This window comes from Podarcis pityusensis (genome assembly GCF_964106645.2).
Source record: "Podarcis pityusensis genome assembly, chromosome: 7".
NCBI classification, from domain to species: domain Eukaryota; kingdom Metazoa; phylum Chordata; class Lepidosauria; order Squamata; family Lacertidae; genus Podarcis; species Podarcis pityusensis.
The window spans coordinates 20,131,060-20,192,007 of NC_138031.1; the positions used below are offsets into that span (position 1 = coordinate 20,131,060).

Below are 60,948 nucleotides of genomic sequence, written 5' to 3' on the forward strand. Positions count from 1 at the left end.
AAGTTACAAGAAAGGAGATTCCAACTAATCATCAAGAAGAACTTTCTGACTGTAAGAACTGTTAGACAGTGGAATAGACTCCCTTGGGAGGTTGTGGACTTTCCTTCCTTGGAGGTTTTTAAGCAGAGATTGGGTGGCCACCTGTTATGAGATTTCTGCATTCCAATTGATTTGACTAGATGGTCCTCAGCGTCCCTTCCAACTCTGCAATTTTATGACTTGAGGTCAGGAACCCCTGACCAACCTGGAGGAAGATAATGCCAAACACCCAAGTCTCTGCAAAGCATCACGATACCTACTGCTACTTCCAGGATCAGAGGCCCTATGCTACTCTAAATACTAGTTGAACATGCCTATGAGCTCAGCAGCAACAAGATGAATGAAAAATGTATGGGAAATAGATACTTTCCTTTCTTTCCATCCTTTGAAGTCATTATTTTTTGTTTCTGCTCGTCAGGTTCCAACTCCCCTCTTGGAATGAATTATTTATTCTGTTTTTCTGTTGGAAGAATAACTAGACACAGAGAATCCAGTGTTGCCTCCCATTGCCTGTCACAGAAAATAGCTTTCCTATTTACTCTATGGTTGACATTAAGACACATGGCTAGAATTAGATGGCATTTCACCCCAGGTATGGTGGCTGGTTGTGACTAGCCTGATAACATGCATTATCAGGTAGCCAACATGGTGTCTTCCAGATGTGGTGTCCTCCAGATGGGATGATCCTCCAGATCTCCTTCTCCATCTACCACCACAGAGTTATGACTGAGCCAGAGTTGTCCTAATGCACAGCTCAGTGTCTTGGACACCATATTACATCAGGGGGTGTGTGTGCTTCTTTTTAAAAATGTGTGACAGCTACCAGATGTGCATATGATCAGAAGCAGCTTCTCCGGGAAGTGCAGAAGCAGCAACGCTTATCACCATGGAAACACGGGGAAGGAAAAGGATGATTTAGTACGGAATCTGGGTCCTCGGTTTTTTGTTCATTTCATACTTCCACTTTGCTGCCTTAGCTATTGCCGTTGCTCTCATGCTCTGCTTGTGGGCTTCCCATAGGATTCATCATGGATGGTGGACATCATCTGCCCTGTGGGAATGGAGCAGAGAGTCGGATGCAGGAGAGAGGCAAAGCCCACATGAAGGCCTGATCCAGCCCCCTTCCCCCTCAGGACAACTTTTTTATTTTATGCCATTTGTTTGTCTGGGTAATTTAAAATTATAAACTGCCTGGAGCGCCTTGGCAGAAGGTCAGCGTATGAATGCAATCAGAAAACAAATGAATAAATGGCATCTGTCTACCTGCTGTGGGAAGAGTATTATGAACTAGGTAGGGCTTTGGCTTGATCCCTTTTAGACACTTGCTGGATAATTCTCTATGCTGCCCGGCTTTTGCAGACAGTTAAAAAAACACCCACTTTCCCACAGTTAGCCAGAGTTTTGTGACTCTGGTGATTTTTATGTAGGGTGTGTGTGTGTGTGTGTGTGTGTGTGTGTGTGTGTTGCTTTACACTGCTTTGATTTTCTCTTAATGAAATTGATACATATAAGAATTTTTATAAATAAATAAATAAATAAATAAATAAATAAATAAATCAACAGCTAAATAGAATCAAATAATTGTAGAATTTGAAGATACCTTGAGGGTCATCTAGTCCAAACCCCTGCAATGGAGGAATCTTTTGCCCAACGTGGGGCTTGAACCCACAACCCTGAAATCATGCTCTACCAACTGAGCTATCCTAGTTTGAATGGATATAGATATAGATGTATGAATAAATATAATTCATGAAGTTAAACTTTCCTTTGAAGTAGTATGAGTTGTCAAACAGAAAGAGAGAGAGGGAGAGACTTTCAATTCAACAGGGGACTTAGAGTTATTATTCATGACACCATGAGTGAATTATGCTGTATGATAAACTTTCTGCTCTGTCCTTGGTACTGAAATATGAATAGGTGAGTTTGAGCAGATGAAGGGCTGCAGTACATTTATTGCATGTAAAAGCTGGGGGGGGGGTTCTATTTGTGTAATATGTTTTATATTTGTGCCAGCAAATGGATTATTGGGGAGGCGGGAGAGATAGGCAAAACCAGAAAACAGGCTGCAATGGAATGGAATGCCTGGCATCCTGAACAGCTATGCTCTACGCCACAACGTTTTGTTGCAATACCCATGTACAGTAGCTCATTAAAGAGAAATAGGAAGTGTTGGCTTCTAGCTTGACAACAGACTTACACATTTTTTATTTGTACTTATGCTGCCTTTAGCAAGTCATTGCACAGTCTAGAGAAGAAAGAGAGGGCAACCTTTATTTTATTTTCATCTCAGCATTTGGCTTCAAACCATTTGTCAGTTCAAATCACTGGTCACTGAAGCAGCAGCAGTAAGGAGAAGACTGGAGTGCTAACATACAGCATGCTGCCTAGAAGGAAAGAACAGTTCATGAGCCAAAAATGGGGTGGATTTCCTTCCACGTGCTTCCCAGAAGGCCATCACAATGACAGGATTCTGCACATCAAATGGAGGTGGCAGGGAAGGAACATAGTACTGCAAGTCCCAAGAAGCTACTGAAGGTAATGGGGCCCTTTATATGTCCAGCTGTCCTTTGTCATCAACAGATTGTCACTCTTTTTTGTGTTGAATATATGCTATATAGTAATTTATGGACCTAATAGGTATCTAAAGCCTTTTGCACATGTTGTCATGCAATCAGTCCATGTAGAATGTAAGCACCCTATATATAGAAATGAGCAAACTAGTGATATTTTAGGGATCAGGCGAGCAGGCGGGGCCCATTACTTACACTGTAAGAGCCTACACAACACAAATCACTGTTGCTGTATGTAGGTTTTTTATCTTATATTTTGGAAATGTACATCCAGGTTTTTTCCTTTAAAAAATTTTTGGGGGCCCCAAGAGAGTGGGGCCCTAAGCTATAGCTTGTTTAGCTTATATGTAAATCCGACACTGGCCCCAACACATGCTGTTTTCCTTTTTTAAAGATGGCGTATTTTATTAAATAAACAAATATGTTATGGTCACCCCACTTCTCTGAGCAATGAGAAGCTTCAGGGGTGCAGCATTTACCCCGTATTTGGTTCTCCTTGGAAGGTCACTAAAAAGCTTATTGGGGTTCTATCATATTTGCATTTATTCACAGATGCTCAGGTTGAACATAGATGGAGGCACAGTTTAAAACACTGAGAAAGCCTACTTGCCCCCACGACAGATCTCTAGCAAGACAGCCAGCACCCTAAGGCCTGGTTTGCATGCAGCATTAAACTATGGTTTCAAACAGGGGTGGCTAACCTCCAGGTGTTGTTGGACTCCAATTCCCATCCAACCCCCAGCCAGCATGATCAGTTGCCAGGGATGATGGGAGTTGTAGTCCGGCAACATCTGGAGGGCCACAGGTTCCCTACCCTAGTTTAAAATGAACTATGGTTTAGCCTGCACAGTCACTTTGCTCCTCGCCCATTTCTGACTGTAGGGGGGAATCAAGCCAGAGTCTGGTTTGTTATGATGACTGAACCCAAACTTGTGGCTTCCTTCTTCCAAGCAAACTATGAGCGTTAACCAAGAACACACCCTGGATTCTGCTTGTGGTTTGGAAGGAAACAAACCAAACACTTAGGCTTACATATGTATATCAACAAGCTTGTTTCCTCCCTCACATGGTACAGTCAAGAGCAGCAGAGATTCAAGGTACTCATGCATGTTAAACCATAGTTTGTTGTAAATAGTGGTTTTATGTTATGTGCAAGCCAGGCATAAGAAAATGCTTACAAGCCAAACTCTGTGGTCACATCCACACCATTTAAATCCTAGAATGCTCCCTGGCAGGACATTGGCTGTAGTTTTAAAGGCTTGCTTCCCATTTAATTTAGTATTAAATGATGATAATTATGATTTTGCTTATTCAGAACATTTAACATTCCCTAATGAGCAAAATAAAAGCCTGTATCTCTGCTTAGTGAAATTAGAGACTTCCTGACAATGCGGGTTCTTTGCTTCCAGGGTTGAGACTTCCACAATGATAAGGCTTCTGGCTTTGACTGGTGTCATTGCAATATTCACTACCTTCTGAAACTTGGCTCTGGAAGGTGCTGGTGTTCACTGCAGGTTCTCTGTTATCCTGTCCTCAAGCGGATACTTAGTGATATGTTTGGAGAGATAGAGAATTAAGAGAGCGAGGGATGATCATCTTGTATGAAAAATGAAAAGCATAAACTGTATCTGACAAAGTCATCCCATTAGTGCAAGGCATTCTACCTACACAACATGACTTGCTCGCTCGCTCTACTCTCACTGTGCAGGCCCTGTTTCCCCTCCCCCACAACCCTCTGGAGAAGATCTGTGGGACATATGGGGAGAGGAGAGGGAGAATATGTTCTGCTGTGCAGGTACAAATCCTTGTGCTAATGGGGCATCTTTTTTGGATGCAACTCTCTACTTATAGCTTTGTGGCTCACTGTTTTGTACAGACAGGGGATGTACAGAGAACACTGAGGTCTTTAGTCCTACCCCAAGGAATCTCTGTGAGGGAACTCTTGATTTCAAGTCAAAGGGCAGATTTTGATTTTGACTTCCAACATCACTCGCACAGTTCGTGCGTGGTTCCACTTCCCAACCCAGCAATAAGTGATAGCTTTCTGTTCCAAGGCCCCCCGGCCTTTGAGGCAAGATGAGGCAACTTTCTCAGGCAGCAGGATCTACAGGGGCAGCAGATCCAGCCTCCAAGGAACACATTGTGTGTAGATATTTATTCCTGTCCAGTGCAGAGCTTCACTCCCTCCTTCTTCCCTGGTGAGGGACGCCATTTTGCTGTTTGCCTCAGTTGCCAAAATGTCTCAGTGACCATGGTCCATTCTATAGGAGAACATTAAGGGATGGGATCAGGGATTAATTTTTCTCTTTCGGCCTGATCATTCGAGTTATTAAGCAGAGGCTGGGTGGTCATCTGTCAGGGATAATTTAGTCATAATTCCCATTACAGGAGATTGGACTCAGGGATGGAGGAAAGGGGTGTGTGGTGGGGGTGGTCCACCTCAGGTGTCACCACTGAGAGGGGTGACAAAATGCCGAGTGGCATTCACCACGGGACCTGCAGCACGTCTGATCCACGCGTCTCTCCTGGGAATGACGCAGTGGCTTGGACACCCGCAGACTGTGCGCTGCCCCAAACAGTCTGCCCACCGCCTCCCCCTCAGCTGTAGAGCGGCTGAGTGGGAGGAGGCAGGCAGACTCCTCAGAGGCCCCACAGAGCATCCTGCCCCAGCTCGCCTGGCCCCACAGGCAGCTGGCCCTGCCCTCGCTGGTGGCTAGCCCCACCCCTGGGTACAGGGCATGCCCCAGGTGCCCACTCAGCTTGCTCCACCACTGGTTGGACTAGATGACTACAACTCCACAATTCTATGATTCAATCAACAAATCAATCACGTCTGCTCTTATCTGGATTGAGCCATGCCCTGGGCTTTCTTTTTTGGTCATGCTGGAATGATGGCTCAGTGTGCTAACTATGTGCAACCAAATGTCGTTCATCCATAGACAGGTAGATGTTATTTGCAGGCATTCCCTTAGGCAGTGACAGCCATCTGTAGCAACAGAGAAAAGGCTTGCTAGGCCTTCAGCTCCACTGCATTTCCAGGTGAAATGCCCCCCACTAATGATGCTCTGGAGAAAAGGTCTACAGAGATGAGCCTACTATACCCAAGTAGAGTACAATTGGGGATCTAAATGCATGATTTCAAATCCTGAAGACCAGCTGCCTCTTCAGACCCCCACCTCCAGTGTGTAAGGGTTGGGGGAACAGGTCTGTCAGAAGGCTGGTGAAGGCTGAATTTCTGGATGCACAGTCCCACTGTGTCCTCAGAGGTCCTCAGCGGGATTGCTGCCTAGCAGGAGAAGGACACAAAGGGCATCCTAGATTGAGGGCAAGAAATCCTTCCTGGTTAATCCAGGCAACATGTCGCTATCACGTTCCTGTGACTAGATGTGAGTGCGATTTTGATTGTGCAAATCTGTGTTCACCTGCCTTGAGAACCTCTTTGGGAAGAAGAAGACAAAGGAGGAGGAGAGAGGGATAAAAGTCTCATATGTATAATAATAATAACGAACACATTGCACTGCAAAATTGCAAATTGACATCCCTTCTGAAGTCGGCAGTCTACTTGTGTCAGCTTTGACCTACATTGCAAGGGCCTAAACATTTCTTTCCTTCCTGTGCAAGCCTAAATTATTCATGTCAAGGAGTGGAATTTGCTCATGCGCTACATAGTTTTCCCATTGCCTGATGGTTCCAAGACAGAGAAAGGCCCACAGAATTGTTTTTCCTGCCTGGTGAAATGGTCCCTTTCCATTTCTGACTTTCTTCTCTTCGGGGACCATACATAATATAGACACAATGCAACTTTTGTGACCGATCTTCTAGAAAGAGAGTCTTGTGGCGTCTCAGGCCATCTACACATTACTGTCTTAAAACACAGCGAGGTCATTCCCCACCCCTGTTGCATTTCAAGTCATATTTGTGTCTTGCTGTACACAACAGAGAGGGGCAGGGATGTGTTCATGCGATGCATGTACCTCTTAGGTGCCTGTACCTCTTAGGTGTTTCTGTGTCTGCAAGGACTCTCCTCCCTGCAAGAGAGGGGAGTGGTTATGGGCGGGAGCCCGGACTCTGCCCTGGCAGGGGCCTTAGCCCCTGCCCCTCCTTACCTGGCCGGCCGGCGCCCACGCCCACCGGGGGCAGCCAACCAGGTGCCTCCGAGGGGCGTGTTCAGCAGCTTAATGCTGCGGCGCCGGCTTCTCCTCCCCCTCAGTCCTCGTCGACCCGCAGCGAGTCACCCACCCTCCACTCCCTTTTAGCTCAGGGTCTAGGTTTTGGCCTTGCTATGGACCCTAGGTTGGTCGCCCCGGTTGTCTGGGGGGCCTGGTAGGAATTTTTCCATTTGGCATTCGGCTTTTTGGTTTTTTCGCCTACCTCGTAGCAATCGTCACAACTTTTGTGGTATTGGTGGGTAGGTTAGGCATTGGATTCATGTGTTGTGATGTGTTAAGGGCTAGGTGTGGCCATCGCCTATGCTATCTACCGTGGGTTATTCCGTTAAAGGAATCCAGCGGTCGTGTATTCCGTCCGATGCCTGCTTGGCGGGAGGCCATGGCACAACCCTCGGTGACATCAGGGGGTGAGCCTATAGTTGGATGAGCATCAACAGGCTCCACCTACTGTTGAATAAACCCACCACCTATAGTCATCCAATGCCTAAGCCAATACCTTTTCACTGCTGTAATCAATAAAGTTGTGGCCTTTTTCTTGCCCATTAACCTTATACCACGTGTCCATGTGTATTTATTTCACTTAGCGGGGCCGGGGCCCTCGATCCACAACACAACGATCCTGATATTCTTATACATGAAGCTGTCATTTGTGCATGCACAGTGGCTATCCCAGATGTACACACCTCAGCTTAACTGAGAATTTAATGTAGCTTACAATTTCAAATTGGATGGAAGCTAGTTTGATGGAAAGCCTATCTAACAGCAGTTTCTCTCAAGAAACTACAGGACTGCAGCTAATGTGTACACAGCTTCAAACACCAGTAGTGGGAGTGCACAGGAGCAAAAGTAAATGGTAATGTGCAGACAGTCTTAGAGACAACACATGTATTGTGGTGCAAGCCTTCTGTTCAACCCAATTGCCAAAAGAGACAACATTCTCCCTGCAGGCAGCAAGGTCACATTTCTGGATAGCCAGAAGAGGGTATCAGAGAACAAGCCATCCCTGGAGAAGAGATAAACAACTGTGTCTGTATTGTCTGCCCATCTTCCATTTATGGAGATCAAGCCAGGTATAATCACCAAATTCACATATTTATCACAATGGAAATGTTCCATAAAGAATCTTTGGACTCAGTTAGAAAGACCTGTTTGCAAATGTAGATACAATTGAGGTATTTGGTTAAAGAACAAAATGCAGCTAGTAAGGTATAATAAAAGGGAAATTTCCTGGATGCCTAGATCCAGGTTTGGGGCAAGTACTCTTTGGTGAGAGAGCCACAGCAGAGATTTAAAATCACAAAATATGCAGCAAAGAAAAGCATGGAAATATAGGTGGCTAGACTTTTAAAAGATACCTTTCATAGTTGCTTCCAAAGTTCCCCACCTCCCCTGGCATAGAAAGAGACAAGTAAATTAAAAATGAGTTACTTACAAACTCTTCTAAAGTCAGATTCATGTGTTTTTCCATACAGCAGCAAGAAAAGACTGGCAGTATAACTTAGGTTACAAAATGGTAAAATGTTTTAAAATTATAGAAACCCAAAGATGGCTTGCTTAAGCCACATGGTCTAAGTTTGAAGCATCCAGCTTGGACCTCCTTACTGGTAAGGTTCACATGGTGGATAAGAGAAAACAAAGAGTTTGGGAACTCTTCCTCCCAAGATGAGGGAGGGTGACAGAACAACTTAATCTATAGTTGTAACTTGTTCGTGCAGTAATTAGAGTTAAGCATGTTGGTTATACAAGGCTGGAGAGATATGACACTTGGCTTTAGCATAAAATATCAGATATTGGGAAGCAATTTAGAAAAAATAACCAATGACAATAATGCATGATCCAAAACCATGAGTCAGAAAGTAACTGGCTAGTGTTACTTTATATGGATTTTGAAAAAATGAAAACCTTCTTTGTCATTGGTTATTTGTAAATTGTTCTCCAACACCTGATGTTTATGCCAAACTGTAGGTGTAAATCCACACTGCATGCGAGCAGTGGATGTGGCCATCTCTCTCTCTCTCTCTCTCTCTCATGCACACACACAAGCATACAACCTTGTGTCCTCAGCAGGTTCATGTAGATCAGCTAAATTGGGTTGTCTCTCCCTCTTCATGCATTAAACACTAGATCTCATTACCTGAGCAGGAGCAATGTGCATTCCCAGCAGAGCACTGGCTCCACTCATTCCACATTAGCACTATGTCCACATTAGTGTTTTATTTTTATCATGACTGCTGCCAAAATCAGTGGGGTTTGGAAAAATTCACTTGGGAGGTTGAATCAGGCCCCCCCCCCAAAGTGGGGAAACTCCTAGCTGCTTCTGCCCTATCCAAATACATGGCTCTCCATATAATGCCCCTCAACTTTTAGCTAAAGTTTTGTGTGTGTGCATGCATGCATGTGTACACAGGCAAATACGCACATCTGGGTATGTAATAACTTGAACATCACCAGATATGTATTATTTATTCTATTATTTATTTATTTGATATTGTTGTACTCCAACTTCTAGCAGCCTGAGTCAGACTGCCCAGCATCATAAGGAGGGCCACAGGCTCCCCAACCCTGGTATAAGGAGTCAACATGTACAGTAATATAATTCCATGCTGTTCAAGATTAGTTGTCTCTTGTAGTCAGTAATACTCTTGATGCAATGATCACCGGTGTCAAAGCAATGATTCTTCAACATCAACTTCGTTGGACTGGTCATGTTGTGAGGATGTCTGATTATTGTCTTCCAAAGCAACTTCTCTACTTCAAACTTGAAAATGGAATGTGTAATGCTGGTGGTCAACAAAAGACTCTCTCAAGGCAAATCTTGAAAAAATGTAGTATAAACACCGACAATTGGGAAACACTGGCCTGTGAGCGCTCCAATTGGAGAACAGCCTTTACCAAAGGTGTCATGGGCTTTGAAGACACTTGAACTCAGGATGAAAGGGAGAAACATGCTAAGAGGAAGGCAAGCTTGGCAAACCCTCACTTCCACCCGGAAACCTATGCCTCCACTGTGGAAGGACGTGTGGATCCAGAATTGGCCTCCCCAGTCACTTACGAACTCACTGTTAAAACCGTGTTTATGGAAGGCAATCTTACTCAGCTATGAGCAATCCCCAAAGAAGAAGAAGAAATACTCTTGATATTTAGTGTGCTCTTTTTCCAAACTCCTCTAACAATGTTAAGATTAAGGACTTTAAAAACCGAAATAGAAACAGGTTTAACTTGTTTACATAGCACACACCTGAAACAACAGTGAACAAAGAGTACTAGTCCCACTTCTCTGTTAGCCAACAAACACCTGAAATCCAATACCTAGCTTGTGCTTGTGAGCACTGGATCCCATGTCTGCCATTGTGGCATAAAAGGGATTGCATGAAGGATTATGCTATCAGTGGCTGCTAGCCACAATGGCTATCTATGTTCTACCTCCACTATTGGAGACAGAGTGCCTTTGAATGCCAGTTGCAATCAGGGAAGACGTGCTGTTGTACTCAGGTGCTGCTTTCTAGCTTCCCATAAGCATCTGGCTGGCCACTGTGAGAAGAAGAAGCTAGACTAGATGGGCAATTGTCTTGATCCAGCAAGCTCTTCTAATCTTCTTAAGTATTTGCCTCGACTTTCAGAATCCCACTTGCTGAGAATCACAATTAGGAAGAGTGCTGCTGCTCTCAGGAGGGCTTCCCACGAACTTTGCTTGACAAAGAACAGGGTACTGGACTCAATGGATCTTTGGTCTGATTCATCAGAGCTCTTGTAATGTTCTTACCAGACTTCTGGCCAAATCCAACTTTGTTGTTGTTGTTTAGTCATTTAGTCGTGTCTGACTCTTCGTGACCCCATGGACCAGAGCACACCAGGCACTCCTATCTTCCAGTGCCTCCCACAGTTTGGTCAAACTCACGCTGGTAGCTTTGAGAACACTGTCCAACCATCTCATCCTCTGTGATCCCCTTCTCCTTGCTTGTCTTTGTCCATGGAGTTTTCTTAGCAGGGATACTGGAGTGGCTCGCTGGTTCCTGCTCCAGGTGGATCACGTTTGGTCCAAACTCTCCACTTTGACCTGTCCATCTTGGGTGGCCCTGCACAGCATAGCTCATAGCTTCTCTGAGTTATTCAAGCCCCTTCGCCATGGCAAGGCAGTGATCCATGAAGGGGCAAATCCAACTGGAGAGAGTTTATCATTATCTGGATCAGCAAATACTTGTTTCTTTAAAAGCTAATATTTGCAGATCACTACTTTTCATCACCATCTAGTTTGCTTTAAAGCTGGCAGTTTTTCAAGAGACAGTGGTCTGGAAATATATCTGCCGGTCAGGTTTCCTTGTAAGATTAAATTTATATAAACAGAAATAGTTTGCATTATTTGAATAAACATCCACAAATTTATGAATAGAATATATGACAGATAAGGTAATGATGGAGACAGGAGTGCCTGGCGTGCTCTGGTCCACGGGGTCACAAAGAGTTGGACACGACTAAACGACAACAAAGGTAATTATATGTATAATTTTTAACATGCAGAGAATAACAAGTGCAAACAAATCAGAGTAGGGAGCTGAGGGAAGTCTCGGGAGAGAGGGAGAGGGAGGGATGGGGAGTAGGGGGATAAAAAGGGGAAGAAAATGATGCAATTGATTACTTGGATGGATAATTTGTTTTGTTGAAATTGTTTAATAAAAATATTTTAAAAAAGAAAAAAAAGAAATAGTTTGCATTGAATGTTAAGCTTACAGCGTTCTGGGATTCTGCAGCAGCCAATTACAATTATTTGGCACAGTTCAGAAGTCACAATTTAGCGTAGTACATCAGTGCCGTGTTCAGATGTGCAATGCTACCCAAATGCCCACCTGCAGGAGTGAGCAGAGCTACTTGCAGGGATTATGTGGAATTGCACCTCTTTGTGGAGCCTTTACTCACACAGCTGACCTCTTCAGAATATATCCTGTCCCAGTTCACACAGTCTGCACTTCTACATGGTTTCCTGCTGGACTGAAAGGCTGACCGGAGCTGTTCCATTTCTCCCATCCCTGCCACATGGCTCAAAATTTTACCTTACCCAGGAAGCCCAAGGAGCTATCCAGCAGACCAAGAAGTGCTTTTTGTTAGGAGTGGGTGGCAGGCTTCAGGCTTGCAGGGTCTATTGTTCTTGTGGTTTTGGACTAGAACCCTGAGATCTACCAGCTAGAGCCAAGCACAAAATGTATATAGACATGCGCACACACACATGGAGAGTTTGGAATGGTCAACTTTTAATAATTGCTTTTGTTACTATGTTATGTCATGAGTTACAAAATAGCTAGAAAAAACTATGATGTTCTGAAAAGGCTTCAGTTTATTTGTGTGTTTTTTTATTTTTTTAAAAAATCATTACAAAAATGCTTCAGGCACTTTGTAGGACTCCTCTGGATAAAAGCCCTTCTCAGGAGTCCTCAAAACTGCATGATCCACTTTTTGATCAAGACCCTCTTAATTAGGCTCCTTATGCTTAGAGTATGCAAACCTCCAAAAGAGAACGGGAAAACCAGCATGTCAGGAAGGATGCCACACAAAGTTTACAGTAGCTGATCAGCAATCTGAGAAGAAAAGCAACCAGAGAAAAGAATTACATGAGGTCAGGGAATCTGTTTTTTTCCAAGTACCAAAACAGAATGGAGATTGCACACACACAAATCCTTTCCTGAAGACTGCAAACATTGTTCATTTCAGCTACGTAATTTAGGGCCATGTTGTTGTTGTTGCTGCTGTGGTTAATTGGGGGTTGGAAATCCTTGCTGAACCACTGCAAATCACCCAGAACCCAGCAGCTGATCCCCATCTGCTTCTCTGTCCATCCTTTTCTAGATAGTAAGGAAGCTGTCCAGCAAAAAGTCTTAGGGAGCACAGTAGCTGCTCAGCTCCCTATCTCTTACAGGGCTGTTGCTGTTGCTCTTTCTGGGCAATCCTGCAAAGTAAAAGAATGTTGAACCGCTTTTCAAGGAGGCTGCCAGCTGCTCCACCCTCTTGGGAATGGGGAAGGCTGCAGCTCAGGGACAGAGCATCTCTTTGCATGTGTAATTGCCCAGGTTCAATCCCCTCCAGCATTACCAGGTAAGACTGGGAGTGTCTCCTACCTGTGGCATTGGAGATGTGTAAGGCAGCTTCCTGTGGTCCTAAGAATGAGGGAAAAGCTAGTGGTGGCAGCAGGAGGACTGCTGGGGGTGGTGGTAGGATTGGCACTGAGGGGGCACCAAAGGTGGCCAGCCCAGCCCCCACGCTATCTATATTGTGTAGTGGTTAGAGAACTGGACTAGGACCTGGCAGAATTGTTGTTGTTGTTGTTTAGTCATTTAGTCGTATCCGACTCCTGTCTTCCACTGCCTCCCGCAGTTTGGTCAAACTCATGCTGGTAGTTTCGAGAACATTGTCCAACCATCTCTTCCTCTGTCGTCCCCTTCTCCTTGTGCCCTCCATCTTTCCCAACATCAGGGTCTTTTCCAGGGAGTTTTCTTTTCTCATGAGGTGGCCAAAGTATTGGAGCCTCAGCTTCAGGATCTGTCCTTCCAGTGAGCACTCAGAGCTGATTTCCTTAATAATGGATAGGTTTGATCTTCTGGGACTCCAGGTGATCCACCTGGAGCAGGAACCGGCAAGCCACTCCAGTATCCCTGCCAAGAAAACTCCATGGACAAAGACCTGGTAGAGACCAAGGGTCAAATCTCCACTAAGCCATGAAGCTCACTGGGTGACCTTGGGCTAGTCCCTACCCTCTCAGCCCAGCCTACCTTACAAGGTTGTTCTGGGGGTTAAATGAGGAAGGGGAGAACCATGTGCCTCAAGCTCCTTGGAGAGGCAAAATGTGGGATAGAAATGCAATAAATAAATACAAACAAATAAAAATTGTGTGTCATGTTCCTGCAAATTACCATAGTGAAGGGCATAAAATCCACCCTCAAAATGTATGATGCAACTACAGTGGTACCTCGGGTTACAAATGCTTCACGTTTCAGACTCCGCTAGCCCAGAAATAGTACCTCAGGTTAAGAACTTTGCTTCAGAATGAGAACAGAAATCCGGCGGCGGCGGCAGGAGGCCTCATTAGCTAAAGGTTAAGAACAGTTTCAGGTTAAGAACGGACCTCCAGAATGAATTAAGTTCTCAACTCGAGGTACCACTGTATTTGTTTGAAAGATGGCAGACTTCAATCCTTTAGAAATGGAGGCGACTGGGTTGGCAAATTCCATGTACTTCTTCCATTAAAAAATAAAATAAAGTACGGTAGTTACAGGCGTGTGTTGACAGTACTGCTTGTTCTCAACTGATTTCTCAAACACCTGCTATCTCCGCTTCGCTCCAAGATGAAAAACTTCCTTCCTTGGAGGTTGGACGGGCCATCCGTCATGGATGTTTTGGTTGAGATTCTTGCAATTGGGGTAGCCTAGATGACCCTGGGTGGTCCCTTCCAACTCTACAGTTCTATGATTCTAAGACGACACCGCGCGCTGCTCAGAGAAAGAAGTGGGCGCAAGAGGCTCCCTCCCCAAAGCAAACCGAAGCGCCCCTCGGTTCCCTCCCCGCGGCGCTTCTGCCCTCTGCCAGGAGGCGTCCACGGCTGCAGCAGCGCCAGGCAGCCAAGCGGACCAGGAAGAAGCAGTCGGCGGCAACGGCGGCTCCACGTGTCAGGGCGGGGCGAGGCAGCGCTCGGGCTGGGCAGGGCTGGAGCTGCTGCGCGCTAGCAAGGGAGCGAGCGAGGCAGCGGCAGGCAGGCAGGAGGGCGAGCGAGCGAGCTAGGAGGCTGCTGCGGCATTGACGGCGCCTCGCCTCTGCCTCCTCCCCTGGCCAGCAGCTCTGTGCCCCGCGCCACCTCCCACCGCAGCTGCGTCGCCGGGTCCAGGCGGGATGGGACCCCTCCGGGAAAGCAGCAAGGTGAGCGCACGGCGGAGGGGCTTGCAGGTGGGACGGGCTAGGGGCGGGATGGGACACCTCGGGGACAGCCGCCAGGTGAGGTAAGAGGGCTCACCGGTGGGGCTGGCGAGGAGGATGAGGAAATCAGGATGTGCGTTTGTGGGTGCAGGTCCGTGCACGTGCAGCCCCAAAGACAGGCGTTCGGTGTGTCGCGTGTACGTGTGAATGCTTGCCATAATGTGTGCGGGTGAATGCGGGGTGTTGTATGTGCTGGCACCGGGGTTCAAGCTTTGGCTAAGGCAAGAGCGGTGTTTAAGACTAGGAAACACCAGCAGAAAAAAGTGGGATGATGGATATTTTCACTTTCTCCTCCCCTCCACTCCTCATCTCTAAAATGCCCAGCAACAGACGCTAAAAGAGCAAACGCTGCTGAGTCCGCCCCTGATGGAGTCTGACATCATTAAGGCAAAATTTGTGGGATTCAGGGTGTGTGCGTTTATTTGAGGAAGTGAAGTCGAATAGGGTGGATGGGGATGTGTGGGGCAAGGGATCGGGGTGAAGGAAATTCATAAGTGGGGGTCCCCAAGCAAAGGGGAGATGAAAGGTGTCTCTCGCACTCCCCACCTTCCTTGCAACAGCATCACCCAGAAGAGTGTCCCTCGAGTCCATCTCTGATGGAGTCTGACATCATCACTGCTGCTGTGCCCCTGCCGCAGATTTTTCTCTGGAGTGGAGGTTTTGCGGGGGGGGGGGCAGGGAGAGACCTAGCTCACAATTACGTCACCCCAAAGCTGGGAAGGCTGACCAGAATCCCCATTTTCTCTGGGCATTCCTTCCCCCATCCTCTTTGCATTTGCCGGAACCTCTTGGGGGCTGTAGCCCTGCCGATACAGGTGGCAAAGATGCTGCAAACGGCTGCGATAATTGCCTTTCAGTGCTTTTCCAGCTGATCCAATTTTAGCACAGTAATTGCAGTGCTGGTACTCGGTTGTCTTTGCATAGGATCTGTGCATCTCCAGTCTGGAAAACCTTTCGCTTTTAGCTGTTGACTTCTGGTTTTTTCTACCTCTCCGGCAGGGGAGTGCACTTCTGTGTGGATACTCACACACACATATTGATCGAACAAGGCTAACCCCCATCTGCTAAGTGTGGATACAAGAGGGGGCTTTTTATGGCGATATGTTGGACTGTTGCACAAGAGCAAAACTCCAGCGTTTACAGATTGCTGGAAAAGCCCTGCGAGCCATTTTGCAATTACGATGGAGTTGCCTCAGCAGCAGCAAATCGCATCTTCCTAGCAAGTAGGCCATGTGACGAATACATATGCTTGCAAAGATGCTTGCCACATCAATGTCTGCATGTGACATTTCCCACATTCTCGTCTCGTTTTTAGCTCTGCTCAGTTCAGCAGTGGCATAACAGCCGCTGCAAATCGCTTCCGCATGGGCAGAACCACAGTTAGGCTGTGTGCACGACATACATTTAAAGCACATCGTCTAACCTGCACAGAGCTATAATTCCCAGCACCCTTAACAAACTATAGCTGCCAGGATTCTTGGCGGGAGGAGGGAGGTAATGTGCTTGGCATTTATGGTGCACAGAACCTTAGTACAGTGGTACCTCGGGTTACATACGCTTCCAGTTACATACGCTTCAGGTTACAGACTCCTCTAACCCAGAAATTGTACCTCGGGTTAAGAACTTTGCTTCAGGATGAGAACAGAAATCATGCTCCAGTGGCGCGGCAGCAGCAGGAGGCCCCGTTAGCTAAAGTGGTGCTTCAGGTTAAGAACAGTTTCAGGTTAAGAATGGACCTCCAGAATGAATTAAGTATTTAACCCAAGGTACCACTGTATCATGTTCATCATCAGTGTAGTTTCAGTCTACATCAAGGAAATAAGATAAGAAATATCCAGCCAGTCCATCTGGCTTTGTACTGCGTCCAGAATTTTAGGTCCAGGATTTTAGCTACTAGCCATGATGACTATGATCTGCCTCCACAGTTGGAGGCCAGCAATGCTTCTGAATACCCGTTTCTGAAAACCACAGGATGGGAGAGTAATCTTGTGCTTGGGTTTCTTGCTAAGGGTTTCCTACAGGCATGTGCTTGTCCACAATGAGAACAGGATACTGAACAAGATGGGCCATTGCCCTGATCCAGCAGCTCTTATGTTCTTACGTTGTGCCATTGAGATGGCCCTTCCATGTGGCTCACTGTGGCCAACTGGAATGCTGTCCATGGGCAGCTCCACCTGAGCAGAAGCAGTTTTTGGTGGGGATCATACCATCATAGATTTGGGAGGGACCCCAAGGATCATTGAAGTCCAACCTCCTGCAATGCAGGAATAAGCAGCAGTCCTGTATGGGGATCGAACCTGCAACCTGGGTGTTATCAGCACCATGCTCTAGCCAACTGAGCTATCCAGGGGTGTTATCTGATCTGCTGACTCCATACATTGAGCCAGACCTTTGGGTGGGGCTGGGAAATACGCATGGACTGATGTGCCCATTGTCTCTGTCATTGGAAGGAGCATAAAATGCAGGACAAGGAGATCTGCCGCAGCCGCATTCCTCGCCTGGTCCTCCGGCCTCATCTCCCCCAGCAGCAGCTCCGCCACCAGAAAGTGTCCCCGGCATCTGAGTCGCCCTTCTCGGAGGAGGAAAGCAGAGAATTCCACCCCCTCAGCTCTTCTGGAGGGTCTGCAAGGACCATCAGCAGCAACAGTTTCTGCTCAGGTACTAGAAGAAACAGTGTGTCTGTGGCAATGCTGATATTATAGTCCAGAGATGGAGAACTAGTAATAATAATAATAAATTTTATTTATACCCTGCCCTCCCCAGCCAAGACTGGGCTCAGGGTGGCTAACACCAGATATAAAACAATTGATTAAGATAGAACTTAAAAAAAGATTAAAATACAACATTAAAATGCAGCCTCATTTCAATAGAAACTCAAGTCAAAAACTTTTTGGGGATGAAAACGTCAAATCTTCACCAAGGCCAACTATCCAGACTGGTCCTACGTGGGCCAGGAAAAAGCCAGGGAAGTCCCCAAATAGGAGTTCCATCACAGAAGGAGAAAGGAAAAAGGAAATAGGGGGAGGGAATCACGTTAATTCCAAGCCAAAGGCCAGGCAGAACAACTCTGTCTTACAGGCCCTGCGGAAAGAAATCAGATCCTGCAGGGCCCTGGTCTCATGAGACAGAGCATTTCACCAGGCCGGAGCCAGTGTTGAAAAGGCCCTGGCTCTGGTTGAGGCTAATCTAACTTCCTTAGGGCCCGGGACCTCTAGGGTGTTGCTATTTATGAACCTAGTAGGCATGATAGCCATGATGACTATGTTCTGCCTTGACAGTTGGTGGCAGTGGAGGGCAGAGTGCCCTTGTACTCGAGTCTTGCTTGATCATTTCCCATTGGCATCTGGGTGGCCACTGTGAAAGCAGGAAGCTGGATTAGATGAGCCATTGGCCTGACCATTAGGTTCTTCTTATGTTCTCCAGATGTTGTTGAACTGCAAGTCCCATCATGCCAGGCCTTTGGCTATTTGGGAAAGGATATGGGGTATTTATTGGAAAATGAAAGTAATAGACACATTATAATTGCATGTTCAAGGGAATGTCCTATCATTGTCAAGTAACTGTACAATCTTTAGAGGACATCTGAAGGCAGTGCTGCATAGGGATTTTTAAATGTTTGATGTTTTATTATGCTTTTATATTTGTTGGAAGCCACCCAGAGTGGCTGGGACAACCCAGTCAAATGGGCGGGATACAAATAAAATTATTACTAATATTACTGGAGGGGGTTGGGCCTCCACTCCTATCAGCCACTGCCATCATGGTCAATGGTCAGGGATCATGAGACTTGTAGTCCAACAACAACTGGAGGGCTATAGATTCCCCATGCATTTTAGCCCAATTGCTTTTCCTCTCTACCCAAGAAAATAGAATAACTTCCTAACGGGGTCAGTGGTAGCAAATACACCAACTGAAACCTGTAGAAAATTAATCAATTTGCTGCATAATGGGAGCCTAGGAAGCCAGGTCCAGCTATATCAACATTGTCTACACTGAATGACAGCAGCTCTCGTTAGGATTTTAGGCTAAGTTCCCTCCCAGCCCTGCCTGGAGGTGCTGTGAGTTGGACTTGGGATCTTTTGTATGCAAAGCAGATGCTCTTTCACTAAGCTGCAGCCCTTCTCCAGTTACTTTGTCAGAAATGTATCCCAAGAGGCACCAAATATATATTGCTGTATTTTTCCACATTGCCAATTGCCTGGCTCCGTACAGTGGAGCTTTAGAGAGAAATAAAGTCACTGTCAATGAAACTCAGCTCGGAGCACATGAAGCATGTGCTGCTGACTGAAATCAGATGTTTCTGTTTGGATTAGTAAGTGTTTATCTTGAACGCTGCATGAAAAAAAAAATTGGCATGCCCATTTTAAACAGAGCTGAGGTTTACACACTTGGAGACTCTTGAAGGGTGAGGTTTACCCAGGAGCAGCTTAGATCTGCGAATTTAAGTTTGCATGTGAAACGAGAGAGGGGTAATTGGTTCAGGAGAGTACCGATTTACAGTTTCAAAAGATGGTTTCTAAAGAGAGCTTATATCCAAAGGTGTTTCTAATCCCTGTCTCAATTAAAAGTGACCCAGCAGATGTCATGCAACAACACTGATTTGTGACACCCAACCTCCCACTGCTTCACTGTGTCACATGTGTGGGTCAGTAATCAAATAATGACCATCTAATACAGGTGTATGGAACTTTTGGCTCTCTAGATGCTGCTGAACTACAACTGCCATCATCCCTGGCCATTGGCCATGCTTGCTTGCTGGAGCTGATGGGAGTTGCAGTTCAGCAACATCTGGGGGGGCCAAATGTTTGCTGCACCTGGTTCCATATAAGCAATGTTGAGTGTGGAAATTACAGCATGCAAATGAAAATACAGTCTTGCTCCACCTCCATCCCCTGCAGATATTGATACTAATTTGACTAGTGGGAATTTTCCTATAACCACACAGTGGCTTAGTGATTCAAGTCCAAAGACAATTTGGAACAGCTCAGCAAGGGAGAGTGTACAAGGAGGCACAAGGGATTTCTTAGTTATAGGGGAACATCTACACTGCTAATAATGTACATTGGCTTTCTAAGAACTCAAGTCAAAGCTGTATGCAACATCACTCTTCCCATTTGTGGTTCCTAGCAACTGGTTGTTTAGAGTCCTACTACCTCTAACAGAGAGGGATGCGGGTGGCGCTGTGGGTTAAACCACAGAGCCTAGGGCTTGCCGATCAGAAGGTTGGTGGTTCGAATCCCCACGACAGGGTGAGCTCCCATTGCTCGGTCCCTGCTCCTGCCAACCTAGAAGTTCAAAAGCATGTCAAAGTGCAAGTAGATAAATAGTTACCGCTCCGGCGAGAAGGTAAACAGTGTTTCTGTGCGCTGCTCTGGTTCACCAGAAGTGGCTTAGTCATGCTGGCCACATGACCCGGAAGCTGTACGCCGGCTCCCTCAGCCAATAAAGCGAGATGAGTGCTGTAACCCCAGAGTCAGCCACGACTGGACCTAATGGTCAGGGGTCCCTTTACCTTTACCTTACATCTAACAGTGTGCTAGATCATGGCTGCTAACCACTGATAGCCTTGTCCTCCATGAATTTGTTCAATCCACTTTCACAGCTGTCCAATTCAGTGGCTATCGTTGCCTCTCCGGGGAGTGAATTCTGTAGTTCAACTTCATTCTGTGTGGAGGAAGTACTTATTTTTGCCTACCACTTTAACTTTCACAGCTTCCCCCGGTAGGACTTATAGTTCAAAGAGGGTGACAAGGATTCTAAGCAGGCCTCCGGCTCTGTCTTTCAGAGGAGAGGGAGCGGCTGTTAAATATGCCCCGAATGACAGTGCACGGCAGTCGCAGAGCCGGGACTCCAGTCATAATTGGTGCCAAAAGCAGCCCTGCTAAGCTTTTCACAATTGGGCAGGAGGAGAGCTGGATTGGCAGGGCTGCTTAAAGAAAAGACTTGCTGACTCATAAAGTATAACCACATGTGTGGAGAAGTTACAGCCACCCTCCCTGCTGTACCCATCTTTTTTGCTTTAAGTGCTTCCCCAGCGTGCTCCCATTGAAAAAAGGGGTATGATAGCAGACAATTGCTGGCTGGTTGTGGTGGGGGTGGACAAGTGAAAGTGGGGGTAGGGCTGTGGTTGTCTTGCTCTTCTCCCTTCTTATGACTGCTCTGCTCCTTTAGTTGGTACCTTTTGGGTCTCTGCTGTGCTGCTCTGCTCTTTCCCTAACTCCTTGACTGGCTAGCAGGCAGGCTAGTTATAGTGAGGAGATGAAGAAGAGTTTGGATTTGATATCCCGCTTTATCATTACCCGAAGGAGTCTCAAAGCGGCTAACATTCTCCTTTCCCTTCCTCCCCCACAACAAACACTCTGTGAGGTGAGTGGGGCTGAGAGACTTCAAAGAAATGTGACTAGCAGCTGCATGTGGAGGAGCGGAGACGCGAACCCGGTTCCCCAGATTACGAGTCTACCGCTCCTAACCACTACACCACACTGGCTCTCAGTGGCATAGCTCAGTGGTAAAGCATCTAATTTGGGTTCAGAACATCCCAGGTTCAATGTACAGCAGATCTGGGGACCCCCAGTACAGTCATACCTTGGGTTACAGACGCTTCAGGTTGCACATTTTCAGGTTGCACACTGCACTGAACCCGGAAGTACTGGAACGGATTACTTCCAGGTTTTGGCGCTTGCGCATGTGCAGAAACACTAAATCGCACTTTGCGCATGTGCAGAAGTGCCGAATCATGACCCGCGTTTGCGCAGACGCGGCACTGCGGGTTGCAAATGCTGCGGGTTGTGAATGTGCCTCCCACACAGATCACTTTCGCAACCTGAGCATCCTCTGTACTGGGAATGTCCCCAGTTTGAAGCCTTGCAGAGTGACTGCCAGCCAATGTAGACCACAGCTTCTCAAAGGGTGTGGCAGGAGAGAATGGCAAGTGTGGCAGGAAGATTCAAGGAATATCAAAGAAGCATTTAAACATTTCAGTTTATCAAAATATTATTATTATTATTTTGCAGAATATGGATAGATATCTTTTGAAAATGAGAGCAAGAGCAAAGATTCTTTCTGTTGATGAGGAGATGAGAGTTTGTTTGTCTCAAATTAGGCCTAATATAAATGAGATTACCCAGCAAAAGCAAGTTCACACCTCTTACTGAGTTTGTATACATACTTAAGGTCCATGTTTTTTTTTTCCTTAAAATTTTTTAGGGGTACTCTCATTTTGTCTTAAGAAAATCACAATTTTATAGTTCATATCAGGAAAAATAAATACAGTAAATGGACAAAAGTACAAAGATTCACAAAATGTTTAGGGGTATGCGTCCCCTTGTGTCCCCCCAGAAAAAAAGCACTGCTTGAGGTAAATATGTAAGAGGATCATTTATAATTATATTTTGGGGAATGATTTGTGTTCTTATGTAGCTGCATTGTTCATAATAATAATAATAATTTATATACTGTCCTGTACCAGCGGGTCTCAGGGCGTTTCACAGGGTAAAATAACAATATTATAACACAGAACACATAATCAAAATAAAAACAGAAACAACTGAAGAACACCCCCACCCCAAAAAACCCCCACACCTTAAAAGGGCAACCAAAGGCCTGGTTAAAGAGGAATGTTTTTGCCTGGCACCTAAAGGTACATAATGAAGCCACCATGTCCCATGATCATATTATAAAGTAGTTGTCTTCTATGTTATAAATAAAGCACTTCTTGTTGTCCCCCTGCCTCATGTATTTCTTATCAATTAAAAATCAGCCTGGCACGAGCAAATTTTTAATGTGAAAGGGTTGCCCAGAGGAAGGAAGTTTGAGAACCACTGATGAAGACAATATTGAGCTATATGGACCAAGACATATAAACGACCCCAAGTGATGATAACATAGCTCTGTGCAACTCAACCTGTGTACATCATATGTGAAATCGTCATATGTGCACTTTTTTACACACTGTGGTACAGAGTGGGGGAACCCACTTGGACTACTGTAGCGTGCTCTCTGTGGACCTACCCTTGAGGGTGACTGGGAAACCACAACTAACCCAGAATGTGCCTGCCAGACTGGTGCCTAGGAGCAGACTCTGGGGCCATGTGAAACCAGTCCTAAAGGATCTACAGTGGTACCTCGGGTTACAGGCACTTCAGGTTACAGACGCTTCAGGTTACAGACTCCGCTAACCCAGAAATAGTACCTCAGGTTAAGAACTTTGCTTCAGGATGAGAACAGAAATCATGCTCCGGTGGTGAAGTGGCAGCTGGAGGCCCCATTAGCTAAAGTGGTGCTTCAGGTTAAGAACAGTTTCAGGTTAAAAACGGACCTCCAGAACGAATTAAGTTCTTAACCTGAGGTACCACTGTACATTGGCTCCCAGTACGTTTCCGAGCACAATTCAAAGTGTTGGTGCTTACCTTAAAAGCCCTAAATGGCCTCGGTGCTGTGTAGCTGAAGAAGCATCAGCCCAGACATTGAAGTCCAGCTCTGAGGGTCTTTTGGTGGTTCCCTCATTGTGAGAAGAGAGGTTACAGGGAACCCAGCAGAAGGTACTTGCACCTGCCCAGTGGAATGCCCTCCCGCCAGATGTCAAACAGATAAACAACTATCTGACTTTTAGAAGACATCTGAAGGTAGCCCTATATAGTTTTTAATGTTTGATATCTTACTGTGGTTTTATAATTTGTTGGAAGCTGCCCAGAGTGGTTGGGTCAACCCAGTCATATGGGCAGCAATAAATAAATTGTTATTGTTATTATTAGAGTGAATGCTCCCTTGGACTCACTAGGACTTATTTCCCCAAAACATTGCATATAATAAGAATAAGGATGCATAGGATTCTCTGTGGAATAGGATTTATGCATGCTGCATAAACATCCTGCAAATGTTTTGAAATGAGGCTAACTCTGGATTAATTCATTTGTAAGTGGCATCCTTGGTGATAAAATGAGAATAAGATTTCTGCGTCTGCATTTTTACACATTTTTTAAGAGAGAATGGCCTGTCAAACTCAGTGGGGCTGCAAAAGTCACAGGAAGGTGTTGGGCTGTATCCAACTAAGTTCTACTCAGAGTGATCCATTGGCATTAGACAGGTCTGTTCATTTCAGTGGGTCTACTCTGAGCACGGCTAACATCGGCTGCCCCCCATTATTTCTTCTATGAAATTATTGATCGGCGGGGGGGAAAGCCAGCTTTCAAAACCCGCATTTGTTCCAGCCAATTGCATGTGGAGCTCGTTATAAAACTTCCAGCTGGATGCTAGGCTTCGATAAAATGAAACAAATGCTTTGGCGTGCATGCTGTCTGTCATCTGACATTGAAACAGGCACCCTCCTGCCTTCCCCCTCCAGTTTGGATTTCAGCTGCAGGGTTCATATGTCAGGCAGAGAGAAAAACATTCTCCCAGCAGCAACGCCTGCCTCATCAGCTGCCGAGTATTTCACCACATCAGGTCTGTTTTCCTTGTAAGTTGCATAGTAGGGGCTCCTTGGGAGCGGTTCTCCACTGAGCGCTGCATTTTACCTTGTCAACCTGGAAAAGGGGATGTCTGCAAAGCAGTGTCAGCTATTCAGCTTTGAATGGCCCATTCATGGCCTGGGTGTTCCAGAGAAAAGCAACCCAAAAGAGTGTCTCCTGAGCACTCTGGAGAACATAGGCTGTGGAGAACTGCCTGCAAGGTAGTAAGACATGTGTGGCACTCATAACAAATGGGGCATCTTTTTCACACCAAGCACTACATTCCCTTGTGCACGCCAGTGATTGGCAGTGCAAGAGGCAAAAGGTTGGTAGAGTATCTGTGGGAATGTTCAGGGAGGCAGGAGAGGATATATTGTTTACTATTATCCTTCCTAACTTGCGTTAGCAAGTTTCTTTACTTAGCAGAGTGCATTCCCTTCCCCTTTACACAGCACAGCAGATAACTGGTTGCAGGCTCGTGTGAGCCTCTAACTAGTATACAATTCAATCTGTCTCAGATTGAATTGTACGTTCCTGGTAAGCTCCCTTGAATCCCTCCTAAAAGAATAAAGACACCACAGTCTTCATAAGTAAGAAAAAGAAAGTTTCCTCACGATCAGGCAGAGCACAGTGTGATCCCTGAAGGCAGGCTTAAGGCTTAAAGTTACAAATATGTACATGTGGATCTACCCCATATGGGTGAATAATCCCAGTGACTGCAAGATCCAGCACTTCACACAATGAAAGGAAGGAAAAGAGAGAGAGGGGTGCTGTGTGACTCGTCCTTTTGTTACCTGGACAGGTTAGGTCACGCCCACCTTCTGTCACATGCAAAAGGAAGGATGTTCCAGCCAGGAGGACAGGAAGTTTCGACTGGCTGGACCAAACATTCCCTCGCATGTCTTCTCTAGCATTACAAGGAATGTTGTACTTGACTGCTCCCAGCAGATTACATCCCGCAGTGTACAGTATGGCACTTATCTTCATATAGTAGCCTATATTCCAGGAAAACATCATACACCTCCATTCTTCCATCCAAGCAAGCAGCAGACATCAGAACAACTCAAGGAAACAGGAGATATTCACATTAATCGCTCCACCCACTTTGCCTCTCGTCCTGCACAACACTGTCAACTGGCTCCTGGGTGGTTGTTGAGAACAGAATATGGCCCTCAGGCTAAAAGGATCCCCCACCTCTGATGTATACCCTTATTACTACTACTACTACTACTACTACTACTACTATTTTAATTTATATCCCACCCATCTTGCTGGGTTTCCCCAGCCCCTCTGGGTGGCTTACAACATATATAAAAACACAACAAGGCATCAAACATTACAAAAACAAAATATCCTATATGAGCAACAAACAAACCAATAAATCAATAGAAACCAATAATAACAATAAGAATACAGTGGTACCTTGGTACGTGAATGGCTTGACTCCTGAACAAATAGGCTCCCGAACGCCATAAACCCAGAAGTGAGTGTTCTGGTTTGCAAACATTTTTCAGAAGCTGAACGTCCGGCGCGGCTTCCATAGCTTCTGATTGAGTGCAGGAAGCTCCTGCAGCCAATCAGAAGCCGTGCCTTGGTTTTTAAACCGTTTCGGGAGTCAAATAGATTCCCAGAACGGATTAAGTTCGAGAACCAAGGTACCACTATAATGGCAATAATAAACAGTTTACAGTTATACCCAAATTAAAACAACCGCCAACCCCAACTGAAGATTTAACCTTCGGAATAAGCTCCATTGAACTTAGTGGGGCTTGTGTTTCTGCAGATGTACATAGGATCCCACCATTAGGCAGCAATTCTTGTATACTTTTGCTCAAGAGTGAGCCTTGTTGAACTCAGCAGGGTTTGTTTCAGAGTGTGCATATGCCTAGGGTCAGAATGCACATGAATTAATATGGAATTATCTTGCCTGGCAACTCCTGGAAAACTGATATAGTCTTGCAAGAGCCCTTCTTTTCCCTCATCTCAGTGCTCGGTGCACCTGCTTGAGAAGTCACTCCCGATGACTTTCGCTTCTGTCTTCACCTGCTTTGTAAATCAGTCACCACAGTGAGCTGGAAAAGAGGAGCACCTGGCAAAGTATGCCTCATCCTTCGCCGCTTTAGTTCATTTCTTTCTCAATGCATCTGCACATAGGACTCGGAGCAAAGTTACACTTTACAATTTCTTTTAAAGGTTTTGAAAGCATCCTTTGGCACTGATGGATGGTTGCAAAGCTCGTCAACATTAGAAAACAAAAGCACACAATACATTCATTGCAAGTTAGCTCTTAAGGGCCTTCATTACAAACTTAAAACTGGCTTAATATTTATTTTTCTTTTTTCTGTATATAATTTTTATTAAATTTTCTGCTTTACGATTTAAAATACTCATTTTACATCCTTAAGATATCAGTGACTTCCCTTCTTCTCTTTCCATGGTTCATTTTACATGTCATAAATTCCTGCATATTTTACAAATACTATACCCAGTTCTTTTTTCCTGGGGGGACGCAGGGGTATGCATACCCCTAAACATTTTGTTTGGCCTCATTGAGGGGGCAGTATTTCAATATGAGTAGGAAAATGAGAGTACCCCTAAACATTTTTTTTAGGAAGAAAAAAAACACTGACTACACCATTCAGTATTCCATTATTGCATCGATCAAAACTTATTTACACTGTTGAATTTATCTTAATGCTGCCAGCGATTTCTTTTCCCTTTCTAGGGCACCATGAATTCTAGGGTAGGGAGACTAGGGATCTGTAAAGAGCTCATTCTTAGTGCAGACCTTCCAAGTGCCCCTATTTTCTAGGGGCAGTCCCGGATTCACAGAAACCATCCTGGTTTCTGATTTGATCCCAGAATGTCTCACTTTTCCTTAGGTAAAGGTACCCCTGCCCGTACGGGCCAGTCGTGTCCGACTCTAGGGTTGTGCGCCCATCTCACTTAAGAGACCGGGGGCCAGCGCTGTCCGGAGACACTTCCGGGTCACGTGGCCAGCGTGACGAAGCTGCTCTGGTGAGCCAGCGCAGCACACGGAATGCCGTTTACCTTCCCGCTGGTAAGTGGTCCCTATTTATCTACTTGCACCCGGGGGTGCTTTCGAACTGCTAGGTTGGCAGGCGCTGGGACCGAACGACGGGAGCGCACCCCGCCGCGGGGATTCGAACCGCCGACCATGCGATTGGCAAGTCCTAGGCGCTGAGGTTTTACCCACAGCGCCACCCGTGTCCCACTCACTTTTCCTTAGGACGTCCCTATTTTCATTGGGAAAATGTTGGAGGATATGGAGATATTCAACCCCCTGAGCCAAGCAGATAAGTGATTATGCATCATGTTTGAAGCCACCCAGAGTGACTGGGGCAACCAGTCAGGTGGGAGAGGGTATAAAGGCGTTGTTGTTGTTGTTGAATAAGAGGTCCCTATTTTCATCAGAGAAATGTTGGAGGGTATGTTAGTGCCTTCACCAGACTGCAGTTCCAGGATTCTTCAGGGAAAGCCCTGAAAATTGCACTGGTATAATGCCAGTTTCAGTTTGTCGAAAGCGGTTTCATGTGCTTCCTTGCACATACAACCAGTGACAGAACTTAGGCTGGATCTAAACACATCAAAGAGGCATTTCTGTAGCGTTGTAAATTTAAACAGGGAAAACAGGTAGAGAAAAACAGGACTCCACATCGCCATCTGGTGACACAATGTTATATCGCATATACAACACACATAAATCACTTTTTCTTTACCAGTCTAGTTGAGCCCTTAGTCTTCATTCTCTTGTGCATATTCCATTTTCTTCCATGATCACATTATCATAGCATTATAGAGCTGGAAGGGCGCTGCAGTCCAGCTAGTTCAGCTCCCTTTTGAAAGTCAATGTTTGGTATGTCTTGACTGTGAGTGCTGGAAGACCTGCTCCCTGCCTTGCAAACCTTTTCCCACCTGGCCTGGGAGGGTGGAGACCTGACTGACTCTAGCCAAAAAAAGCTGAGGCTGCTGAACAGACTCTCGGGCTATCGCCCCCCCCCCCTTGCCGCACTGATTCAGGTAAATCTTGATTGCATATTTACTCCATCTTTTCCTCCAGTGAACTCAATGCAGCTTACACAGTTCTTCCTCGAATTTATCCTCCCATCACCCTCGTGAGGTAGATTAGGCTGAATTATAGGAGCTGGCTGAAGGTCATGCAATGAAGTTTATGGGGATTGGAATCTGATCAGTCATCCTCTGGCACTGCTTTGCACTAGCTCTATACATGCACATGGTCTGTACATTGCAAGCAGATCCAGATCTGGATTGGGATGCTAGGTTTGGATCAGATTGAAGCTTCATATATGTTAAGAGAGTTTAACTACCAGGAGCAGTAGCCTTGAGCAGGTTACTTTCTGTCTCGGTTCCCCACCATTAAAATGACGGTGTAGTTTAGTGATGAATGCACTTTTCTCATTGCAATTCACTACTTATTGTTATACTATTCATTCTTATAAAATAGTTTGAGGGCTGGCATCCATGAGCAACTTCCAGGACCCTGACACTGCCCATATGGGCAAATGTCCGTTTCTCATTTTTTTCAGTCTTAAGCTCAGTTCACCACAAGAGTTTGTGATTTTTTTTTTAATTAAAAAATTCTTATGAAAAGTCATCAGCATTTTGGTATGATTTTTACCTACTACAGTGGTACCTCGGGTTACATACGCTTCAGGTTACATAGGCTTCAGGTTACAGACTCCTCTAACCCAGAAATAGTACCTTGGGTTAAGAACTTTGCTTCAGGATGAGAACAGAAATCGTGCTCCGGTGGCGCGGCAGCAGCAGGAGGCCCCATTAGCTAAAGTGCTGCTTCAGGTTAAGAACAGTTTCAGGTTAAGAACAGACCTCCGGAACGAATTAAGTACTTAACCCAAGGTACCACTGTATATATATTTTATATGCATTGTCACCTAATCATAGAATTATAGAGTGGTAAGGGACCACTGAGGATCATCTAGATCCTGCAATCTCTGCAAATCAGGAATGTGCAGCTGTCCCTTTCGAATCCGTAATCAGCATGTGAGCCTTGAGACTTGCTTTTGGAGTTTCATTTGGGCCATCTTCATTGTCAACTCAACATCATGCCATCTGTAAGCATCATTTTGGTGGTTTGGGGAAGAATAGGGCCTGTTCTTAATTCCCAGGCAAGTGAGGATTTATTTATTTTTTATGTGCTTGTTCTGCAAAGGGATTAACATCCTGCCTGAGTTGTCAGCCAAGTTATAGCTGACGTCTGTTAGAAACTGTTTGTAACAGACGGCCTTCTGAAAAAAGGCGGGGCAAACATTTTGTGCCATCCAAGATTAAGACTTGCCAAGTCATGAAAGCAGAAAGCTGACAGAATGAACCTTGCTTCTTTTCTTTCTTTTTTTAATAACAAAAAATGCTATGTCCAAGTGAACAGAGGAGTAAGAGCTGGTGCTAACCAACTCGTGGTTTGATGGTACCACCAAGTCCCATCCTTCCCTTTTCCTCTTAATTTCTTCTGCGCAACGATAGTCATAGCCTCGGGGAAATGTTATCTCCGGTTACAAATGGACGACATGGAAATTTCCTCTCCGTTCCGGTCAGGACTCTGGCTGTGCCTTCACAATCTGGTAAATGCTTCTTACGCTGCTATGGAAGTGTCTGTAGATGTGTCGCTCTGCTATATTTTATTTTTACATAAAAATATATTTTATTTTTTAAAAGAAAGTGATTCCCCACCCTGTAAGGAATCTTGTCAAATTGCTGGACCTTGAGCAGAGTTGCTAAGTTGGCAGTGTGGAGATGCATGAGGTCTTCAGGATACTCCAGAGGTCAGCCCACTGTCCTTCTAGTGATTGATCTGGCAGTGGGATGATTTGTGACAAGGCAATGGAGGTAGGCAAAGAAAATGCATAGTTCACGGTCAGAGGTTAGGTAGTCATAAAAGGTCTGGAGGGGCACCAGGTTGAAGAAGGCTGATTTATATATGCAGGGATGTAAGCTGTGTCCTACATCAAGGAATGACTTTGCCTCTTGTGATGTGCAGTGCACTGCTGCTATTTTGGGTGACAGCGAAAATTTTGATCCTGCAAAAGATCTTGAGTTCAAATGTACATCTGATACATTTATATGCATTGCTGGGGGGTGGGGAGGTGGAAATGTCTCTGGCAGTACGAGCTGGGTCCTGCAACTGTCCAGATGTACCGTATATTTTCCATGTGGCTGCTTTGTGGGGAGGGGGGTATATTAGGTATATCGTTTATTTAGAAATAACAGAAGGGTCATAGGAAAGAGGATTGCATGCAACAAATCCTTTCATTGTCTGCATCTGAATTCAAAAGCCTGGCTTAGTTATTGGTATGTCTAAAGGTCATTAATGTTGATAGGAGCCAAGAGGAGGAATTGTTGTCTGTGCCAAGTTCAGTTTGTTCCCATGATAAGCAGCCTGATGTCCGTGAAAGCTGGAGAGCTTAAGCAATTTCAGTTAAAATGGAGGAGTTGTGAGGCTGAATTTAGCATTCAGGGCCGGAGCCATGTTTGAGAGGGCGCAGGAGAAAATGCAGCAGTTTCCCCCTTCTCTGTTGGTAGAACATGGTGAGTGTACCAGCCAGTAGGAGGAGGTAGCAGCAGACTGCACTGATCCAAGCAGTGATGGGTCAATGCAGCCCACCAGTTTGAATTTCCCAGAATGCCATGGGCTGCTGCTATGTTGAAGGCTTTGTGGAAAATTAAAATGGCAGCTTAGACCCATGGTCCTGCTTGGTGTCTAAGCTGGGGGGGAAGAATTAGAAAGGGACACAGTGAAGATATCAGTGGTGTGCCCTAGCAGGGCTTGGAAGCCCTGGAAGCTTCCCAAGGGAGTTGGGAAGCTTTGTGAAACGTACGTAGACATTATAATGTTGTAGAATTGAATCCCCTTGTGAATTCTTTTCTTTTTTTAAATTTTTGGAGTTCAGGATTTTTACATACATTATATTATCTCCTTCCAATTTTTAAATTTCCTGTATAATTTTTTTCCTTCCCTCCCTCCCCCCCCCCAATCCATTGGAAGGGTTCAAACAATTAGCCTCAGCCATGGGCATAGCGTCTTTAGTTTCCACCAAATGTATTTTGTTCCAGTAGTTTCTATCCATTGAAGATAGGGGTTCCATCTGTTCCTTATCGTGGTGGACTTGACCCTCCACATTGTTTCCTGTGACATGACTGCAACAATGTCCGACTGTATAAATTCAAACAAATTCCATGCCTCTATTGTCCATTTTTCTCTATCTTTCCAACCTAAAGCTATCGTTGCCTTTCCCGCTAAAATCATAGCTTTGAAGGTAAGCTGGTCACCTTTCACTATAGCCGTGTTTCGAAGTATATCCATAGTCATGAAATTAAAGTTTATTGAAAGCTTCACTAATAAATTAATAACATTTAGGGTTTTATTCCAGAATTCCTTTACCTCTGGGCATTCCCAGTACATATGGGAAAACCATCACTTGGCTATCCCCTTGTGAATTCTACACTGCATATTTCTGACTATAAACTATGCAGTGATTTAAGTTTGAGAGAATGTATCCCCTGTGGGATGTGATACATAAGGAGCAGTCAAGTACAACATTCCCATCTGCAATATGGGGACAATAAGGATTGCAACACCGTACTGTTGAAACTCTGAATAGGCTAAGTGTGGATCTACCCGGGGGGACGACGCTATAAATAGGTCAGAAATTAAATCATTATAACTAAAGAAAACCGCTATGTAAAATCTCAAAGAGGTTTTCTTTGCTCTCCAATGCCATCTGGTGTTGCATGTTTATAATGCATTCAAAGCACTGGTTTTTGACTAATGTAGCTGAGTCCTAAATGTGTTATATGAAGTTTTGTTTTTTTATTTTTTATTATTCATGATGAAGCATTATGAAGTATCATGAATTATTATGAATTAGTATTAGTAGTATTATCCAAACAATAAGGATTGCAACAAGGTACTATTGAAACTCTCAATGAGCTATATGAAGTATTATTATTATTAGGACAGGTGGCACTTGATTCCTGCATTGCATGGGGTTGGAGATACTTTGCACATGCTTTATATAATATTGTTCCTTGAAAAAGAGGGATATGAAATTGGCTGCCAGCGTTCAGTGCTTTGACCAGATTGTCAGGAAGCACTTCTAGACTGAGTATGAATATATTCTGCATTGACTCCTGCAGATTCTCTTTTGAAGGTCTTCTGCCCTCCCCACTGGAACAAAGAATCCCAGTCCCTCCTATGAAAGAGAAACCTGGAAAACTGTGCTGTAGGTCTTGAAGGCTTTCCCTTTTGCTAATGAAATATGATTCCCTGTAACGCAGCAGCTTGTTGCCAACACCTGCTCTGTTTACTTTGACCAGGCTGTCAGCAAACGCATGTAGCTTACAGCTCTCCTAAACCATTTCCAAACTTTGCAGGTTTCCTAAACTTGGTTGCACACCAGTGAAGCTTGTGCTTTAAAAACAAAGCAAAACAAAACTTGGCTAGCATTTTGGAGACATAGAGAAATCGATGTGCATTCCACTCTTTTTTGGCATTTTCCCAAACTACTTCTGGGAACGACTTGCCTTTTAAAATAATTGGATGAAGATGAACCATAGTAGAAACTTGCCCCTTAGGCCAGAGGTGGGGAACCTCAGGCACCAGGCCAAACCCGGCCCTCCAGGGCTGTCTTATCCGGCCCCGGAGGCTCAGAATGTAGGTATTGCACAACAACTCCTTTAACAGAACTGGGAGGACCCTGTGTTGATAAAGGAACATATCTGTGGTGTTTGATATCATTTGTGAAGAATTGTGGGATGATATCAATTTAAATGGAGGCATTGACCAGATTTGATTCTAGTCTTCTAGCCGCCTTCAATTTGTAAACGAAATTCTCTCTCCCATGTCCCATTAAGATCAGAACTCCACCTGAATTCATTCTCCAATAGCAATTTCTGTATTGCTGATTCTTACCCTTTGGAGATGTCTCCTTCCCCAGTCACTGTTTTCTCAAATTGTACCAGTTGCCTTGTGCCATCATCAGCTTTTCTATGCAGAGATAAATATTGCCTTGATTGGAAAATATGAATGGGAGAATGTGAATGATGCATTAGAGGAGTCATTCCCTATATTAGGAAAGTGTCCTCCTTCCGGCAACTCTTGCAGCCAAGCTGGTGCCAAACATATTGCTCTGTTTTCCTTTGGACCACGTCAACAGGAGCAAGACTTGTCTTGTCGTCTGGGAAGCCCAAGACCTCCATACACACTGCCCAGGCTTGCAACCCAAGGAAGGTCACTTAGCTGCTGCTAACACAGCAATTTGACTTTACCCCAGAGGCACACTCCAGTGCCTCTTGAGAGATATGGATGCCGACAACAACATCATATCCAGATTTGGGGATCCAGGGTGCCTAACTGGAGGTGGTGTAGCAGAAAGGTATCAGGGATGAAAAGAAAAGCTCTTTGCACCATCCCCACAATAGGTAAAGGTAAAGGGACCCCTGACCATTAGGTCCAGTCGTGGCCGACTCTGGGCTTGCAGCACTCATCTCGCTTTATTGGCCGAGGGAGCCGGTGTACAGCTTCCGGGTCATGTGGTCAGCATGACTAAGCAGCTTCTGGCGAAACCAGAGCAGCGCACGGAAACGCCATTTACCTTCCCGCCAGACTGGTACCTGTTTATCTACTTGCACTTTGACGTGCTTTCGAACTGCTAGGTTGGCAGGAGCAGGGACCGAGCAACGGGAGCTCACCCCGTCATGGGGATTTGAACCCCCGACCTTCTGATCGGCAAGTCCTAGGCTCTGTGGTTTAACCCACAGCGCCACACGTGTCCCCACAATAAATAGGTGGAAACTGAGAGGTGCGCATGCTGCTCTGATTCTGTCAGGGAAGAAGAAGAAGAAGAAGAAGAAGAAGAAGAAGAAGAAGAAGAAGAAGAAGAAGAAGAAGAAGAAATTTATTATTTATACCACGCCCATCTGGCTGGGTTTCCCCAGCCACTCTGGGAGGCTTCCAACACAATATTAAAATACAATAGTCTATTAAACATGAAAAGCTTCCCTAAACAGGGCTGCCTTCAGATGTCTTCTAAAAGTCTTTTAGTTGTTCTCTTTGACATCTTGTGGGAGGGCATTCCACAGGGCGGGTGCCACTACTGAGAAGGCCTTCTGCCTGGTTCCCTGTAACTTGGCTTCTCACAGTGAGGGAACCGCCGGAAGGCCCTCAGCGCTGGACTTCAGTGTCCAGGCAGAATGATGGGGGTGGAGACGCTTCTTCAGGTATACTGGACCTGGAATCTCCCCAGCAGCTGAGAGTAGCAAGCTGCTTGGAGGCTAGACCAAGTCAGTTTGCTGCCCGAGGAAAAGGACAAGATAGCACCACATAGACACCTCCTTTCCGCTTACAGAATCCCACCAGGCAGGCAACTGAATCTTACATCTCAAATGGCAATGGGAAATGGTAGAATAGGAATCACATGGGGAATGATGGAGAGCCCCACCCTCAGCACCTGCTGTTTGGGGCTGCTGCCTCGTATGCCAAATGGTAGGGCTGTCCTGGGAGTGACAGCCCCACCTCCACCCCACCCCCGGTCACCTGCTTATTTGAGAGGCTGTCGCTTTTCCCCTTCCAGGCTGGGGACGCGTGAGGTGCAGACACGTGGCGCAGACACATCCCTCAAAACAGATTCTTTCCCCTTCCAAAATCCTGTCAGTGGGTGAGGGATTGCTACAGAGGCATTGCCACTGAAAGGAATGAAGGTTGGGGGCAGGAGAACAGGGGCATGTGTCACGAGGTGTGTGTCCCCTCCCCCAAAAGCCAAATCTACACTCCTAATAATATGCTCTTGGAGATTAAGGAGGCTTGCTCCCTAGCCTATTCAGTGACAAGTCTCCTTTTTCACTCTCTTCTTATTCCCTCCCTGTTACAAGGCAGAGGCTTTTTTGTGTCCCTGAACCAGATACCGCTCTTGTTGTAAATAAAAGCTGTATATGAATCCACAGTTCAGCAGGTCTCCTTTGACATCACCAGGAAGCAGCAGGTTAAGGAATTCATGGTGGCTTTTTTCTTTCACGGTCCTTAGACGTCCAAGGAACCAGCTGCTGTCCCGAAATTGTGCCCCCTCCACGTTTTTCAATACAGGCACAGAATTCCCCCCACAGAAAGCAAATATCTTCTCTATCTAGCTATTGCAGGATTTACACACATGCTTCATTGGTTGTGGGATATACTTAACAGATAGTCATAATAATTAAAAGAGAACAGTTCTCCATCATCTGTTTTCAGTCAGACGAAGGATCTCTCCTGTGTCGCATTTTGGTTTTATTTTTTGCTTTTGGTCTCCTGTTTGCAGATGACACAGGTTGCCCCAGCAGCCAGTCCGTCTCTCCAGTTAAGACACCTCCTGATGCTGGAAACAGTCCAGTTGGTTTTTGTACAGGCAATGATGGAGGAGACTACACAAGGAAGAAATTTAATTTGGGAACAATGGGGGATGGAACTCAACAGCCGGCTCGATATAAGAAGGAAACAAAGGCAAGCTTCATAAAGCCAGGTAAGATCCCTTTTGGGTCTCTGGATTTGTCAGTGGTACTTTTGCTTTGTCTCATGACAGGTGATGGTCAGAATGTCTCTAAAATTGCATGCAATACCCACTGCTTGTAAATCAGACGCTTTGCCTACATTTACATAGCTATGTGGATTGCTAGATCTTCGCAATTGTTTAGATGCAATGATGCAAAATACTACAAAGTGTTGTTTTTAAAAAAACAAACAGAAAATTACAGACGAACAAAAAGGTGACAGTGTCATCCTATGGGGCCTGGTGCAGTAGCTAGAAGATCAGGAAGCATTTGAACACTTTGATTGATATACAAACTTCATTTGAAGCCTTCTAGGAACTGCCTGGGTTTTTTGTCATTTTGTTGTCATTGTCTCATCATTCGGGGGTGTTTTGCTGCTAGGATGAAAAGATCTTTTCTTTCTGCTTTGAAACGTATGATACTAGCTGACAAATGGTCACTTGTTTGGTTTTTCTCATCTGTCTATTAGTTAATTGCCTTGGATTTCTTCCAAATTTTGTATTGTGGTGTTGGTTGGGCTTTGGTCGACCTTGTTACAGCTAAGATCACTAATCTCAGTAGAAAATTTAGTGAAAAAAAGACAGCTTCAACCCGTTATTATCACTGTTCTTATTACGATTGTTTAAATTTATATACCACCCTTTGTCATAAGACCACAGGGCAGTTTACAACACCGAACACAAATGTCAAAATGTAACATAATATCTATATAATATAAAAACTGAAGCAGTCAATTATAGTCAGAAATACGTAACAGAATGCAGATTCTAATAAAAGACAGATTCCCATAAAAGCAAAAACATAAAAAATAAGCAGCAAGAAAATCAGCTGCAGGGTTTCTGAAATACCCCACCCCCACCCCAAAGTGTAGAAATATACAGAATTTTCTCTCTATCCAAGGCTTAATCCTGGCTCCCACAGAAAATGACAAAGCTTTCCAGGTCTCACCTGTGATCTTTTCTTCAATCTCCCAGTCTCTCACTCTAGGAAATATTCATGGGTGCATACTGTTCTATTTTTGAGTTAACTTTCTGCAAGTGCAGGGGAGATAGACAAAAATGTGTTATTGTGCATGTGTCCCAGTTTGGCTGTATCATGTACAGTAAGTTCCATGTTTCTGAACTGGGGTGGGGGCTGGGAATCCTCCTGGAACCGCTCCTAAGTCTGGATGCCAGACGTTTCTTCACTATATTGTGTGGCTGTAAACCACCTGTGATGAATAAATCAGGGCAGTAGCAAAGCAAGCACCCTTTTAAGTATCAAGAATGCTTCCCGTAGAAATTGGTTTTCCCCCCTTTTATTTAAAAAAAGTTAAGCTGCTGATCAGCTAAAAGCATCCAAAGCAGCTAACAAAACACACGCTAACAATGATACAAAGGCAAACATAATGCTAAAACTCAGGGGTTTTTAATTTTTTTAAAAATGGCAACCTATAAATACTAACTAGCAGAAGCAAAAATATGAAGCGGTTCCAGATGCACTTCAAAAAATGAAGACTTCCAGAAAAAGGAGGTATTTGCCTGCGTCCTAAAAGGAACAGAGGCGGAGCTAGCATCCCAGGGGTGGGGTGGCGATGTCACCCCCACCCCCACCCCCAGGGATGACACCCAGGGCGGATCACACCTACCACACCCTCTGCCTCCTCCAGTGAAAAGGAAAGTCCTTTAGTGAGGGAAATAAGCAGCTTTGCTGCTGCTGTAAATAAGGCTTCTTCCATGTCTTCAGCTTGCTATATTCAGACAACGCTTTTGTCAGGCAGGTAGGTCCATGTGAGAGCTGGCAGCTATTAAATTATCCTGTGCGCAAGGCTTTCTCCCCTTTTCCTCTGCCTGCCCGTTCCTCCCCAAATCTGCTCTGAAACTTCCTTGCACTGATCAGCGGCGGAGCAAGCCAATCAAGTGCTTGTAACCTGTGCCCAGGGGCGGGACCAGCCACCCACGGGGGCGGGGCAAGCCAGGGCAGGATGCTCTGTGGGGCCTTGGAGGAGTCTGCCTGCCTCCTCCCACTCAGCCACCCTACAGCTGAGGGGGAGGCGGTGGGCAGACCGTTTGGGGCAGCGCAGAGCCTGCGGGCACCCAAGCCACCACATCACTCCCGGGAGAGACGTGTGTCTCAGGCGTGCAGCAAGCCCTGCGGTGAGTGCCACCAGGCATTTTGTCACCTCCCTGAGAGGTGACACCCCGGGCAACCCGCCCCCACCGCACCCCCTTCCTGCGCCCCTGGTGCTGATGGGACCCTGACTTAGCACTACACCAAATGCCTGGGTCCTGTGTTTAATGGCTTTTCTTCTTGGTTTCACACTCTTCAGCGCAAAGTCAATCAATGTGAGATTAAGCTAGAATTACTTGAGATTTACAGCACAATGCTATCCCTGTCTGCAGGGAAATTAGTCCCGTTCAGCTCAGTTGCATTGCCTTGCATCACAGCCTTCTCCCGCTTTGGGGAAACTCTCTAGATGTTGCTGAACTCCCATCAGCCCCAGGAAACGTGGCTTATGGCTTGGGATGATGGGAGTTGCAGTTCAGCAATATCTGGAGGGCCAAAGGTTCCCCACATCTAATTTATTAGGATTTGGACTTTGATGTGTGTGTTTTGAGACATGGTTTGGTACTACAGCTCCATTGGCCTCGCCAAACAGAATGAAAAAATTATGAGAAAGTTGACCAATCACTTTAAAGCACACTGATTGGCATTTAATGCTTTCCTGTTTAAGAGACACGGACATGACTTTGCAGGAAGAGCTTGTGATCTGTAGGAAGTCACGCAAAGCATGATACTTCACATTCATCCAAAGTAAAATATTCTGTTCTTGGAGGAAAACATGCTTGGCAAAGTGTTTTATAAAAATGACATTTGTAATGTTTTGCTTGGATCGCTGCTCTTTGTTCTCACTTTGCTGCAAAGATCAGCAAATTGGGGGGAATAATGTGTTTGCTGTTCGGACACAGATACAGAATGTGCTAAGCTGAATAGTGCCTTTGTCATGGGCATGGTTGAGTGGCTTTTTGGATAACAGTTATGCATTGACCTATTGTCAAAGTGAAAATGCTGCTTAGTCCATTCTTACTGGAGATTAGATTTTGAAGATAGGGTTATGCTGTTTCACCACTGATACTGAGAAAGTTGTGCTTTTTTGAGAGGTTGTGTGTGTGTGTGTGTGTGTGTTTTCCACTTCATTTGTTCTTGAGCAGAAAAAAAATGTTGGCCCTGCTTTCATTTCCATGGAAAAGGGGGTTGATGATCTTACCAGTTACTTCTGTTGCCACTTATTTTATAGCAACTGTCTTTGCCTTTCTGCAGAAAGAAAACTTTGGAGAAGGCACATCTATATCTACTGTATGTGTATTGGCATGTGTGTCTTGTTGTTTGCTGTCATTTGCTCTGGCTCACTTAATTTCATCCTACAAGTCCAGTTCTATTTGTTCATACACGACACTGAACACAGGGACAAGGTATCTCTTCATATGTACAAATGCTTGTGTGAAACAGTATACACTTGTTGATTCATTTGTACAGCTCAACTGTTGTGTACAGAGGTATGCAAACTGTACATTTGCGGAACTTTACATGCAAATAGCTGTACAAGTGAACCACTCGATGGTTTGTCTGCACAGGTGCACAAGACTGCCCACACATTGAAGGCGAAATGTGAACACTCCTTGTTTCAATTCAAGAACACCACTTTTTTCAGTTCTGCCTTTTGGCTGTTGCCTCCAGGATGCTAGTGTGATGCTTAACAGCTTGTCTTCTCTTTCTCCAATGGAAGTTGGGCTCCAAATATACACATGTGGCAATACTTGACAAGATTGGTATTAGGGTGGCCATGTGGCCTAATTTACAGAGAACCGTCCTCTACCTGAAGTGTTATCTGGTCCACCTCTGATGTAGAACCAGAAGAATGTGCCTATCAGTGCTAAGCACCTTGACAGCACACTGAGCAGGCACATCACCCATCTGCCTTCAGTCTTTCCCCCAATGGAGAGATGAATTGCATTTCTATTTAAATTACAGGCACAGTTTCTATTTTTTTCTGTTAAATAATTTTTATTAATTTTCAATAACAAAAATCCAATATGTGCCATATTATATTAATACCAAATAGCAATACCAGTTCAAATACAAATCAATTACATAGCCAATTGTAAATTTCATGTAGCTTCCCACGTGCTGTATTTCAAGGTCTGGTTCCCTTTAATTCTGCCTCCAGACTATTGCTCAAACCAAATACAATCCATTCTTGATAAAATCCCTTATACCATAGGCACAATTCCTTGAGTTGCTTCTATATACCATACAGCTGCATCTTTCTGGGCGTGGGCCATAGCTTTGCGTGAATAATGCCCCAGACTCAATCCCTAGCATCCCCAAGTAGGACTGGGAGAAAACCCTGTCTGACATCCTGGGAGATACTGATCTGGATAGAGCAAAGGTCAGACTCAATATAAGGCAGCGCCTTGTGTACCTACGTAGATATAAATTAGCATGTGCAAATTGCATGCAAATTTCTGTCCCTTTTTACTTCCTCTGCTTTTTTAACTGCTGATATGTAAGTGGCCACCCTGAGGGATATGTCTTGCTAGATGGAATGACACTGGTCCTAAAGGCAACAGAACAACCCCCAAGTGAAGAAGGACTCTGAGATGAGATGGACAGATATTCAGAGCTATATGCATTTTCTAACATCAATTTGCCTCTTCCCAGTTACTGTATTTTGCAGAATGATGCTGCGTCTACCACCAGTTGCTCCTAACAAACAGCATTGTCTGGGTCCTTACACGCCGTGAGCCTTAAGGCAATGGCTTCCTGTTCAGTCCTTTGTTTTCCTTTGCACCTTCTTGAAATGGGTAGTGCCCCTTTTGGTAAGCCAGCCTGTGCATCGCGATAATGTGCTGTGCAGAGTCCCCAGAGAGAAGGAGATGCTGCTCATTTGCTGATAGGCTCCCCGTTCGTCTCAAGTCTGTTGCCATGGAGCTGGATAGCTTTGCTTACTTGACCTGCTAACTTGAGGAGTTATTAAAGGATCTGTCTCCATGGATACGCCTGCACGAAACTATACTCCACAGAAGGCATAAAATACACACATCTCTCTGCAAAATGTGCTCTTGTTTTTTTGTGTGTTTTTTTTGTACAGTGATATACTTTCACCTTTTTCTGAAAGCTTAAGTAAATACACCCCCTGAAATGTAAGCAATGAGATAGACACTGTTTCGGGTATCTTCCATTTCGTGTTGAAGGAGCCACTGGTGAATATTAAAATACTGTGAAATGATGAGTCTAGAGATGTTGAAGCTGAAAGTTGCCTATTGTGAGTGTGTGTCTGGGTGGGGTGGCATATTGGGTTTGTCACCATATACTGTATATAAATGCCAATTTCTGTGTTCTGTCTTTGAGACAATATAAAATGAGCAGAGAATGGGAATTAGGGTAGAGCTAAGCAGAGAGAGATGGTGGAGTACCAATAGAGAGGAGATCAGGGATGTAATGGCAAATTCAGAAGTGCAGGATCAAATCATGATAGCCATAGCCATGTCCCCTCTCAGCTACACCCCTTCTAAGATCTTGAAACCTCATTATACCATAATAATAATAATTAGGATTGCCTTGCAACAGTTTCTCCATGCCTTTCAGCTAGAACTACTATTTTCTGTGCCTGCACATGGGCAATGATTTGGAGTGCTCTGATACATACATATGTATGTATGTAAATTGCTTTGCAAAAAAAAGTGTTTATTAGGAGCAATTAGCAGCGAAACGCTGATGAATGAGGACTTTAAAAATATTTGTGTGTTCAGACCCAGAGACCTCCCCCCTAAATAAAGACACATTTGACTCAAATTTTAGTTTTGGTTTTTGGCAGAATTTAGGCCACAACTTTATTGACTACAGAAAAGTGAGTGGTTGCATAGGCTCTGGTTCGACTAGCTTCCTACATCCTTACAGGTAGTGCTTACCCAGAGCTCTATCATAGGTCAGCCAAGAGTGAACACCTGAGGCAGGTGAAAAGCCTGGGAACAGACTCTGTTCACTCCCCAGATGCTCCCCTGGACTCAGGCATGGGCACAACCCCCTTTCAGGGGTTGACCAAACCAAGTTGAGTCCCTGGATTCCTTTAACAGAATACCCTTCACATAGGGATGGCGAGACCATTCTCCCATCTGTGCCTATCCGCAACCTTACAAGTCGTGACAAATTGCTATGTGGCAGGTGAAACCCAAATGGCTACAGCCAAGGAGCCAAGTGGGGGAAATTCCTGCCGTGCCCCTGTCCCAACGACAGATGACACACAATGGCATAGCAAGGTCAATTGTAAAATGCCCTAAAATTAGGGAGAAGTGGGCAGGTGTTCCGATGCACGAGCCGAAAGAGGAAGTTCTGGGACACGTGCATGGGTTTATATAGGTCGCTTGATCCATTTAGACTGCACCCCATTGGCCAGATTAAACCCAGCAACGAAGGACCTACCAGTCGGGTGTTGTGGCTATCCAATAGACCCACCCACAATCAGGGGGTCCGTCTCCAGGTCTCACCGCAACACGTGCCCTCTTGGAGGACATGATATATCACAAACTGATGTGGAAATGCAGAGAACTGAATTTAAGGTTGGGGGGGGAATGAGGAACCGAGATTAAACCAAACCTGACAGATTCACTCATTCCTAGTTCCAAGTGCTCAGCTCTTTAAAAAGAAAAAGGAAAAGGAAAAAATGGGACCAGATTATTTATTAACTTGTCGGCATACAGCCCAGCTACAAAAGTACTTGGCTTGAAATGGCTTGGAATAGCTCCTAAGTACATCTGTTATTGTTAAAATGTCCTTATATGCTTGCAGCGGCTGCCTACTTGAAACTGGCAAGAGAGGCCATCGCGCAACAAAGTTGAAGGTAGCACACACCACCTCCAGTTGTGGTCCATAGAAGAGACCTGCTCAGTTTCAACAGAGTGACAATTTGCGATTTCATGCAAGAACCTCTGTTCATAGTGTGTATCCCTAGCAGGGAGATTTGCCTGCCGTCCAATCTCTGTTGCAGTTCTTTGGAATTAGACATGAATGTGACGCAGTCCCTGGGACAGCAATACTGTTTGGAAGTACAGCAACTTCCTCTTTCCCCTTCACTTAGCTGTGATGACACTGAGCCAACAAAAATATGTAACCGGTGCCATAAGCACTCCACACAATCTGCCGTTTATTTTAGTAGGTGGAAAAGGTTGACCTGGAGCATGGTTTTACAGCTCGTCTGTTTACTTCCATTTTTTCTCTCACCTCCTTTGCTGAAATCTCCTCCTTTTGGCCCCACAATACATCCCCCCCCCATTGTTGTAGAAGACACCTAGTCCATATTTAAAATGTCATAATAAGTCTAAAGATGGAGAATTGAGGGGGACTAGAACTACTTCTTCTATCAGGTACATCAGAAATGGGGGAACCTGTGTCCCTCTAGATGTTTTCAGACTCTATCTCCCAGCCAAAATGGCCTACAGCCAGAGATGAAGATGTTTGTCATCTCAACAATATCTAGAGGACCACAGGTTCCCTATCCCTGAAGTACATCTTTATGCATGTTTAAAACCCTACCAAATTGAGAGAGATTTAAAGCTCAAAACCCATACCCCTCAACTGTCCAGCTTTGAGTGGGAATTACAGAAGTCATCTGGCTTCTGACTGGATCCTGGGATGTTCTGTTTTGGCTCCCACAAGAGCACATCCTCCAGAGATGCCTGTTTGGGAGGGCCATTCTCTCGCGCAAGTCACCTGGCTTCCACAAGAGTGCAGCCCTGAAAGATGCACACCCCGATTTTTCTCTGCAACATGTTGGAGGGTATGCAGATCCCATGTGCAGTTGCATGAAAGTGGGAACACTGTGGGACTTCCTTACTTCTCAGCAATCATATAGGAAAGAGCAATCCAGAAGTGAGAGGAGGAGGAAGAGCTAAAGGCAGATTGACCCCCTTTTCATATACCCTACTGGGTGTGTGTGTGTGTGTGTGTGTGTGTGTGTGTGTGTGTGTTTGTTTTAAACAGTTTCCCCCTTATTCATTCCAATGGGAGGGAATTAAACCTCACAGACTCCAGGGCTGGCCTTCATTACTTTCCAGTGTTTATGTGTTGGGGGCTGGGGGAAGAGAAGGGCTTGGGATACTGCAGACCCACAGCCTCTCTTGGCATGCCCTCAGAACATTTCCCCTTTGCCCTTTCCAATGTTGAGGCGCTGGTTGCAAACTTTTTGCCACAGGGACGGGAACCCTTTTGAGAGTGAGGGCCACATTCACTTCCTGGGGCCACGTACTGGTGGTGGGTTGGGGCCAGAGACAAACGTGGGTTGGGCAACGACTCTACCTTTCATACAGTAGACTAGTTTCTTCACTCTGACAGATCCCTCTCTATCCTGAAATACAGGCCGGAGGCTCCCCATCTCTGTTTTATAGCAGTGGCAGTGTTCCCAGTGTCGCTGTGGCCCCAGGGCCATAGGATTGCTCTCCATGTGAATATAACTCTGAACTGGATTGCAGCTATGGCATTTGCAGATAACAAGCCATCTAGCAGCATGTCTCAGGTGTTTTCTGAAACTGATCCAGCAAGACGGTTAGTGCTGCTCCTGCCGAAATGAATGGAATCTGCACCAACAAATTACTTCACACCTTGGAACATATTCAGCATCTTATTCCATCTTAGAATCATACAGTTGGAAGGGCCCATGAGAGTCATTTAGTCCAACCACCTGCAATGCAGGAATCTTTTTGCCCAGTGTGAGGATCAGACCCACGACCCTGAGATTAAGAGTCTCATACCCCACCAACTGAGCTATGTTAATTGTATATTTTTTAAAAAAATGTTTCTTCCCGCTTTTGATTTTTTGTTCAATAAATGACTCAAAGAAAGGAGGAAATACATGGGCTAGTAACCAGGGAAGATTGTTTAGAACCGGTGAGAGGTGTTCCACCAAGTGGTCCTGCCCAGAAATATGCAGCTGTATTTTGAGCTAGTCAGAGTTTCTGTACAGTCTTCAGAGGCAGCCCCCATGTACACTGCACTTCAGTAATCTAACAACAAGGTTTACCAAAGCTCTAGTTGGTGTGCGGGCCTCAGATGGTAAAAGGCCCTCATCCTGCCTTGGAAGATGAATTTTGATATTTCTTCTTGTGTGCTTTTGTTTCTTATTGGTCTTATGTGTTTTAAGCTTGTATTTGTAAACCACTGTGGACTTTTTTGGGAGAAGTGGTATACTTCAAATAATAAAGGAAATGAATGCTATAGTCAGCCTATACTTATTGTAGACCTGGTGGAAAAGTAGATCTCGGCTATTTCAAAATGTCTATATTGTAAAAGCCAAGCTTTTAAAAATCTCCAGAATAACATTTGCATCCTTTTCCTTGGCTCATCAGTTTTGAGGAAATGTGAAGAAGCTGAAACGGATCCACCCTTAACATTTTGCAAAACTGCAGGCTTGGTTTCCAAATTCCAGTGGGAGAGGCAAGGAAGGATGGCAGTGATTCACCACATCAATCCTTGAGCTACGGTTTCCATCAGACATTTACTCTTCCCTTTCCTTTTCCAGGAAGCGAAGCTGATTTTAGCTCCTCAAGCAGTACAGGCAGCATCTCAGCTCCTGAAGTCCACATGTCTGCTGCTGGAAGCAAGAGGTCATCCTTTTCTCGCAAGTACGCAACAGCATCTTTGCCCAACTCCCAGCCTGTGAATGTAGCTTCTGTTGAAGATTGGCTTGTTTTGGTTTGGGTGTGGAGGATAGAAGTTGGAGGTGGAGGTTGACCAATTCATTTCTGTCTCCTTGTGTGTTTGCAGATGTGTTTTGTGGTACAAGCCAGAATCTGACATCTAGGTGAGGGCTGATATCTAATGCAGAGATATTGCTTCCAGGGGTGCCCAAACCTTTTTCAAAGAGGGCCGGATATGATGAAATGTACATGCGTGAGGGCCGACCAAAGTTGAAGTTGTTGAGCTTTTTTTAGGATTTTACCCCAGGAGATAGACTGCCATAGGGGCTGGATTAGGCCCCCAAAATGGACTTTGGACATGCCTGGCTTAATACCATCGTGTCTAAGCAGCAGTGGCGTAGCGTGGGTTGTCAGCACCCGGGGCAAGGCAAGTAATTTGCGCCCCCTAACCCGTGGATTTTAGCACTCGAGTCTCTTCCACTAGATTAGTTAAAGAAACCCTTACCCCCTAAGCACATGTATTGTTTGTTATGAAAATACACCAGATTCTTTTTTGTATGGCATGATATAGGTGTAGTATTCTGCTAAAATTCTAAAAAAAGAAAAAAAAGAAAATCACTTTCTTGCCTTGCTGCATTTTTAGCACCCCTTCATTGTATAACCATTTCTTTACTCTTAACATAATGTTTATTCACCTTCATGCCTATTGCCTTACTCTTTCAGCAAAAATAAAATAAATAAATTAAAGGTTGCTAGACCCACTGGCTTACATCAACTTATGTTGAGCTGGAGCAGCTACATATGGATCAAAATCTGTCTCGTCACTGTTGAACCAACCAAACTTCAATCCATCTGGTCAGCTCAACATGCAGAATGACCAGCGTGCCCCCTTTCAATGCAGAGAGACCAGCGTGCCCCTTTTCATTGCAGAATGACCAGTGTGCCCCCTTTCAATGCAGAGAGACTTACCTGCAGCAGCGGCTTCTACTCAGTTCCCCGCGTCTCCTCGAGTCCTCCTGCCTCCTGCTCGGCAGCTCAGCCAATTGCATGCATTCGCCTTTCGGCCAATGAGGAAGTGGATCCCACTTCCTGATTGGCTAGGAGGAGGATCCGTTTGACAATAGCGAAATTTTTGCGAAATCTGTGACAGCGCTGAGAGAGAGTGAGTGAGCCAGGTAGGGGCAGAGAGCTGCGAGTGTGCGCGACGCCAGATGTTGCGCCCGGTGCGGCCGGCCCCCCCTGCACCCCCCACGCTACGCCACTGCTAAGCAGTGCCCGGCAAGGCTACAAACAAGATAAAATCTGTTTACATCAATCATAAAATGTGGGGGTTCAACACCTGTTGAATGTTGCTCAGCTGCAGAGAACTGGCTAAAGGACAGGGATGAGGAGAAAAGATACCTCTAAATTTAATGGCAAATCATAAAAGGCAGTAGTCATTTAAAAACAGCAGTGGAACTTAGCATCATATTTTGTTGGATAGAATTGTTTTCTGCTTCTGTCTAAAAGACAATAAGGAGGCAGCCAGGCAAATCTCTACATGAGGGATAGGCAACTATCTAGATGTTGTGGAACTTTAACTCTAGAGTTATGAGCTCCAGCCAGAATGGGCCAGTGGTTGGGAATGATGGGAGTTAGAGGATTCCAGGTTCCCCATACCTGATCTAAATGTTTTAAGTATGCCACAAAAGAGGCTGTTCCTCAGTATTCAACACATTCCATTTTGCAAGCCAGCAAAGCAGATAAAAAACACACAATTGGGATTCAAAACCAGGGAAGCAGCTGGATGTATAGTCCCTTAACTGTACCCTGTCAAAGCAATTAACCTTTGTCCTCTCTGGTCAGCACACATTTTTGGCAGTAATGTTTTGCCAGTGCAGCATGGGCTTTGCAGTCGGCTGAAAAGTTGTGACACTGGTGTAATACCTCTGTTGTTGCATACTAAAGGCTACAGGAGCCTCTGATGATTGGCTGAACTTGCCTTGTGTCACAGAGCAGGGAGAAGAGACTTTGGCAGAGTCAGAGGGTCAGGCCATCTGGAAAGGGCTAGAGGAGGACTAGAAGAAAGAAGTAAGGTCCTAGGGATACAAAGGCCCCAGATGGCATTGGAGGAGGGAGTTCAAACTTAAAGAAGATACAAGATTTGGAAAAGCAGTAGCAACAGAGTGGATGGGCACTGCAGCTTCTTTTGCAGCAGTACTGCTTTATGGCAGACTTCACTTAGGGCAATTTACTACATTCTGCAGTGCGCAGTCTCCATGTGTGTATCATGAGATCATGATCTAGTAAGTAGGGTTGGGCGATATCTGATTTTCAACTTTGTGATATATCACCAGCTAAACATTGCAATATACTGATATATTACGATGTCTGAAATAAGGATGGAGTACTGTAGAGGCATTGGCTGGCTGCACGGTTTCCCCCACATTGTGATTTTTGCATAGCACATTCACAATATATTGCCAAGTCAAAAATGGTGAAACCAGTATCATGATATGGACTTGAAACTGGTTTTGGATGATATATCACCCAGCCCTAACACACATCATGATTCGCAATATATTGCCAGGTCAAAAACTATGAAACTGATATCATTATATGAACATCCAACCTGTTTTGGACAATATATCAATACATCACCCAACCCTACTAGCAACTAACTCTTTCTTAAAAGCATGTACGTATGGTGTGTTTTTATATATACCCCCACTATGGCAAAGTTGTGCAGAATATGAATTTTTCTAGTTCATTACAGAATATTCTATAATTAATAAATCATTCCTGGTTAATCACAGCAGCTCCTGAGAACAATTTGCTCTGCCCTGGCAATGCAACGAACATCATCTCTCCCATATGCTCAAAACATACAAGCTGCTATCCTTGCTTACCGCTATGAAAACAAGCCCCAGCAAGTCTTGGGCTTCCACATTTCTAGGGTTGCCATATTTCAAAAAGTAAAAACCAGGACACCCCGAAAGTTGTTGAGCATTTTTTTTACAAAAATGCAACCCCCCCCAAAAAAAACCCCCTCAATTTTTCGATTGACTTGCCTAAGATCCACCTGGACTGTGGTTCATCTTAACTATGGTTAGTTGAAACAAGTGGTCTTCATAGACTATGGTCTGAAGTTGGCTCATTTCCACTAACTATAGTTAGGATTATTCACGTGCCAGAGTTTGGATGCTGCTGCAAGATGCAATTAATTTAAAATCAAAATGAAAGTTTCTGAACTCCCTTGAGGCTCGCTGAGAATTTATTTTTTAACTTGAAAAGCAACTTTGGGAAGCTGTGATTTTGAGTGTGGGTTGGCAAATGCTCCATCCTTTTTCCACTGGCCATTTACTGCACTCATAATCAAGCCCTGCAATCCTCCTCCTGCAGGTTTCTAGCTCCATAATCTAAATATACCTGGAACTGTGTGTGAGGCAGACAGCTTGTGGGGGACATTTTGCAAAGAAGAGCATTACCCTGAACTCTTCAGAGGAGAGGCAGGATAAAAATGCCATAAACTGGCAAAGCTTAATACCTGGAAAATGCCCCTCTTTTAGACAATAAAATAAAGTAAAATCCACTTCCCCCTCCTTCTAACAAAATTCTCCACTGAAAGAAGCTTGATACCGTAATGAAACAAATTTGCTGGAACTGGGAACTGGATTAACTTGAGTCGCACAAGTAACTTGGTCACCTTCATGCAGTTTCTCCTAAAAGAATTACACCCTAGGATATTTGAGTTAAAGCTATTTATAACGATCTTTTAAAAAAGAAAAAAAGTTATTTGAGCAAGGAAGTGAAGAGGGGGAAACCACAGAGCCAAGCCTTAAAATCCCCTCGCTCAAGCTCCATAAAATATCCTTTTCAAATGCATCCTTTGAGCCAACAAGACAAATTACGCTTGCCAAAAATATCTCTGCTGCGCCATGTGTGCAAAATGCAAACAGGTTTTTTTTTCCTTCCTCTTTTACTGTTTTCCTCCACTTGCCACATTTTTAGAGTGATATATATATATATATATATATATATATATACACACACACACACTATTTGGTTTTTGTTCCTGTGCAAGGGCAAGGTGCAGTTGTGAGAGATTTGCTCAGCGTATCAGTCCAGTACAGCTGTGCAGCGTCCACGACAGCTTTCCATTGTATCCACATAGGCAAATCAAAGTGGAGTTAACCCAACCACAACCTTGGGATGCTGCCTTGCTCCGGCACAACTCATTCCGCCATCTGGTCTGTATAAAGTGTTTCATGCAGAGAGAGAAGGAAAACCAGTTCAAACGCTTTCTAAATTCAGAGCTTTCTGCCTCGTGATTTGCGGTGTATCTCCTGCGCTTCCTCTGTCTTTCCCCCCTTCTGCTCTCAGCTGTTGCTGTCTTTGATCTTTTTAAAAGAAACGGTTTTGGGGTTGTTTGTTTGTTTTACGTCCAGGAGGTGAACAACAGGTTTGACAGAGCCTGCTTTAGAGACTTCCCGTGCTGCTAATTTCCATTTATACTATTAACCTAATTTGTATTCCCTCCCCCCCCCCCCCACACTTTGGGTAGATCCCATGTCAGCAGATGCAGTGGTGAAGATCCTTTGAATTTTGCTAGCTCTCTTAAATAATAATAGAAAAGGAGTGAAAAGTTCTTAGAAAGTAAAACAATAAACATGGCTTTTACAGTATGTTCTCCTAGAAAGTGAGGTTTTCAGATGCTATGCCCTCTTACTTTCCAGCATCATTTTGCAATATTTACAATGTGTAGATAGAAAAGTTGTTGTTTTAAAAAGCATTTAAATTAGGATGGTGTGTATAAAAAGATGAACATCTAAACAGGGTAAATAGATTTGGAACAGTAGCAATTTTACAACATAGTGGTAAAAGCCTGCAGTTGAAAAGTAAAGTCAAATATATCTAAGACATCTATTTTCTCTTTCTTTAGCCTTTGAATTACTTCCATGGACAGTAATAATGCTTTTATTTCTCCAGCAGTAGATTTATTGAACTTGTCTCCTGAGTTTCCTGGTGATGACTATAGAAACTTCAGGTCTTTATAGAACTGAACAAACTAGTTAAGAGGCAGCTAAAGGCTGCTTTAATCAGAGGTGTTAAATTCAGATTGACTGAATCTATCATAATGAGCCCTTTGCCTGAAATTCACTGTGCCATCCTATATATGTCTACTCAGAAGTAAGCCCAGTGGGGTTCAGTGGAGCTTACTCCAAGGTAGGTGTGCATGGGATTGCAGTTGTAATTATGGTTTGCCATCAATGCAGCTGTTATCACATCTCTAGTGGCTATTGCATCATAGAAATGGGAGAGCGTGCATGTGCATATATCTATTTTTAGAAAACCTGCATTATTAGTGTATATAATACATGTTAGAGCTACCACCCAATTAAAGAAATCTTAAGCTGATTCATTGCGTGAGGTTTAGCCGGTCAATCAGGTGATTAAATCTGCATAGGTTTGCAAATGGCTAAAACAATAACTGTGAAGAAAGGAACATCCTAGTCATTGCTGTTAGGTTGGACGCTTCAGATGTTGTTGGACTCTCATCAACACCAGCCAGCATGGCCAATAGTCAGGGATATTGGGAGCTTGAGTTCTACAACATCTGGAGCCATAAAGGTTCCCCACCTCTGTTTTGGAAGATGCTTATGTGCCCCAGCAATCACGGCCTTTGAATGAATTTTCCCTCTTAAGTAGAGTGGAAGGATACCTCTTTGAAAATGGTGACAACTACAGTGGTACCTCGGGTTACAAACGCTTCAGGTTACAGACTCAGCTATCCCAGAAATATTACCTCGGGTTAAGAACTTTGCTTCAGGATGAGAACAGAAATCGTGTGGCAGCAGTGGGAGGCCCCATTAGCTAAACTGGTACCTCAGGTTAAGAACAGGTTAAGAACGAATTCAGTTCTTAACCCGAGCTACCACTGTATGTGCAATTATTATTATTATTATTATTATTATTATTATTATTATTAAAAATAAACATTTAAAAAATGGATGCCCTGCCCAATTAATTTGGGATACCTTTTTCCACCAACCAAGAGGCTTTTAAACAGATTAATACAACTGACTGAGTGTAACTCTGATGTATATTTCCCTTGTGCCCTATAACACACTGTTTTTGCTGTCTACTCCAGCCGGGGTCCCCACGGACGGAATAACGGAGCCTTGTCCTACAAGTCTGGATCTAGCCCTCCTACCACGTCCCGCGAAAAGGACTTCCTGTCAATGCTGTGCAAAAATCAGTTGAGTCCCATTAGCACCCACCCGAATTATGAGGCTTCTTCGGCCAGCAGCAGCAATTCAGGCTCATACAAGGGAAGTGATAACAGCCCCATTTTGAGGCAAGTGAGCTTCTCACAGCTTTTTCCTCTCTCTGCCCCGCCAATCACCTAAGCCCCCCTCCGTTCTCAGCTGTCATCAGAATCTCCAATTGTAACTGAAGATTTTCTTCGTTACATGGTACATCAGGCTCGTAAATTCTCTAGGCATTTCAGTGACATCCTTTAGGCATTTGAACAGGTGTGGTGGCAGTGACGACCCGCCAAACCAATTAATTTCCCTCCGAGGGAAGAAGCTTAGCAAAAGGCTGCGTATTCCTTGCTAACTCGACAGTCTGCAATAACGTTTCTTCTATACAACCCTGTTGTGGGATACTATAGAATTTAACCCTGCTTGCCATTGCCTTGACCTGCAGCTGCTGCAAAAAGAGCCTCTGGTGTTGTCGCATCGTGTGGTGTCCTTTGATGTGTGACCCTCCTGACCTTTGTGTGGCCACTTCTTCACTTGATGTCTTTACTAGAGGCAAATGGGTGTTGCTTGCTATCTGCTCCGTCTAGAATACTTAAGTCTGCTCCAGGAAATACGATGTCCAGGAAGGGCATAGCTCAGTGGTGGAATGCCTGTTTTGCATGCACTAGGTCTCATCTTCGATCCCTGGAAGCTCCGGGAAGGGCCTGGAATGTGCCCTTCCTGGAGAGCTTCTGCCAGTCATTTCTCACTCCCCCACCACTGAACCTCCTCAACCTCCCATTTTTTGTCCCTCGCAGAGCATTTCCACCACCAATGGGACACAGCACACACCCCCTCCACTGTCCTGAAAAACCTCTTAATCCCAATTTTGTTTTATTTCTTGGTAGATTTTAGAAACAGGCAAAATTCAATGTGGACGCACAAAGCATTTTTTAATTAAAAGGGTCGAGACTCCTTGCACTCTATTCACCCTTTCTTCCCGCACAGGGTAGCCCTGCTCTCTGCCTGCCCCCCAGCAGCTGCTACGAGCTGCCCAAGGGAGGAGGCCAGCAATGGTGGCCATGGAAAGGTAACAGGATGCTCCCTTGCAGCCTGTCACTCAAGACAAGCGCCAGCTCATTCTCCTCCCTGAGCCCACTGGTGAGAGGAATAGGGACATTCTGGGATCAAAGCAGAAGCCAGGATGGCTTTCGTAGTTCTGAAACTGTGCATGGAAAATAGGGACACTAGAAGGGAATGAGCTGGATGGACCAATGGTCTAACCAAGCATATGGCAGCTCCTGTGTACCTAATGTGAGGGTCGCAGCCATGGTTACAGTTCTTCTTGTGCCATTGGCCAATCAAACTCCCAAGGTCCTTCTGGATTAAAACAAAAGGCATCATTTGCTCACCTTGGCAGCGCATGTGCTGCTTACCAAGCATGCAAATGTTTTCACCCCTTCTTTCACGACAGTGAGCAACCAGAAGACTGTACTATGGTTTCCACATTGGAGTATGACTACGTTGTTGACATGCAATGGTGCGGTGGTGAATTCTGAAGTGCAGGCCCTCTTCCTGACAACCCCCAGAGCTATGCCCCCAGAGCCACTCCTTCTGAGACCTGGCAACAAAAATATAGTTTTGACCAATGCAGACCTTACAGCTTCAATACGAAGCCATTTCCCCTCATCCGCTGCTCTTGGCTTTGCTGAACATCCTGTTGGATGAAGAGTTCTGGGGGCGGGGGGAGCCAGAAGCTTGCTCTTGATATCTGGTGATAATAAAGGGACTTGAGAGTTTTTCAAAATAAAAGCAGCGCTCGGCTATGCATGCTTAGCATGATGGGCGGGTTCTCTCTGAGAAAAGCCTATTTGTTTGGCATGCAGAGGACTGGCAAATAGCAATTGCTATCATTTAACACTGGCAAATATCAATTACTATCATTTAACACATGTCCTTTCCTTCCCTCCGCGCCGCCCGCCCAGCTGACCCATGAAATAAGTGCTGGTGGTGCTTTGTCCTGGCCTGTCCCTGCTTCACTACACCACAGGTTACATTACAGGTGGGGAGTCAGTCTGGGTACCGCAGTTGCAGGAAGCGATGTAGGGAGCCCGCTGGAAGATGCTCCAGGGAAAATGCAGAAAAGCAGCCCACTTTATTGGAAAACACTTAGCAGAATTAACTATATCTCTAGAAGGTGCTGAAAACTAATTAGCACATGCATGCCAACAGGTTCTCACCCCCAAAAGCGTTCCAAAACCTTCTCCGACAGCATCATAGTTGTGGATCCTTCCTGATATTTCTGAAATCATTTGTAGGCAGTTTTTGTTGCTTTGTCATTTACTTACTGGAATGGTGGATGAGACGATGTCTGCCTGCAATACAAGCAGCCAGTAAAAGGTGCATTCTGTCAACAGTCTGCCTCCAGTGTCAGGCTGGTGGTTGACTCAATTACTATCATTTAACACATGTGCTTTTCCTTCTCTCCCACCCTCCAAGCCATATGTTTAAGTGGAGTTTTAAAGCCCAGTTAAACATGCAGTCAGGCGGAGGAAGAGGAAATGTGGGTCCCCTTTTCTCTCCCCACCCCCCCGGTCCATATGCTTAATCTTGGGGCTTTATATCCTGATGAAATATATGATCCGAGACAGGGAGGTAGATGCAGACTGCCTGCATGTCTCAATCTCCCCTCTCTTCTCACTGCCACACTGTCCCTTGCTTTGAGAGCCCTGAATCCTTCTGATGGACTTGATCTGTTCCAAGTAGATCTGGGGCGCCTCAGTCCTATGCACCCGAATCCCAGGTTAACCAGGATCGTCCCAATTTGGTTTGGGATCCAGTACACAGGCCTCACTAGGGCCTTTTAGGTAGGAGGGGCTTTTTGGTAATGGCACCCAGATCGTGGATGTTGCTCTCTAGGTGTTGAACTGCAGTCCCCATCACCCCTGAACATTGGGATTAACCTTGAATTTTCAGAACCTTGAACCTGGCCCAGTAACACATGGGAAGCTTTAAGTAGCTGAAATATTTGTTGATGGCATCTGTCCCCATCAACAGTTTAGCCTCAGCAATTTGCACCAACTGGCGCTTCCAAGGGTAGTCTCCCACACGTCATGATGTTGCACTGTTTATTATGAGTTAATTTATACTTTTATATTCCACCTTTCCACAACAAGCCCAAGGTGGCCAACATCAGACATAAGCAACCTTTAAAAAACAACTTGACCACACCAATAAATAGCGACATCATCATTATCATCATTATTAAGTTTGTTGTTGTTTATTATAACCTCCCTTCACCGTAAGGTCCCAGGGTGGGTTGAATATTAAAACACAAAATTAAAAGCAGTCTAAAACAACTTGCAGTCACAAAAATACAATAGAGGAGCCATACCACATTATGAAAAAAAGATTTTAAAATACATCCATCATCAGTAATGACAGTTATTTAACCTCAGCAATTTAAAACAGCTTCAAAAAGGGAACAACCATTTCAGTGCAACTTATTCCCAGGTAAGTCTGTGTAGAATTGCAACCTAAATCACCAGTTCTTGCCTTAAGCAGAATGTAAACATAAAATTTGCAGGCACAACAACATTTTTCTGTTGTAGGCGGCCGGCAAGATACACCTCTTGTGGAGAGAACCACGGCATCAAACCACCTAGCCCAGAGCAGTATCTGACCCCTCTGCAGCAAAAGGAAGTTACAGTGAGGCACCTGAAAACAAAACTGAAGGAATCTGAGAGCAGACTGCAAGAAAGGTAAGAGTTTCTACTAATAGGGCCTTTTCAGTGATGGCACCCTGATTTCAGATGCCTTTCTCAGTGAAGCTTGCTTAACATGTACATTAAGCGGCTTTAGTGCTGGGGTAGCCAACATGGTTCCCTGCAGATACTGTTGGACTACAACTCTTATTATTCCTGACAACGAGGAGTCCATCACATTGGCTACCCTGGGTGAATGCATGGATGGCCTTCAAAACATGGCTCCCATCTTCCTGGATCATTGGCCTTGCTGGCTGGGGGCTGATGCAAGACGGATTTTACCCCCTCCAATCTGCCCCAGAGACTTGGAGAAACCCTCCAGAAGTGATTTGAAAGAAGGGGGCAGGAGATTGTGGGGGGTTGGAATTGAAGGGGACTTTCATTCACACCACATCGGGTTTCAACCACAACATTCTTGCTTAAACATGAGAACAATCAATGGCCCAAGAAACAGTTATATCATGGGTAGGCAAACTAGGGCCCAGGGGCCGGATCCAGCCCAATCGTTTTCTAAATCCAGCCCGCAGACGGTACGGGAATCAGCATGTTTTTACATGAGTAGAATGTATTCTTTTATTTAAAATGCATCTCTGGGTTATTTGTGGGGCATAGGAATTCGTTCATTTCCCCCCCTTCAAAATATAGTCCGGCCCCCCACAAGGTCTGAGGGACAGTGGACCGGCCCCCTGCTGAAAAGGTTTGCTGACCCCTGGTTTATATAATAGTTTTGGTGTTATAAAAGCCAATTTATTGATATATGGGTATCTCTACTCTACCACAGGAGTAGGTAACATGGTGTGCTCTCACCATGATTGTCAGAGATGATGGGACTTGTAGTCCAATAGTATCCAGAGGAGTTAACCATGTCTATGAGCTGACCATGTCTGATTCAAGCAGAAAACCTCTACCTTCCTTCATGCATCTTGTTCACCATATCTTTTCCCTCCTAGCTTGGTAACCTCAAAAGGGCAGGTTCTCCTCGCAGGAAATGATGCCTTGTTTTGTTTTGCCCTCCATTCAGAGAAACAGAAATCAAGGAACTCAAATCTCAACTTGCCCGCATGAGGGAAGACTGGATTGAAGAAGAGTGTCATCGGGTGGAAGCCCAGCTTGCCTTGAAGGAAGCAAGGAAGGAGATCAAACAACTCAAGCAGGTTATTGAAACCATGAAGAACAGCTTGGCTGAGAAAGACAAAGGGATTCAGAAGTATTTTGTGGACATCAACATCCAGAACAAGAAGCTGGAGACCTTGCTCCAGAGCATGGAAATGGCACAGAACGGCTCTTGTCACGAGGATCACAGCCTAGATTATGTGTGTGGGTCACCTGATAAGTCTTTGACTCCAAGTGCGGCCTACTCCAAAATGGCTGACAGCATGCTCATGGAAGACCACTCTGTGGAGGATATGGCAGATAGCGGCGTATTGCTTAGTGACGACGTGGCCAATGGGAACGATGTATTTGAAGAGACAGCAATGGACGCCACACTCGAACTCTTTACACCTTCCCCCTTAAACCATTTGGATCTCATTAAAAACCTCACAAACGCCAAAGAAGAAGACGACAGCCACAGCCATAGTTTGGCAATGGAGCAGGCAGTTCAGGCTGATGTGTTGCTGTACAGCTCAAGCATGGAGCAGCTGATTCAGAACATATTCAAGGCTCACGAGGGACGCCCCATCAGCCCTTCTTCAGCTTCAAAAGAATCCGACGGATCTGGTCTCGAAAGCATCACAGACTTGCTCGTGGACTTGACTCCATGCGATCCGAATTCCGCTATCCTTTTATCCCCGCTGGAGTCGGCACACGATGCTGTGGATTCTAGGTATTACGAAAACAGAGTCATGAAGGAACTGGACTTCACAGACTATCACGCCGAAGGCTTTGGGAATGTCACGAAGTTGTCCGAGAGGAGCGTTGTGAAAAGATACTGGAGCAGCAGCTTCTTTGTTGATGCTTTGGCCGTAGCCGCTCCCATCCTGCCAACAGTAATGTGGATGTTCAGTACCCAGAGAGGAGGGACTAACCCTGTCTACAATTTCGGAGCATTGCTTCGAGGATGCTGCTTGGTTGCCTTGAATTCTCTCCGCCACGTACCCGTCAGCGTCCGGCCCTAGAGGGAATTCTCCTGTATAGTTGTGCCAAGAGCCTGAGTTCTGGTGGGTGTGGTTCTGGTTGCGTGAATATAATGTTGGGTTCTGTCCGTCCTGCTCCTAAATGTTTGATTTGCACTATATTTAGTTCAGAACATGTTCATTGTTTGAAACTGAAGAAGAAGAAGGTGGCACAGAGACTTTCTGCCGCTAAATGTAAACGCAAGTGCATTTTTATTTTTGTTTTTTAAAAGCAGCATGCTAAGCACTTCTCGTTCTGTCGTCGGATGTGTGGATTGTGATACCAAATTGTTTTCAGATGGGAGGGGAAAGTACACTCTTACAAAGGCAGCTTACATAAGCCTCGCATGTATTGTCTGTCTGTGCTTCTTCGTGGTGCTTTAATTATATAATCGCCCCCTGCATTCCACTGATCCTGTGTACAAGGGGACCGTAAACCAAAAATTAAAAAGAGAGGGGAAAATGTTATTGCAGATGGGTGGGTGGGGGGTCTTGAATCTTGTTATTAGCCACGTTTATAAATATGATTGTGAATATATTTTATGAAGTCTGTTCAAAGTCTTAAATGAAGTCTTACTCGGAACGTACTGTTGTCACACAAGTGTATGAAGGAATATTTTAAATGTATGTGTACTAACTTATTTTTTTTTCTTGTTAAATAATCTTTTAAGGAAAAAGAAGAAGAATGCTTTATAATCACAAGCTATAAGTAAAGCACGTTGAAACTGAACTGGTGTCTTTGATTTAGCTGGGCATGGATCACTGCAAGAGATCTGGGTGCTCGCCTCAGTTAGGAAACAAGTAGGGATTACACAATGTGTAGCCAGGGGCTGAGGGCCGCAAGATGTGATTGGACTACAATTCACAGCAGCACTGGCTGCAATGCTCAATGGAAGATATGGTAACCTTAGGCCCTCCCACTGTTGGTTTGTGTCATGAAATTTATACACAACTTGAATGCGGGGGGGGGGGACACCCCTCAAGAGGATAAAACAAGAAAACCAAGAAAAATGTACAACTGTACTTTAAAACATACAAAAGTAAAAATACTAAAACAGATTAAAATTACCTCAACTTCCTAAGCATCTGGGTAGGCTTGTCTAAAGAAGTTGGTTTTTAGCAGGTGCCGGAAAGAGCAGTGATCTCAATAGTCAGGATGCAACACTAAACAATCAGGTTCTTACAAATGCAAAACGGGCATTACATGGCACCTGTAGTGGTCTCAGTTCGGCTGATTGAAGCAGTCAAGTGGGCACACGTTGGGTAAGGTAGGTAAACTGGTCCCAAGTTGTTAAGGGCTTTAAATATTAATAGTAACCTCCTGAACAGGGTCTCTTCCGATTCAGATATTATGGAGAAATAGAATTGAGTGTGATCAGCACCTTGCTCTGAAACGCCTAATGACCGCTCTGAACAGCTTCATGTAGATATGAAATAGTGCTGGAGATGAGATAGTCCCCTGCAGCACCCCATAACATAGCGGTCAGGGGGCCGAAAAGCACTCTACCAATGCTACTGTCCGACTTGGTCCTGAAGGTAGGATTGGAATCAATGTAATAATACAGTACCCCCCAGTTCCAGTTCCCTGCCGGTGGTATCAAATGATCAAGATCAATAAGCAGGAGCCAGTCACACTCCCCCTATCCTGCTCTCCATCAAGGCAACCAAGGGCAACTTAGCTCCATGGCCAGGACTAGACCCAGATTGGGATGGATCTAAATAATCCTTGGGGTGTCCTCCAAGATTGCCTGCAGCTGCCTGACCACAGTCCTTCTCTCTCAATCGGCCATTAGCTATTCCAATCCAAAGGATCCAGGGATGGTGAGATTTATAGTTCAGCAACATCTGGAGGGCCAGATCCCTCACATCTGGTCAGTGGTCAGGGACAGCAGGTGACATCCAACATCTGGAGGTCCACAGACTCCACAGCCATAGTTTAGGCACTTGCCAATGTTATTGCTTTTGCTCATCTTGAAGCAAAGCAACATACAGGTGCAGTTACTGTTCCTATTGCGACCAAAGAAGAGATAGACCTTGTTCATTACCACTTATTGCATTCAGCACCCACCCTCGTCTTTACCACCTTCAGGTAAATTAGGTCTGGGAAGCTTGTGAGTTGTCTAGAGAGATGCAAGGAGTTTTGCAGCTGAGTTAAGGGCAGGAAACCAGTTTGTTTTAAACATGGATATGAAGTGGGAAATATAGGATGACCTTTCGTGCAAAGGGTAAATACACGTGTGCATTTGAACTTTCCTCCTGGTGTCATACACTGCCCTTAGTTAAGACTCGGGATACTGTAAAATGAGTCCTACTGGAGCAAACAGCGTCCGGGGTTCAGGGAAAGGTAATTAGTGAGCATGAGGACCACTTGGCATTCTTAAGTTGCTGTCTGCTCATTTCCCCATCCTCGCCCTGTAACCACCACCCTGGTTCTGGCTAGCCTAATAAAATCCTGCTAAAACCACAGGGGAAATTCCTTGCCCAGTTCTGCTTACAATGACTGCGGCAGAGAGAGCAGGTTTGTGGGGTTCTAGTCACACTGTTCAATTCATTTACTTTATATAGCTGTCCTCATAAGAGGAAGTTTCTGGACAATTCACAAAGCCAAAAGAAAACCCCACCCCACAGTAAAACAATAATATGCATGACTAACTAGGTGGGACTGTGAAAAGGAATAAATATATTGTTCAGACCAATGCACTGAAGATGTACTTTCGTATTAAAGGACAACGTCTGCCTCTCCACATCTTCCCATAAAAGCCACTTTTATAAAACTTCATTTTTTCTTTTCAGAGACTGTCTACTGAGTGGGTCAAGTAGAGAGTGTAGCCAAACAGCATTCCCTTAAAGCACGTAAGAAACAAATTCCACTGGTTTCGATTATTTTATATTCAGCAAATATTCATACACATCCTTCATGTACAAAACCCAGAGTTTAATTACCCAAGTAATATAACCACCTGGATAACAACAAAAAATAATCATTATATTAGCCAAGATATTATTCAGGGACCCTAGTCTAGACTATTTACAACTGAAATCAATTCACGCTTTTGGGAAAATCTATGTATTGGGACTGTAAGATTTAACCTATTTAGTTGGTAGGTAACTAAAGATTTGGGAACCAATTTAAATCTGAGGGCAAATTAACTGGGGGATAGACTGATTAAGGGCACGTTTCTTAGGTGTTGCAGTAACAGAAATGAAAAAAGGATTCTTTCAAAAATTGCTGTGATCCAAATAAAATTGCTACTAAATCCCATTAAAGTAATTACTGACAAATGCTTACATATTTCCTGTAATGGGTGACTATCCTGCTTATGAAGAGAAAGGGAAAGGACTACTGGACAGTTAAGCCCAGTCAAAGGCGACTATGGGGTGTGGCACTCATCTCACTTTCAGGCTGAGTGAACCG

General features: G+C 44.9%; 1 protein-coding gene across 3 annotated transcripts; it reads left to right on the forward strand.

Moving 5' to 3' along the window:
- The first annotated feature begins 14,456 nt into the window (after nucleotides 1-14,456).
- Nucleotides 14,457-58,263, forward strand: SYBU (syntabulin). 3 transcript variants are annotated; one of them, XM_081012629.1, is made up of 7 exons: nucleotides 14,457-14,677; nucleotides 17,185-17,392; nucleotides 35,532-35,732; nucleotides 45,314-45,416; nucleotides 51,562-51,768; nucleotides 55,267-55,416; nucleotides 56,441-58,263. In XM_081012629.1, the coding sequence occupies exons 1-7, from the start codon at nucleotides 14,651-14,653 to the stop codon at nucleotides 57,534-57,536; spliced, it is 1,992 nt and encodes a 663-aa protein (XP_080868755.1). In that variant the 5' UTR covers nucleotides 14,457-14,650; the 3' UTR covers nucleotides 57,537-58,263. The 3 variants fall into 3 exon arrangements, with proteins under 3 accessions (XP_080868755.1, XP_080868756.1, XP_080868757.1); XM_081012630.1 differs by having other exon boundaries at nucleotides 51,562-51,669; XM_081012631.1 differs by lacking the exons at nucleotides 14,457-14,677; nucleotides 17,185-17,392 and adding an exon at nucleotides 29,499-29,804.
- Nucleotides 58,264-60,948: the final 2,685 nt, after the last annotated feature.

What these genes read in the sequence shown, in the direction of transcription:
- SYBU (XM_081012629.1), top strand. Translation starts at nt 14,651, where the DNA reads ATGGGACCCCTCCGGGAAAGCAGCAAG. An exon ending in CCCTCCGGGAAAGCAGCAAG is followed by an intron (nt 14,678 to 17,184) that starts GTGAGCGCACGG and finishes TGTCATTGGAAG; the next exon opens with GAGCATAAAATGCAGGACAA. An exon ending in GATAACAGCCCCATTTTGAG is followed by an intron (nt 51,769 to 55,266) that starts GCAAGTGAGCTT and finishes TTTCTGTTGTAG; the next exon opens with GCGGCCGGCAAGATACACCT.